At 39.5% G+C, this 60,249-nt stretch overlaps 3 protein-coding genes across 3 annotated transcripts; all 3 read right to left on the reverse strand.

Moving 5' to 3' along the window:
* Positions 1 to 1,153: 1,153 nt before the first annotated feature.
* LOC118563869 (calcium/calmodulin-dependent protein kinase kinase 2-like) lies at positions 1,154 to 28,991 on the reverse strand. The gene is made up of 17 exons (XM_036139816.1): positions 28,654 to 28,991; positions 19,987 to 20,276; positions 19,551 to 19,892; positions 18,002 to 18,049; positions 16,244 to 16,297; positions 12,657 to 12,708; positions 12,400 to 12,533; positions 9,494 to 9,530; positions 9,292 to 9,313; positions 9,096 to 9,184; positions 7,952 to 8,151; positions 7,755 to 7,808; positions 7,571 to 7,644; positions 7,354 to 7,441; positions 4,910 to 5,038; positions 4,614 to 4,717; positions 1,154 to 1,814 (listed from the first exon to the last, which is right to left on the reverse strand). The coding sequence occupies exons 2-17, from the start codon at positions 20,209 to 20,211 to the stop codon at positions 1,742 to 1,744; spliced, it is 1,725 nt and encodes a 574-aa protein (XP_035995709.1). The 5' UTR covers positions 20,212 to 20,276; positions 28,654 to 28,991; the 3' UTR covers positions 1,154 to 1,741.
* A 1,222-nt stretch (positions 28,992 to 30,213) lies between these two features.
* On the reverse strand, positions 30,214 to 34,390 carry LOC118556450 (small nuclear ribonucleoprotein Sm D3). Its single transcript, XM_036139817.1, has 4 exons — positions 34,249 to 34,390; positions 32,756 to 32,892; positions 30,554 to 30,746; positions 30,214 to 30,392 (listed from the first exon to the last, which is right to left on the reverse strand). The coding sequence occupies exons 2-4, from the start codon at positions 32,879 to 32,881 to the stop codon at positions 30,328 to 30,330; spliced, it is 384 nt and encodes a 127-aa protein (XP_035995710.1). The 5' UTR covers positions 32,882 to 32,892; positions 34,249 to 34,390; the 3' UTR covers positions 30,214 to 30,327.
* Positions 34,391 to 38,833: 4,443 nt separating this feature from the next.
* Positions 38,834 to 45,267, reverse strand: adora2ab (adenosine A2a receptor b). The gene is made up of 4 exons (XM_012871076.3): positions 44,697 to 45,267; positions 44,409 to 44,540; positions 42,778 to 42,881; positions 38,834 to 40,191 (listed from the first exon to the last, which is right to left on the reverse strand). Exons 1-4 carry the CDS (start codon positions 44,894 to 44,896, stop codon positions 39,218 to 39,220), a joined length of 1,410 nt encoding a protein of 469 aa, XP_012726530.2. The 5' UTR covers positions 44,897 to 45,267; the 3' UTR covers positions 38,834 to 39,217.
* Positions 45,268 to 60,249: the final 14,982 nt, after the last annotated feature.

Here is a 60,249-nt window from a genome sequence, read left to right on the forward strand (position 1 = left end):
CCAAATTTATGACATTCCTTTTTTAATCACAAGTCTTTCGAAATTTCTCATCCAAGTTCTAGCTATTTGAGCGTGCTCCATGAGGTGCACAGTTGCACCATAAAGACATTTAATGTGCATAGTATGAGTCTTAAAAACCAACAGAGTTCAGAGAAACATGCAGGTACAAGTACAAAAAAGTCATTTCCCTTTTCTTATACATTCAACACATGAGTGCTGAACTAAAGCATATGGAAGCATTAAATGTTAGCATCAACACTGTTTTGTGTCTAGTTAATCTATGCCAACTAGACACACATTCAGTCACTTTATCTACAAGATTAATGTTTTTTTTTTTAAAAAAAAAAGGTAAAGACCAGATGAAAAGGGGGGAAACCGGAAAAAAGAAGGTAAACATCTTGATTAGATTACGTTAGTATCTGAAATAAAACAGATAATAAATATAAACTACGTTGCAGAGTGACTGGGACCTGCATAGATTTGAAGAAAGTCTGCGTTGGCACTATGCTTCCCTCCCAACTTTGCCTCATCAGCCGGCTTTTCTAGCTCAACAATAAGTTTGACGACGTCTGCCAAATTTCTTTGCAAACTTACGCGACTGATTTACGCGGCCTCTTGTCTTTGAATAACATGAATCTAGCTAAATGAAACGAAACTAAAACAAGGTGTGGGTTTTGACTTGAGGTTCTGTTGTCATCAAGTAAATCATAAAACATGCTTCAGGAACGTGTGAAACTCTGCCTCTGCAGCACAATGAAACACCGTTTAAAGTATTTAAGGAAACAACGACTTTGCACCAACACATTCTGCTGTTCACGCGTGCATTACAGGCAGACTTTTAATTTTCAGCTCGCTGCAGCTCACTGAGCTTTAAAATTGAGTGTAAACACCTAAAAACAGAAACTCTTCACTGAAATTAAGAGCTTTACCAGATATAACGGTCCTTTTTTTTTTCTCCCCCTATGCCCCTCCATTTGCAGTAAATACAAATGTGGTTGTTCACACAGCACTATATTAACCACGTTAAATCATTTAAAGCTGTCTATGAGCAGTACACGTGAAACTCAAAGTGTGGGAATTAATTAAGATAAATAGCTTGTAAAATAAATGCATGCATTCAATGAAGTAAACATGTTTTCACTTCCCTTTTTCCTTTTTTTTTTTTGGTAAACTGTACATACTTAAATATATGTAACAAAACTGGACATTGCCACGCAAACAGGAGGCGTACTCCTGCCAAAGAGAAGGTCAGCTGTGATGGTGAAGATAACCTTCCCATTTTTTTTTTCCTCAGCTCAGTAGACCTGAACGCTTTGTCAAGTAAAAACAAGGAGGGGAAACTAGAGATGAAACTACATTGAAAACCTGAAACTGGACCATTGAAGCCTGAGACGAGGCATGCTGAGACTATAAATGCATGCGGGACAGGAGGGCGGGAAGTGTAGGTTGAGTGGGGGGGGAAAGGAGTCATTTCAATGTTTTACGGGGGTTAATCCCCTGGAAGGTTCACAGAGGACCGTCACAAACCCCAAAGGTATGCTGTACAAGAGATAATCATTGTCACGAGATCGCCACCAAAGTGCTTCAGTTCATGAGTTAGTCCCTTCTTTTTAAAATTCTTCACATCCAACGTAAAAGGTGACGTCCATAAGAGTTGACGGTCGGTTTAAAAGAGTAAAGGGGTGTCGTGTTGTGCAGTTACAGGCAGGAAGAGATCGGTGTGCATAAAACGCTGTTCGTATCAGGAAAGAGTCTCGTCTTCTCCCACGTAGGGCAGGTCCATGCTTCTCACGCCATCAGCGGCCTCTTGTTTCCTGAGTGACAACAACAGAGAATCAGCAACTCAACCAAGTAACAAAGGAAACGATTTTAAAGCCCTGTTCAGGAAATCGAAGCTACCACCCAAAAGGCTACTTAATGCAATCCTGAGCTAACGCTGTAGTTATGCTGCTATAAGCTGCTGGAGGACATCAGGGTCTATTTTTCTCACTCTGCTGAATTCTTCTACTGTTCGGGCGTTCTGTTAGCTGTGACATCATCCAAGAGGGCAGGTCATCTGCTATTACCATGTAATATAGAAAGGATTCCTGGATCAGTGTGTGCTTTTGTGTCTCTGCTCTGTCTTCTCTAACCCCCAGTTGGTCGAGGCAGATGACCGTTCACACTGAGCCTGGTTCTGCTGGAGGATTTCCTCCCTGTTAAAGGGGAGTTTTCCTCTCCACTGTCGCTTCATGCACGCCCAGTATGAGAGATTGCTGCAAAGTCATGGACAATGCAGACGACTGTCCCTGTGGCTCTACGCTCTTTCAGGAGGAGTGAATGCTGCTTGTCAAGACTTGATGCAATCTGCTGGGTTTCCTTAGATGTGAAACTTTGACCAATCTATCTGTATGATTTGATTGAATTTGACTTTGTAAAGCACATTGAGATGACGTGTTGTGAATTGGTGCTATACAAATAAAATTTAATTAAACTGAAGACAGACTTGATTGTGACTAAAGCACACGGGGAAAACCACAGTGCAAATTTAGTTTCCAGAGAAGAAAGGGTTGAAACTAACTACAGATCAAGTTTTCGCCCTTTCAACAAACTGTATATAGAATATGTATTACTTTTGTTCTAGCTGAATTTCTCCATCAGAGGGTTAGCTGCTCACGGGTGCAAGTTTTAAGACTCCTGGTTATATGCTGCAGTGTTTAAACGCTGCTCTCCTTGTTTTGTTTTCTTCATAGAAAGTGCTCCTGCCCAAATGCCTCAGTGTAACGGATCAGTACCAGCAGTGGCAAAACCCAGGAGTTCAGCACAGTGCTTATAACACCACTATCTGACAACATTAAAAGACTGACAGTGCCTAAGAGCCGAGTCGGAAACGATGCCTCAAGGATTTAGTAAAAAATGTTGGCAGCTCTAGGTGACGCTGTGACCTGCTTGAACTCAGGTTGAAATAAACACTGGGAGAGAGACAGGGAGCTGATGCTTTTTCAGTGCTACTCTGCCTCTTTTTATTAAAGCTCAAGCAAAAAAAAAATGAAGCTTGTGAATAAGGGAAAAAAAAAAACAGGACAAAAAAAAAAGAACTATATAATGGAGAAAAATATACATTTACAAAAACTCTGTTTACTTTGATGAAAAGTGCCTTGTTCATTAAAATCACATGGTAACAGTTTACACATTTACACCAAAATTAAGTATTGCAGCAAAACAGGCTTCAGTAATACTGGATTACATTAAGGTGTGGTTGTCTACTCTGTATAACACAATAAAGTAAATTACACCAAGAACTAGTTCATTTTGTTTTCATTTTCATACAAGAAGATTAACTTAAATGTTACTTATTAATTTCTTATTCAATTTAAGGAAAAAGTTGAACAAATCAAAATCTGCCTAAAACATGAAACGCACTACCTTTTTGCCTACTATGGGAAAAGAGGTGAAGCAGATGATTCCCAATGATGGTTTTAGAAACAATCCTGAAATATTTTGTAGTCATCACAGCAACAATAGATAAAGCTACCCATCAATCTAGAGACAGTACATTACAGTAACCCTGTAAGATTCATCCTAAAACTCCTGACATCTTCTGCCTCCAATGAAAAACAGAATTATCTGAACTCGCTTGAACATAACAATGACGGCCGACCAACGATTGCTGAAATTAACTACTGATACTATCTGAGATAGAACAGAACAGCAGCATTTTGAAAGAATGTTATGGTGAAACCAAATTGCACAACAAGCCCAGATGTTGTCATAGTATCTTTAGGGTGGCCTTTCAAGGGCATCTTACCCCCAAATCAACTTTATTTTGCTAATAAACTTAACATTGTTGTTCTATTGCACTGTCTACATATCCTGGTGATTATTTTGACAATTTACTGCATATTTGTTTAAATCCTGCTTTTCTGTTTAAAACCGTCAGTGTGGCGCTCTCCTAGGTTTAAACGAAGGCCTTGCATTGAATTTTGAATCAATACTGCTATTGGTTCAAAAGTTTTTGTGATCTCATTCGGAGAAACTGACGTATCAGCAGCTCTGCTGCTGTGGGGTTTAAAATCTGCTCCATCTTGTGCCTCTGTAGCAAGTTGGAGTTTGAATGTTGAGTTTTGCGGTTTCTCAATCGATTTTTCAGATTTATTAGCTTAGCATTCTGTTAGCTAAATAAACTTTTACTGGAAGCCCAGACCATGCCCAGCCCCCCTGCATGTTTCCTGGTTCACTGGATGCTGCCACATTTTTCCAAGTATAAGATTGGGCAGAGTAAGACTCTGGTACGGGGATGAGTTACACTTTAAATACTACTACTACTACTACTACTACTACTACTACTAAAAATAAAATAATAATAATAATAATAATAATAATAATAATAATAATAATAATAATAATAGAACTTTATTGATCTCACAATGGTGAAATTCACTTCTGCATCTTAACTCATCCCCTTGGGGAGAGGTGGGCTGCCACTGTGCGGCGCCTGGGGAGCAATTGGGGGTTAAGGGTCTTGCTCAGGGACCCAGAATGGCAGCTTGTGGAAGTTGAACTCAGAACCTCTGGGACCGAAGCTCTATGCTCTAACCACTAGGCCACCACTCCCCACCTCACGTAATACTCACGTAAACGTCTGCGCTGAAGCGCACAAACTGCTGCGATCCTCCTTCCGGCTCAAGTCAAAGGGATTCCCAAAGGAGCGCTTCCTCAACATGGTTCTGACCAGGATCTGTAAAATGTAGTAAAAATAAACAATGCAGAAGTCCAGAGATTATGCGAAAGGTGAGATTAATATTAAACAGCTTTAACAATGTTTTTTTACATAAATCTACATAATTTTTACCTGATTCTTTAAAAAGCGCCAGTTATATATGCTAGGGGCTATTGCCTTTTGCTAATGATAATGAACAGAGAAGCTCACCACTGTTGTCAGGCTTGGGATGTGTTTAACAGAGTTCTCCACTTCCTCCTCCGTGACCTCAATCAGTGAACAGCTGTCATCCTCAGGAGGAAGAGGCTCAGCACCGTGCTTCGTCACCCACGGATGTGCCTGGACACAACAAAGGGACTAGTGTTAGACCTAAGTTAATGTATCGTACAAGAACAAAGATATAAGTAAACACTTTGAACATGTAAGAATACTTTTACAGGAAACCGTTTTTAGTACCGAAACAAGCTACAAATTTGGACTGTGTAAATATTGCACAACTGCCGTTTGTGCTGTAGCTCAAAGCGCTTAAGTATTTTTTAATTCACACTTGTATGACTCTGTGAGAGCCTGTATAAACATGCCGGCCTTCATAAAACAGGAACTGCACTTCCATATATGAAGTCATATTTTTAGCCTCATAGCACAATTGACTTAATTGACTTAGTCAATTATGCTATGAGGCTAACGATATGTAGTCTGAAATGGAAAAGCACGACAAACGCCTTTCAGCGGAGGTGGTTGTATAGTGGCTTCTTAGCTAAACAAAACTGATAAGGAGGAAGCTGTCTTTTTCTTAAAGATCCATCATTTCAGGAAAATTGGTTGTGATTTGGTTAATAGGAGAAGAGGGCTCTCCTCAACCACCCAAAAACAGTGGCTCTGTATGCAACACCTCTTGCCAGTATTATTGAATAATTATTTCTGCTTTAGACGTCAGTCTTGAGCAGATTCCTGGCTTCAAGAGAACAAACGCAAGGCTAAGGAACAAGAACACAACACTGTTCATGATATGGCTATGCTATGGCTATGAGCGATAAAAGTAACACGCTTTTTAGTTTTTAGACCTCCTCTGCTGATGTCTGCAGATCTATATATGAAATCAATAACTGCCTTCTCCAAACTTTCCAACAGCATGGTTTTGCCCACGATAACTCACCCCAAATTAAAAATTGATTTTGCAGATAAACTGTATAACCTGGGCCTAAGGGTGTTACTTCAATGTTACTGTGCATTTTTATGTACATTTTAATGTGAACTTGTTTAGTTCTGAAACATTTGTTTTAAAACCACCTTTGTCCTGCACTCTTAGGGTTGAACGGTGGCTATTGCTGTTGAATTTTCCTATTGCTTCAAACGGTTTGGGAGTGAAAAATCCTCCACCTCAAAAGACAGTTCTGTGGCTAAACCACCGGATGTCGCCGTAGTCACTCCATGTTTCAACAGGTCACTTTCCCTCATCCTGACCACTGCAGCAACAAGCTCCGCTTAAACCTTTCCCCGCTCATCCGTGTGTCTTGGAACCGCCCACTTTGGTGGCATTTTTGCAAAATGTGTCTGGAGGTGGGGTTATGCCTTTACAATGGGGTGAGTTAAACAAACTGACATGTGATTGTACATCAATTTACAAAGATGTTAGATAAAACAAATGTGGACAAAAATTATTATTGAGTTTGAGGTAAGAGACAGATGTTGCCCTCAGAATAACGTTTTGACACTTGTACTGCAGTTAAATCTTAAAAACATTAAGTGTAGAAAACTTAGACTTTCAGCTGCTTCCATTCACTGCGGCTATGCTTAAGACAACCAATGCATGGCTCACTATAAAGTATGTAGCACAGTTGTTGGTAAAAATGTGGGTGCTAATGCACGGCGAGTGCATTTATATTTTATTTGCTTTCATTTCCACAAGTGGTTATTTGCCGCTGTGCTGAAGACTGGGCTCCCCCGCAGAGAGGTTGTAAATCTTTGAGACTAGGTCTCAAAGCTGTTTGATGTTATACATCTGTGAACGTGATTAAAACAGATCAAGTCAATTATTTAAATGAGTAATTTAGGCAATACGGTAACTCTTTCTACTTCAGATAATGGTGACGCAGTAAGACGGTGAAAAGTTACTGGGAAGATCATCCATATTAAAGGAAAAGTATCATATAACATACAAGACAAATGAGACATCCCTTACTAAGAGGGTTTGCTTCATGCTGAACAGAAAAACAGATTTTTGACAAGAAATATTTGTGCTTATGGAGTTTTAGCCATGAGCAGAGAGGAAGGATGTGACTAAAGACTTAGGCCAAATGTCCTGCCTTTTATAACAAGTCATGTCGTCTGGTCAGAAGATGATAACTTTATTAAAAGCATAGCATTAAAAGTGTAGAGTCCCTTAATCCTATCAAATTAAAATACACTCCATCACAAAACAACATATTTCTGAAAATGCCTGTTACATATAAAAACTTTGAACATTTCTCTGTTTCCAAAAACATATTTAGAGAATTTGCAAAGAAGAAAACATACATTTTAACATACAACTATAACAAAAATGAAGAACAAATACTGAACAAAACAACAAACTTGGGAATCATAACTAAATGATTTGGGAATCATAACTAAAGGAGGTCTTCTCAGGTTTGGTGACTTTAGAAAGTCTTCACCTTTATCTGTGTCACTGATATCCTGGTCTCTGGATTCTTGTCCAGCATTTTCAACAGCAAATCTTTGAGGTCATCTGATATCTCGGCACTGTTGGCACAAGGAGGAAAAACAGCAACACAGAACTTCAGAATAAACAGCGGTGGTTGAGTGAATAACATAACAGCCTAAGTTCAGGAGGAAATGTTCTGAGGTACATAAACCGCCACTGAAACGTACCGTTCTGGTATAACCACAGGTTGGGTTTTGATCTTTTGATGTAGACTAAGGATGCGCTCATCCATAAAAGGACACTGTGGAGACAATTAATATGCAAATTAATTGAACTGTCAGTCTTGCATTCTCGACTAACTATTAAAGGGAAAAGGAGTCTCCACGTTTTTTTTTCAGTACACACACTCACCACGCCAAAGACGAAGCAGTAAAGCGTCACTCCCATAGCCCAGACATCCAACGCCTTTGAAAAGAAAAATAACAAATGCTTTAAAGCCAGGTCAACCAGTGAATAGAAAAGAAAATCTATGAAAAACCAACACTATTGTATTGCATTTTTGAACTCTGCCTCCAGATGGCACTAGCTACCAACTAAGAATGCCTCACCTTCCCAGAGAAATTTTTTCTGGTCTCAGAAAGTGTTTCAGGAGCCAGGAAGGCAGGTGTTCCCACCGTGCTGGTTAGCAGGGCGTCAGCCCCTTCAAACTGGTTACTAACACCAAAGTCTGCAATCTTGATGTGCCCATCTTCTCCCACCAACAGGTTAGAGGGTTTGATGTCTCTGTGGATGATCCTCTGGTAATGCACTGTTGAAACCACAAGACGGTAAGACTATTAGCGGCATAGGATAGTAGTTGCGAGTCACGAGAAAAGAGATCTGGAGACCCTGAAGAATCTCTGGACAATCATCATCGTCGTCTGAAAGACTAACAGCCATTGTTCCTGCTCATTGTGTGAAAAAAAAATAATGATATTTGTTGTCATATGTTTAAATTTCAGCAAAATATTTACTGGAAAACATTTTTTTTCCTTTGGGTATGATTGTTCTGATAAGTCCAGAGTTTTTTCTTTTTCTTTTTTTTTTTATTCTAGACGTAATGCCCTCCCTCTCCTTTCTTCCCGGTAACAGTCTCCTAGACAACACGTGTGTAAAAGCTCTTCTCTTGAGCTGGAATGCATTAGTAGCCAGAAAAATCATGTGAAATGAGCTTCGTGGGTGGCTGGAGTCAAGAACAGCTCCTGTGAAGAACTTTGTAAAGCCAGGGTAGCATAGGAAGTAAAAACATCCAAATGATACAGTAAGAGCAATAGTCTAAACCGAGACATGGACGAGTCTTCACACCTTTTATTTTACCTACAAATAAGAAGACATATGTAAAGAAGGATAATACATCCCTGTGACAGATTCATTTTGACAGAAAGGGGATTCATGATTGTCTGCATTACATGCACTTTAAAAAGGAACTAAATGTAAGTAAAGATGTCTTGAAATTAATGTATTTGCCCTTGATTTGAGCAGGTGAATAAGATTATCTGCAAATGGAATAAGATTTTTGGCACTAGGTACAAATCATCTCCATCATCTAATTATGTTATTTTAAGGGTAGAAATAGTCACTCCATTGGCAGATCCTTTGATTTACCTGCTCAAATCAAGGACATATACACTAATTTCAAGAAAACTTTACTTACTTTTTGAACCCTTTTTGCAGTGTGAAAAAAAATATTTATGAGAGGTCTGAGGGACTCACAGTACTCGATTCCTCTCAGCAGATCCCTGAAGTAAAAACGGGCCTGGTCCTCACTGAAGGGTTTATCAGTTGGCACCTCCATCACAGCCCTGAACACACAATAACAGGCACACACACACACTATTAGCAGTCAGAACTAATGAGATTGAGTCCATTCCAGTCATACAATCATTGCCATAAAAGAGGCTTATCTTACCCTTGCTTCACCAGCTCAAACACTGTGGCAAATAAAAGAGATGAAAATTGTAAGTAAACAAACACCTAAAAGGCTATCATACCGCAAACGTTGATTAAAAAAAAAAAATAATGATGATGCTTGAATAGGCTTTATTTTAGTAAAAACCAACTGTGTTATGTCTGCTTGTAGTCTGAACACTGACGGATTGGCCAGAACATACCCATGTACAGATGGTCCTCGCTGGGGTCATCCAAAACCTGGCACCACAGCGTGGGGGAACAGGAAATGAGTGTTAAATGCAAACACACACATCAAGCACACAAAGCCTCATCTTTTTTTTTTCAGTTACATGCACTGGAATCTCGAGCAATTTCACGTAAACTGCTGCCTGGGAAGTTAAAACTGAACAGCAGTGTTGACGAAACACTTCTGTTTCAAGGTGCGACATTACGATCTCAACAGTTATCGGTAAAGATGTGCAAAAATACTTTTATTGCAGTAGCATCATTAGGTCAAACTTGAAAATATTATATAATCTTACTTTTAATTTAAATTTAAACCAAAATCTTATCATTTTTCTTAGTCAGTGGTGCCACACTTATTGCCACTCCAGCTGTAAAGTACAGCCCCCTTTTGGCCAACAGTTCAGCACCTACTGGTTTTCAATTACATTTCCTAAAACTGGCGCACACAGATAGAAGTATCTTTGGCCTTCCTGTTTGCATAATCTCTCTAAATCATCTAGAGCCAGAAACCCTCTTACTTTTTCTTCCTTTCAACTCACCTTACAGGATTTCTATTTAGGTGTGAAGACTGAGACTTCAAGGGAGTATGGTGAACTATTTCTGTGTTGATTTTTGCCAGGATCAATATTCTATTAAAAGACCCCGTGATTTTAGTTTTCTAACAAAACGGACCACAAGTAGGTTTAAAATGTCCTGTTACTCGGAGGAGGTCATGGTGACCTGTACTCTGGCATGATACCTGGGTCTTAGGAAGATAAACAAACCCACAGCGTCAGAGATCCTCCACCATACTTAACAGTGGGCATGAGGTGCTTTTCCGCATACTTATCTGTAGCATCTGATGATATTTAAATAACTCAAACATTTGAATCTTATCAGATGCTAAGGACTATTTGCATACGTTTAACTTCTCCGGGAATGTTTGTCCGATACATTCAAGCGATTGCATAGTAATTCACACCGTTCTGCAAAATGACTGCCAACTGTCTTTTTTTGACGCAACTATTTAAACCTCATCAGAGGCTAGGGGCTATTTGCACGCTTTTAGCTTCTCAGGAAGTGTCGTCAGTGCATTCAACTATTTTGAACATTATGTCTTGTTTGAATTTGTGTGCTATGTGTGAATCCTGAGCTGGTGTCTCATCAAATTTTCATTATGGTAACATAGTGACAATAAAAGATTGTCATTATGTTAGATTGATTCTTTTTGTGCCAAGCCCACCTGCAGGGATTGTTGCTTAAAAGCTCAATTTTAGTCTAATTTGACCAAAACGCAAGGCTACAATTAAAGCTGTAATAGATTTCAGCGCGCTCCGCATATTAATGTTTGTGATATGAGGACAAAAAGTGCTTTTTGTCTCGTGTCACTCCCAAACACGGTTCTCCCACAGTTAGCTTTGGAAATGATCTTTTACTTCTCATAATTCTTATCACTGTGTGTTAGACATTAGACGGTATGACACACTCACAGTATGCTAAGCTAGTGTTAAAATATATCAGTGTTTCTTGGTATCAAGGTATTAACTTTTTGAAAGAAAAACATTTAGTTTGATCTAATTACTTTTATTAACATAGCTTGCAAACCAGTTGGAGCTTGTTAAATGTAGTTTTAAATCAGGATTACCTAAGTGAGAATAATGGGGGAATCTCCCTAAGTCTCTGCACCATCCCTGGCCGTATTCTTTGTGACCAGGAGTATTTCCAACCAGCCAAACTTGTCTGTGTTGTATGTATGAGAAGAGTGTAACAGGAAAAGGTTTTGAAACCGGTATTATTCATATCCGTATTTCTAACCAGGGACCGCTAATAAGTTCATCTAAACTCTAAAATTCAGAAACTCTAGATGAAAAGTGTTTTATAAGGACTGATATAAATACAAATAAACATACCACGAGTGATTTCATTCATCATTTTTTATCAAATGATAAACGTACGGTACCTAAATGTGGAGTTTGATCAGTCAAAACATGTGTTTTATTTTCTGCAATAAAACAGTTGGAGAGGTCCTTTTAAACGCATTTAAGCTTCTTGAAAATAGGTTCATCCAACTGTTTTGCTGTCTGTCTCCCTCCCTTAAACTAGATTTTTATTCCACTAGACCTGTATAACAGGTTTTAGTAATTATTCAGGCCCCTTTTCAGCCTAATTTGACTGCAACTTAGAAATGCTCAGTTTACAATGTAACCAGCATTTATGCTTTGGGATATGTTCAACAAACAGGAATAGAATATAATACAAAAAAAACAGCTTGATTTGTAACTAAGTGGGAAATTATCAAAATGTCAAGCCAAAATATAGAGGGGGAAAATCTATAAATAGTAAAAATTAGATTTTTGACACAAATAGATACAAAGGAAATTGCCACAATTCACCAATAAACATAACTGTAAAATAAAAATCATTAAAATAGCACTATTTACTCGAGTCCCAAAGAGACCTTAGAGATGGCTTTGTAGTCTTTTCCAGATGTACATTAAGCCAGTCTACAGATGTCAGTAAGTTTATTTCAGTTTAGACCTTGACATTCATAATTTGTTGCTGTTTGAGTAATTGTAGCCTGTATAAGCGATTCCTTGATCCCGGAGGTCAGGCAGTATTTGGCTCTTGCTGTCAATAAAATGTGGTTATTCATAGTAAAATAATGATTTTACAAGAGGTGCAATCGTATTTTCACACAGGGTCATATTGGTTTGGACTGCTTTTGTCTTCTAAATGAAATTGGCTTTTATTAATTATTTTTCTGTATTTACTCATATTATTCATGTCTGATATTAACATTTGTTTGAAGATCTACAAGATGTAACTCTGCAAAAAAAAAAAAAGTTTACAGCACTGTGAAACTAATTTAAACAGATCAACTATATGTTATAAGATTACAAACCTCTACTAGTTTAACTACATTGGGATGGTCTAGTTTTTTGAGAATGGCTATCTCTTGATAAACTCGTTCCAGTGGCCCTTTATGCTGAGCGGGACCCTCAGGGGCTGCTCTAGTTCCACGAGGAGGTGGTCTCCCTGATGTAGGAGAAAGCGGTAATCAGTGAACAGCAAGACATTAGAAAAAAAAGACACAAAAAGACAAGTGAGCTTTATCATTTATCTACCACTTTAGAGTTAAAGACACTGCTCTGGACTTACGTGGGAAGCCTGCCTGCCTCAACAGCCTCCTCTTAGACAACAGCTTCATGGCCTATACCAGAGGGAAATAGGTTTAAATTTAGCGGAGAATAGGAAGGAGGGCAGGGGGGTGGGAGAACCCAGTGGGCAGGAGATCCAGAGAAAAGATGAACAAAGAGGCAGGAAAAAAAAAAAAAAGAGAGTTAGATACTGCACAGTCAGATGCTGCTGCCCACTCATACACCTACTGTACAGATGACAGTCGCAGAATCTACAGGAAATAAAATAAATCTTCTCTACCTTAAAAATCGTTTGTGCGGTTGTGGCAACTAATGTTTCTCAGTAGCTACCAGAACAAATGACTACACAAGCTAGACTCAAAGGGGATTCTTAGCAAGCAGAGTGTCCTAAAAGGGAGCTTTGGAAAAGTATTCAAACCCATTGAATTTTTTAAATTTGTTCTCAAAAAACGAATTATAGGTTTTCTGTATGTTTTGTGCGATAGACATGCAACAATATGGAAGACAGTAGTTTTGTCAGCTGAGACACCTTCTGACCACTTGGGCTGCAAGGTGGACTTGTAGCACACGAGAGTTTGCATGCTCTTTGTGTGCAAGAAGGGATTCTGTCCAGGTACTCTGGGTTAATCCCACAGTCTAAAAACTGTTAGGATCATATTTCTGTCTAAGTGGCCTTTAGGCATTAGTGTGTGCAAGCATCATTGTCTGTCCTGTGCGTCTCTGTGTTGCCCTGCAATGGACTGGCAACCTGTCCAGGGTGTACCTCCTAATGACTGCTGGACAGGAAACATCCAGACCATGGCCCTGCAGGTACAGGCAGGTACATGTGATGGATGGATAAATGATTAACTATGAACACAACACCGTGGTAAAAACAAGGTGGCGGCAGATTGAGCCATGTTTACATGCAAACCTGGCTTTATTCAGAACAGAACCACTCTGACATGCAAACATATCAAATTCCTTTAAAAAAAAAAAAAAAAAAAAAAAAACAGAAGTAGTACTTCCATCTTTGCTAAACAAAAAATAGCAAACAAAGCAGTATTATACATGCTCGTTTGTCTTCCGCGCGCCCAGGCTTAGCACAACGTTCTAATTATGTTTGAAACGTTACTCAGTAAGCAACAATTTTGAGCTCTTATCTTTTAGATTTTTATTTTATTTTTATTTTTACAGTGTTCTGTCTTGCAATGTCGCAATAAGAATTGTTGTCTAAATGCCAAATGTTTTTTTTTTTACAAACAGAGAGGTTTTATCAGGAGCCTCATCAACGCAGAAATGCGTCACGTTTACGATGGCCGCACATGCGCACTCAGGTCAGTTTGCCACATTGGGAATAATTTGATCCTGACAAGCGTTTACATGCAGATTATCAACCGGCATACACCACCACTCTCATTTGGATTACAATTTCGTTCTGGTTGAGCTTAATCCGATCATAATATTCCGATTGGCTTGTTTACATGACGCGTTTTTATTCCGATCGTCCGTTTATTCCAATTACTTTTGTCAATGAAAACGTAACTACTGTGCTGTGGGGACGATTTTTCTTATCAGGAGCAGGGTATCCTCAGAGAATACCTGGTAAAAGCTACAGGACACTTCCAGCAGTACTATAACTCTAAATTTAGGGCTGAATAATATTAGGAAAACATGAGATTTACATATTTTGTAACACAACTTTTCCCTTTGTCTTCTTTTCCTTTTTAGCATTTACCACACTAAAATCTGTATCCATAAGACTCGCATTGATCATAACGACGGGATCGTTATGATCAATGCCTTTTCATTTGTGACATCGATGCCTAAATCCAGAGAATCTGTGGCAGGACTTGAAAACTTGATATTCCTTGACACTATCTATCCAATCTGACAAAGAGATGAAAGGGTGGCTTTAGTTTGCCTCACTGAATACCAGTGTTGTAGTCAAGTCACTATGTCTCGAGTCCGAGTCCAGGTTCGAGTCACCAGTGTTCAAGTCCGAGTCAAGTCCAAGTCATTAAAAAAAAAATCCGAGTCGAGTCCGAGTCGAGTCCACTACTCATCCGAGTCGAGTCCGAGTCGAGTCACTATTGACGTGTGATGTATGACATGAAGCAGTAACATTCCATTGCACTAATAACTCTTTCGCTGTAACTACTGCTTTTTCCAAGTCTAAGACGTCTCCTAACCATGGTTTTTAAACATTGTTGTTATGGAACGCGCAACAGCGACTCGAGGTACGCTGATAGGCCGCATATGAAGGATGTTAAAGCCGCAAGCGGCGTCGATCGGCCCTCGCAGCCCAGCGCACGGTGGCCTATTGGCCACCGCCGCGGCTCCGGCCGGCCGGCTGGGTTCGCGCACTGCCGGCCGCCCGCCACCGCAGATGCTGTCACGCATTTTCCTCGCCCGTCCACCGGGCGATTCCCACAAACGCGTTCGGCAGCGTTCCCCCATGACTCACAACAAATCTGGTGTGGATCGGTCGATGCAGCGAGGAGATACAGCCGTTGGATAATGATAATGCATTTGGCCACCGGGCCGGACTAAATTGTTCGGCGGGCCGGAAAATTTATACCGATTCCTGGACGGTGACTACAAACAGAAAAAAAACTGCAAATGACGCCATGAACGCCGAGCAGGAGAAAAACAACAACTTACCTTCCTATCAACTTGGCCAGTTTTCCAGTCTTTCTAAGCCCTCGACACTCAATCCATCGTTTGAACTGAACGTTGGTATGTTGTTCCACAGTTCTACCAGTAAAATGGGCGCCTGGACATCCTTTTGTGAAAGTTTAACAGCTGTTAAATCGGTCATATCCTTGTATCTGTTGCACGTGTAACGGCTGGTTGCTACTTGCGCTCTCACACTGTTTGCCCAACCTTAGCAGCAAGGGGCGTTGCTCATGAGATGGTGACGTCACGTGCGCAGTACGACATTTAGATATTAAAATCATACACCAAATAATATTCTAATGACATATTAAAATTATAGCCTAATGATATAAAAAAAGTCGAGTCTTTTTCTCAATTGCCGAGTCAGAATGATCTGAATGTAGGAGTCCGAGTCCAAGTTCGAGTCATTAGTGCGCAAGTCCAAGTCAAGTCACGAGTCTCTAAATTTAGCTAATGACTCGGACTCGAGTTCGAGTCTCGGACTCGAGTACTACAACACTGCTGAATACCATGTTTCCTTTAGTTTGCGCTTCACAATTATAGACTTGTGTTGATCTCTCACATAAAATCCACATATAAAATACTAAACCAGTCCTGATGTAACATGTTAGAGCCCCCCCCCAAAAAAACTCAAGGGGTATGAATACTTTTGCAAGGCACTGTACTTAGAGACAATTCATCTGCCAATCCGCTCAGCTATTATAACAGCGATATAATCACCAATTGTGACATGTGGGCTTTGTCACATGGGTGAAATCACTAAAACAATCCCCATACCATTTTCAGTCACTGTCATGCAGCTTAATGAGTAATAATTATGAAGAGCAAACGACATTCTGAACTTTGCCACAGAAGTAGATCACGCATACAGACAACAGGCGGATCGTTATTGTAAAGTTCGGCTGTGGGAGTGGGATTCACAATACTCACGTAGTATGTGTTGTCATCCTCATTGTACGCAAGCTTGACAACACCATAAGAGCCCTGCGTACGAGACAAGAAACAGTAACTAAAAAGCACTTTTCACACAAAATAAAACATTATTAATATGTAGAAAACCTCACAAGAGCAAACGCATGCGCATCGACACACAAGCTGCGGTGAGTGAGCCCGCGCTGAACGAGCACCAGCTGCTTCAGCGTGAGAAAAGAGAAATTCAAATCATCTCTCCATCGCTCTTTCATTTTTGATTCCAGGCTAATTAAGGAAACTGGATCTGGTTTGTGCCATCACGCCCACCCCTCCCTCCCTCCCTCCCGCGCAGGGCTCCAACCCCACCGCCCCCACACAGGAAACTGTGCAGAAAGTGGGCCCAATTAGAGGTCTGAGCAGACAAATTCATACACAACAAAACAAACAGCGAGAGAGAGAGAGAGAGAGAGAGAGAAGATGAGAGAGAGAGAGAGAGAGAGATTCGAGAGAGGAGAGTGATGAAGAGGGGAGATCAGGGGAGAGGTACCGAGAGGAGGAAGTTGAAGAGAGGAAGAATGGAGACGAGAGGAGAATAGAGAGGGAGAGAGGATGAGGACGAGAGAGAAGAGTCGAGGGAGAGAGGAGAGATGGAGCGAGAGAGGAGAGAGAGAGACAGAGATAGAGAGAGAGAGAGAGAGAGAGAGAGAAGAGACGAGAGAGAGAGAAGAGGAGAGAGAGAGAGAGAGCAGGAGAGAGAGAGAGAGAGAGAGAGAGAGAGAGAGAGAGAGAGAGAGAGAGAGAGAGAGAGCAGACTCGGTTCCTGCTGGGGGAGCAGATTGTAGCATGGAGGGGTAGCACAGAGCTCATCCCACAGACGCTTCCATTGCAGGAGTCTCTCCAAGGATCCTAAATGGCTTCAATTAGTAAGTAAAGCTTATTTGTTAATCGCCTTTCGCTGGAAAAAAAACCCCACCACGGAGCGTTTTCCAGAAAACCAAAGAAAACAGCCGCTAAAATGAAGTGCAAATTTAAAAAAAATAGAGAATAAGACAATAGAAAAGTTCAAACAAGAGTCCACTGCAAAAACTGATCTAAAAATAAGTAAAATGTTCTTAAAGTTAGTGTATTTATCCTTGATTTGAGCAGGTAAATAAGATTATCTGCCAATGGAATGAGTATTTTGACCCCTTAAAATAAGATAATTAGACATCCTTCACTTGAAATAAGATAATTGAGATGAATTGTTCTTATTTTAAGTGCAAAATTCTTATTCCATTGGCAAATCATCTTATTTACCAGCTCAAATCAAGGACAAATACATAAATTTTAAGAACATTTTACTTATTTCTAGTTCCGTTTTTGCAGTGGATCCAGAGCATCAACTAAATGCAGCAGTACAGGTAGACTACAGACATCCAGTCCATGTGATGAAACCCACAGCACAGTATCGTCCTGCTCAACAATACTAACAATCTAAACCATGCACACATCTAACCCCCCCCCCCCCCCCCCCCCTCCATCATCCACTAAGCCTTGCGCAATCCTTAGAGAGCACTATTTATACCAGCCTCTCATCCATCTTCCAACTCTCTCATGGACGGGTGGTTTACAGAGTTTGGGAAACGAGGACAGCCGGGAGAGAGCATATCAGAGGCTGTTACTGCACGTCCTCGCTGATGTGCGTTTACTTGACAGACACGCAGTAGGCGGAGAGGAGAAAGGGAAGTGGAAGAGTTCGCTGAAAGGGAGCAATCAGTGAGTGGTCTCGGATGTTACCTTTCCGATCTCATCCTTCAGTTTGTACTGGTTGAGCTGAACGCAGTCCTAGAGGAGAGAGAGAGAGAGAACAAGAAAAGAACGTTTCTTTTCCCCCCCTTTTTCAGAAGAAACATCAGTGGTTATATATTCTAGGTAGAGGGCTTCTTGGATATTTGCACTAAATCTGATTCTCTTCAGAATGTCAAACAAAGTCAAGTACGTTCGATGGCCACAAAGGGAGGTACTATTTTCCCTTTTTATTTCCGTCAAGACAACTTAAGCCGCTCAGACAGCACGCCGTAGCCATGAATTTTTATTTGATTTCAAAGAAATCTTATTTAAATGGAAATAAGGTGGACTGAAAGCATAAGGATACGGTACAATCCGAGGCAGTGATAAGTCTGTGTGCGTCCCATATACAGACAGCATATGGGAAAATCCGCATATTGGATCAGATTGTTCTGTATATTATCCATATATGGACATATCAGCACCTCGGATAGTACCGTATGTTTATGCGTTTAGTCCATATCCATATATATTTACGTTTAGCATGAGAAATAATTAAAAATCTGAGATTAAAATCGAGGTGGATATGACATAGGAGGAGTAACAGCTTTATGTATGGGTCATAGCACAGCTACAAATCTAAGCAGATGCAACCAAACACTTGTTTTACCTTCACAGGAGGTTAGTGAAGGTAAAACAGACCCCTATGCAGTCTACTTAAGTATTTACTTAATAAAAAAAAACAACAACTTTGTAACGTAAATCCTTAACAAACATAACTTTTTCCACTACGTAACACTTTCAAACCCAAATCTGATTCTAATGTGAAAGAACCTTTGCAGGACGTAGCACTAAACAATGTACTACCCACATCTATGTCTAACAGCTACATTCACTGGGTATAAAAACCTTACCTGCGCGTCCAAAGCTTGATCTTAACCGGTGCTGCTGCTTTAAGAAGAAATGCACAAGTAATTCTAAAGATACGCAGCGAGAGTTCAGCTTAACACTAGCAGATGTTAAAGAAGAGCACCTCAGAGAATTACTCTGTGTCAGCAGCCGTTTGCCCATTCATGTCGGATGCTTTACTCATGCCTCAGAGAATACAGTAAAACTACAGATTATATATAAAAATTTACTATTGTGATGTTATGATCTCAAATGTACTGCTTTTCCATTCATTCTTCCCCATATAATTAAAGAGAGGAACTATTGAACAGTATGAGGATATTTACCTGGGTAAATATTACCTTCGTTAATCGGCAGAGTAAAATGAGATTCTGGAAATATTAACTTCTTAATATCGTATTTCATTAACAGCCTGGAAATGGATCCATCAACCGACCATTTAACCGTCAATCCATCCATCCACCCCGTTTTTGCAAAGTCTTTTCTTTCATATTACTGGTATTTAATGCTAACGAATGTTTAGGCACCCTGTAGCTCAAAAGCAATGTGAATTAAAAAATCCATAATAACAAGCCGATAATAAAGATTGTCTGAATTTTTGACTCTGAAATTGCTTTAAATTGGCTTCAGTCTAATGGCGGCATCATACCTGGAGGTCTGTGATGGAGACACTGTGGGACTCCACGGTGGGCCGGCGGGGCAGGCGTGGAGAGGAGTGGGGCGACGTGATGGGAGAGTAAGGTAAGGACGGGTAAATGTAGCGCCCGTTAAGTCCAGGGGAGCTGCAGGGCGAGGTGGCATTGTGCGAACGCTCCTGGAGAGAGAGCTTCCGGTCCGACAAACTTAATCTACCCCTTTGCTCTTGGCTTACAGGCAGCAGAACCTCAGACCGGCCAACTGCGTGGGACAGCAGGTCGCAGGACGGAGTCCGGAAAGGTGCCGCTGCCGAGGACGCGGGCTCGGGCGTCTCAGAGCTGTCCATTTCTTCAACCTGACGACACATTGGTTTTCATTTCCTATTTTTAAAGGAATATTTACACATTTTATCATTTTTAACCGACGTAAATCCGGATGCTTCACCTCACCTCTTCCTCGCCGGCCTCTCCAGGTGGATGACTGGGTTCGTACTCCGTGATCACAATGAGGGACTCCATGGGGTCTGGGGGCGGCGTGTCGGAGTGGGCGTTCAAAGGTGGAGCGGGACAGCTGCACAGCAGATCAGGGAGAGGTTGTTGCACTGACGGTGCATGACTGGCGCAGGCCGCCGAGGACTCAGCAGAGTGCCAGGGAGTTACATGACAAGGAAACATGGCGCCTCTTCACAGACCTAGACAACCGCTCCTCCATCAGACTGCAGCCTCAAGGCCAATTATGCCTGAGAAAAAAGAATTTCCAAAACACGAAAGGACGTGTCAAAAACAAGCTAGACTTTCACTTACACAGATCCCTTCCTCCCTTACACATTAATTTATTTCTGACAAGGAGTCGCCTAAATATTCCAAATCAAACGACTTTTAAAATCAAAGATAATCTTAAAAAACAACAAACCTCACTTTTCAAAAGGATGATTAGAACACATTGAGAGAAAAAAAACCTCTCCAAATCAACCTGATCTTACTTTACAAGCAGCACCTAGAACTGATTATTGAGAAACTGATTCATTCCCATAAAACATGCGCATCCGCCAACTACGAGTGGTTCATGTGTATTATACTGCACATTAATGACACACTGCTTTATGGCATGCCTTGTAAGAAACGTAAACTAAAGCTTTCTATAACTGTTTTAGCTAAAGGAGCCATAAAATCATTTAATCTCCTGTGAAAACCAATCTCCACTCTAGTGTTGGATGGAGTTATTAAAGTTTAGCACTTTCCTCCACAAACTGACGGAGATTAAACATGTCAAATTCGACATGGCATTCCCCCTTCATGAAACTAAATCTGTCAAAACTGCACCCCCCTTCATTAAACTGTATTTTCTAACAAGCACCATCAGCACACCGCTTCTCAAACGTATGCCGTTTGGATAAAACAGTCTACACCGACAGAGCGAGGCCTTAACGAGCAGCTATTCTGACAGGGTCCGCCGCACCGACAGAACACCGGTGCTAGCAAAATTACTCCGAGGGTCCGTCGACTCGTCAACGCATCCGGGAGGTCTCACAAGAACTCAGAATGACATCTAATGCAGACCTCCGTTGTGTTAGTTAACAGGAACAGGAAGAGAGAGACTGGACAAAACTGGATCCACGGGAGACTTCAAAACTCAGAACCACGGTTGATTAAAAAGGACACAAAGGCCTGGTTTACGTTCGTCCACAAACATTTAGATGATCCAGGAAAGTCGACAGCTCCTGCTGCTACTGAGAGTGGCACAGCCGCTTATTAGCTTTAGGGTGCAAATACTTTTTCCACCCTTACATGGTGGTACACCAACATGTGTCAGGGGGAAAAGAAGACAGATCTTTGTGCCTTAATAAAAAAAATCATCTTAAAAGCTGCCATTTCTGTTTACTCGATTTACATTTTCTTTGATAAAATGTTCTAGGCGACATGGACATTTTTCACAGCACTGTAGGAGGAACCATTTGTTTTCTGGCGTATGGTTATAAATAAGGGCAAATCAAAACAAATGAATTATAGTGGTAGATGTATAAAATCCAGGCTGTGCCGAGAAGCTGTAACTGCCTCCTCTCCTCTAAAAGGCCACTTTATGCCATCTTATTAACAATTTAATCTAGACTCACGCTGCTAATTCATGCTTCACTGACTTGCTGCCAGTTGCCTTGTAATTTTAAGCAGCTATGGGTTGCTTTTTGCCTGCAAACGCTGACAAGACACCGCTTTATAATTTTGGAGCAAAGGTCAGGTTCGCTTTCTTATCAAAATTTCAGCTTTCCCTCAACGCCGGCTTTCTTCTTCCTACAAATAGCCGCTTGCAAAGGGTTGAAAGTGGCTGGTTAAAAACTGTGCTTCAACCAGTCCATGAATGTCATGTTCCGCCATGTTTATTTTATTATTAGTTGGATCATATTTTAAAAAAGGGCGGTAGAAAACCTCCAAAAACCAGCCGGATCATATTTTCCATTGTGGAACTATGTTACTGCAATAAAATCCTTATTCTGCGTTTTACACTCTGGGCTGTCAGAAAGTATGGAGGCGTTGTATTAGTGGGAATTAATCACATTTTGTGAGTTTTGTAATGGTCCTTTTTTTCCTGTTAACATGGATAAAGTTCATAGTTTTATAATGATTTGCATCCTAAGCAAAGTTATAGTGCATTAGGATTCTCAGCCCCCGAGGTGCTGCATTCAACATATTACTTTTAGTTTGATGCAGACTGGCATAACGATTTTGGTTAGGCTCATTAAAACATTGCTAAATATTCTAAAGTATAAACGATTGCAACACCTTCCTCAGCATACCACTGAAGAGCTGCAGAAAGCTGTTAATCGGCCCTTTATTTCCTATTATTATATAAAGTATTATATAAAGTCAGGGTTAGAGGACCAGAATTGAGAACAACTGGCCTAGACTGCAATAAGTGTTTGTTAATTATTTAATTACCATGGATCCAGTCACACTTGGAGTTTAACGTTTTAGGAGGTAAATTGATTTTATTGTGGTAAAGACATTAAGAAACTACAACTAAGTTGTTTCAATGCCAAAACAGATGCCAGCCAGAAACAACCTTTTCTATAAAACATTTTTGAGTTGCTAATATTACATTTTAATCTTTTTTCTAGCCGTAGCTGGACGGACTTATTATTGGGGGCCATGTTTGCTTTTTGAAAGCAGAAAGCCATTAACACTGTTTAATTACATGTTTGTTTATCACAAGTCATATCGTTATGGCAAAAAATTCCCCCAAATTTTTTGCATGTTTTCCTAAAACTTTGCAGCCCTTGTGGGAAGTAACAGATCCCCCGTCTGAAGCACGATTCCTTTCCTTTCACCGTCTTTTGTGAGCTCCTCGTTTCTTGAGGTGTGGCCATCCAGACAAAGCAGCTGCAAAGTGGAATATGAACTCAAAAGTAAGAGGCATCAAGTAAATTAGACGACAGTATGGTTTACACAGGCTAACAAATATCCTTTCATAAACCTGCATGTCTCTAATAACATGTATCGCAAAGGCCTGACCACCTACGGAGCTGGAGTATCGCAAACCGGAGCTTTTAAATCTCAAAAAAAAAAAAATAATGCTTTACACCTAATTAAACATAAGCAGACATTGCGGTTTTCATTTGGACCCTCAATGGAGTCTTGACTTCTTCACACACGCCCTCTAATGCGCTAATTAATTCATCCGAACACGTCTAGTTGCGGCGGTTTCGGCTCTGGTAAGCAGATGCAGAGTGATGCATCTGAAGGAGCAAACATTTGAGTAAGCTTTTGATGTCAGTTACACAACACGATTAATTATTATCTCTACAGCATTTAATGAGGACTTCGGGGGGGGGGGGGGGTTTGTGCATAATTTAAGACCAGAATTTCCATCTCCAAGTCCAGTCGGCTTCTCGTGTGCTCATTATCTGAAGAATGAGGCGAGGAGGACCTAATGCCACTTTCAGGTGGCATTAGGTCTGAGGTCAGAGTGAAGTCCTGTAAAACACTAACAGATGCTGTCAAGCTCCAGATGTCTCCTACACACAACGTCACATGAGTTGACCTGGACAATCTGGCCACGAGGGGAGAGGAAAGCAGGTCTTATGGCAGCCTGTGGTGGTGGTGTGGCTCCGACTCAGGGCTATGTACAGCATTAATTATGACTGAGACAACGTCCTGTAGACACGCCGGTACAAGACGGGGCCATCTGGAGCAGAGAGGAGCATCCCGGGCTTCAAGTAAGCGCCACCCAGGGGCATCGGTGTCAGCGGTGAGTGGGGCCGTGCCGGAGATAAGCTGCTGTAAATGCTGGAAAGGATCTCCTAGATTAACTTAAGTGCAGTTGTTATCGCACGGCCGAGAAGCCTGCCAGTCATTTATCTCTGAATCGAGCCACAGGAACACAAAGGGGGGCCAAGGCTCCAGCAAAAATAAGAGCCTTGTTTTCTTAAATGGAAACTATGCAGAGCAGCAGTACCTTTGTTTAATGTGGAATATGCTAGGCAGCCACAGCATTAATAATAGGAGTATAAATAAGTATGTTAAAGTATCTTAAAGGCATTTATGAGTGACTTTTGACTTTTTTTATTTTTATCTATCAACTATCTGAATATTAACCATAAGGTTATCAGACAAGGGTAGGAAAACGGGTTAGGAACAATTTAACTGCCACTCATACTGTAGGCCTCAGGTGGCTTATAGATATCCTGAATGGGACCAAAGGTTGGACTTTTATATGCACTCATGTTTAAATGGAAAACATAAAAGGGGCCTATTGATCTGTAATATCTTGTATAAAAACAGGAAAAATACTGAAGAACCTCTGAATGTAACATTGAACAAAGTTCAGGTTTCTATATTCACCTACAAAGTAATAAAGATCCCCTTTTTTAAAAGTAAGTTACTGAATAAATGTAACATGGGGAACTAGATGACGTGTATCTCTGCTATTATTTCTACATGCTTTGACACAACGTTTCCTGCCATGTTTCCCCAGTCTCATCAGAAATGTCATCGTGGTAACATCATGACAAGAAGGATTCTTGATTCCTGATTGGAGGCGACTCAATTGTGGCAAATGTCTAAACACTTCTGCCATTATCAAAATCATTCGATCACACAATAATAATACTCATCTAGCGCAGGGGTCCCCACATTTTTCAACCCCCAAAATAACAGTGCCAGTGATTACCAACCCCCATTTGGCTTGGGCCTTTTTTTGGGGGTTTTGGAAATAAATATATATATAAAAAAAAATTTTAATTTTATGAGAGCGCTTACCAAAAAGCGCAGTCTTCCCCACCGTGTTAGAATGAGGAATGTTGAGCATCTTGTAAAGTTATACTTTGGTATCAGTTTCACAGATAAGGAAATTCTAAATCATTTTAGCACAGAAGCATCAAACTAGTATTAGTATCAGGACCTTAAAACCATTGTGCAAACGACTGACTATATCCTTGTGTGTGGAAATACTGTTTCCGAAACAGGATGCTTTTTTCCCCACAGGAAGTAAAAAATACAAGTCCACTTCGAAGCAAACAGGTAAAAATTCATTCTAATTGTTTTTGTCAAATTGAGAGTTTTTTTTTTTTAAAAACATTTTTAATTAAATTTGATATACCCTAATTTTTCCCTCCTACGTCCAAATTTGCTCTTTTCTATGCCGCCCTTTTAAATTTCACTAAAAGAAACGCTTCCAACTAAATTCTTTTCCTCGTGTTTTTTCCAATGTAGCAAAAAGGTATAAAAGCATTCCTGTTAAGGAGAGTGGGAGAGAAATACTAGTTAAAACTGGGTGTGAGAATCAATCAGGTCTCCAGCTAACACCTGCATCTCACTCAGTGGACTAGGTCCTCTCTGCAGGTTAATGCTGCCAAATGTGCTGAAAGAAACAACTCGGACCGAAAAGCCTCCAACAAATTTGGAATCATTTTGTTTTATCTCATTACAAAAAAATCTGTATAAAAAAAAAAAAAAAAAAAAGCACTTCATACCAATTTCCCTACTGATGGTCTGAGTAACAGGCTACAAATTACTCGTATTTAAGCTTTATCGCCGTTTATAGTAAATTGGAAAAAGCTCTTTGTGTTTTACGGGCAGGCTAACATTTTCCTGACAACTTCTCTACATGAATTAGCCGTGATGCCATAAGTGCTCTCTACAGTGTGCTGTAAATGGTTTCTCATCCAAAACACCAGCATTCATTTCTTATTTCCTTTTAAGCAGCCAGTCTGTTACAGGATTCTTGTCCCCAAGAGTTGTCTAGGCTTTCCTGTATACTTGAACCACATTTTAGTATTATGCATCACGTTGACTGCTAAAAGGACTTAATAACTAAAAACTTGGCACACAGCAGGAAAATCATCTGGTGGATTGCACATGTGTCAGTGTTAGATTTTCTTGTTTCCTGTTACGAGATGACAACATATTCAGATGCTGTTCATCTGCTAGAGAGTTTACATTTTAAGTTATGAAGGTTTTACCACCTTGTTGAGTTTGGGGTTTAACTATTAAGGGGAATGAGAGTCATTTGGATTATGAGTTCTACCCAATAACTCTGTGCTAAAGTATGGCGTGAGCAGCAATTACTTCAGAGTGACAAAAGCTCTGCTCGGACTGGGAGCCGCTCACTTTTCCTTGGTAGAGTGACTCCCAAGGTTACCTACCAGTACATTTCATATGGGGGCTCTCAAAACAAGAGCCACACATCTGACAAAGATATGACCTAAAAAAAAAAAAAAGACGATTTAAAGTACTCTGCAAAAGAGCTGGCAGGCTGGTCTCAGTGTGAGACTAAGTGTAATAAAAGAAAAAAAGAATGTAGTGAAATTTACTCACAATTTTGAGTTTCATTCGTTTATGCAGTCAGAATATAAAGCCGTTCCCTCTGAGGTAGAGATGGTTATGGAACGTGTCTATTTTGTTTGAGGCCAAACATGCTGCTGGTGCCAATGTGAAACAACTAAATTTGCTTTTTTTAGCAAGACAACTAATAATGAGATGCCAAACTAAATGGAGTACCGCAAGGGGAAAGTTCTCTGGCTATCTATACATCTATCTGGGGCATAAAATAGCACGGTGATGCCCCTACCCCACGTGTTACTTCACACTTGTCAGTCCGCTGGCTGATAGAAGACTCCTACACTTCTTTCTTGCCTACAGCAAAGACAATTTCTTCTGTTAGAAATACTTCTGGCCCTGAAACACAGTGTAAGTCATTCATTTTATTAAGATAATTCTCTTCTAGCTACAGATGACAAGCTGCAGGTTGGCTACCGGATCGAATAGCTCCACCCATTTGCCAGCTAACATCAACTTCTTATAGTTGAGTTACTCTATAAAAGGGTAAAGTGATAAAAAAAAGCACTTGAACTAAATTAGCTGACTTTATAGTTTATTTTAAATCTGTCTCAAAACCCATCCATCCATATTTTAACACGTCTTTCTCCAGCTGTCAATGGGCGAGAAGCAGAATTGTCTCAAAACCAGGAAGTAAAAATATAGTTTTAACTGTAATTATTAATGTTAGATTATTAAATCAACAGTAGGAATTTGCTTGCTTTTTATTTCCAATGAAAGCAATCAAATCTTTTTTTTTTTTTTTTTTTTAACTTAGGGCAATAAATACCATGAGATTCTCAAATTTGCCTAAACTGAGCCTCCACCCTCAGGTTTGAAAACTTAAGCCATCTTCAAAGTTATTACATAATCACGTTCTGGTGTAGATCCCTCGTGGTTTAGTTTCATATAGTTTTATAAACCTACAGCGGGGTGGTAGATTAAATCTCGTAATCATGGTACATAAACTGCAGCTTCACATTTTTTATACAAAAAAAAATATCTAAAACAAATTAAACATGTTACAATTGTTTTAATCTAAAACAGTAAAGTAATAATCTATGGCTTGAACACACTTATTAGATGTGATATACATTTTTTTAACACAAAGAATATTGAAGAAAAAAAACAAGAAAAAAAATGTCAGCTTCTTCACCAGACATCCTACTTAAAACTTACCTCAGTAAAAGTAATGTATGCCGATACAACAAGCAGTTTGTTTCCCCAATGGCAAGACAAGGCAAATTTATATAACACATTTCAGTACAAAGACAATGCAAAGTGCTAAATTGGCTGTATAGTCAAATATGGCGTTCTTGCGAGCAAGGGAAAAGTTATCAAGGTTCCCATGAAGTTTAGATAATGTTTCGTATTTCCCTGGTCTGAAAAAAGTGTATACAAAAAGTGAGCATGGACAAAACCTATTTGCTGAATTTAGTCAATATCCTGGTTTTGAGTTGAATTCTCATTATCCTATAATTGCACACACAAAAATGTTTTCAGATTGTGTCATCCGTCTCATCTGACCATAAAAAAGAGCATTTTAGTCTTCTGTCACTTGGTTGTTGACCTACAGGGAGTCCATGGGAAGAAATAAAATAAAGCACAACCATGTAGGCACTTGGTTAAATGATACCAGTCAGTTAGTTACTGGTACTAAAGGTGTACAAAAGTCCTTAAAAAGTTGCAGCGTCAAAACCATAAAGAACTCCTATGATTAATATCTAGAAACAGTCCAATTTAACCTAAACGCTGAATGTAGGCTGATGACAGTTTTTCTGGGGAAGAATATTATGCAAATTTACATTCCTCTTTTGAACTATCGTTACATAATAATATAGCACACATTCAGTTTAGATTCGCGCATTTGCACCAAACAACTCAAAAGACATTAGATTCAAAACGTGCGACTATTAAAACCCCAAACTATAAACATTAAAAAAGGAACCACATACCAACTATAAGCCGCTGTCAGCGCAACACTTGGCTTATTTTGGCAGTATAATCGCCAACTTGCGATTTTAAAGACTTGTTAAATTGATTTTAACCATTAAAATACTAAAAAAGGGCATCTTTCTCGCCCAAATTGAAGGGAATGTCACCGTTGTTTGCGGTGGCAGCGAGCTAACTCCTCTCTTGAGTCAAGCAGCTCGGCTAACGTTAGCAGCTGCCAGCGTACAGATGTTGCAGTTAACGGGCGTCAAAGATGACACTAACGACTCTAAAGCTAAAAAAATTATATTAAATAGTCGTCGACACGGAAGCCGTAAAAAAAAGGGACACATTCTGATATTAATCAATTCTTACCTCGATGAGTTAATGGGGGCGTAAACACCAGAGACGTCAGGGTCCTTGTTCCAGCTGAGGTGTCGCTGGAGCTGCTGCCTGCCAGCTAGCTAGCTCCGAGAGACGGGAGAACGGAGCAGACCGACAGCCGACGCTGTGATGGAGCCGTCGACAGCGCAGGACCAGTGCTTCACACGGAAGAAGAAACCCCCGCCGGCAGCACGCTCTGCTCTACGTAACGCTGAGAAACACGCTCAAAGCGGCTACAGAAGCGGAGGCAGTCTGCGCTGCCTCTCGTTCTTTTCATTTTTCCTCGCCACTTGACAGCGAGACGCTTCATGGTTGGTTTCTGAGCTACACTCCACGGCCAACAGCGACACCTGGCGATGAGCCGGGGAATTACGCGCGTCGGAGGAAAATATTTTTAACCAAAACACACAGCCATCTCAACTTAAAAAATTAAAAATCCATCTTTTTGATTTGTCCCAATAAGCCTTTTTTACTTGAATTTAATAATTTTGATCACCTAAATATTGTTTCAGAGCCGTTTTTCTCATATTTAATTTGCCTGAATTAACACTTTAAAAGTGTCCATAAGATGAAATATTCAACCTTGCCAGATAGGTTCTGCCAAAACCATTTGCACTTTACACATTTTGTCCTGTTGCAATCACAAACTTCATATTATTGGGATTTTATGTCATTAACAAAGTAGCATATAATTGTGCAGTGGAAGAAAAGCAGTCTTTTGTTTTTAACAAATAATCTGACTTGCATTTTTATTCTGCCTCCTTTACTTTGATTACTTTTTTTGGTTGTTTTTTTTACAGCACTAGTGGCTCATTTTTTGTACAAGGGGCTGACAGGAAAGGGAGTAGAGGAGAGAAACATGTGGCAAAGGACCACAGGTTGGATTTGAACCTGGGTCGGCCACATCGAGGACTAAGGACTCCATACATGGGCCGTGCGCGCTAACCACTGCGCCACCAGGCATGCCCCTACTTTGATGACCTTAAATAAAATACAGTGGTCTTCAGAAGTCATTAAACCCATATGTGATCTTATTTTTGTTTAAACATAGCAGTTCTGTGAAGACTTCCGAGGTTTGTTGGAGAATACTGAGAAAACGGCACCCTAAAGACCAAGAAACCTAGAAATGTGTGGGAAGTCACAAAAGGTCATAATGCAAGCTTAGGTTAAAAAACAAAAATCACACAGTGCAAGTAGTCCAAATTGGGTGTGAGTGGTCTGCACAGAAGCAGACAACAAAAAAAAAAAAACTTTCAGATTTGCATTTGTAAAAAGTTGCAAACCTTGCATCATGTCCCTGTTGCTTCTTGAAGTAGTAATGTGCTAAAACATACAAAAATATGAAGGGTTGTAAATTCTTTTGAAAGACAATGTATATACACTAGACTTGGCAAGAGGTCTGTAATCCACAATATGTTCTTTACAACTAAAAATCTCAATGTATTGGCATTGTGTGTCAATGCTATCTTTGGCCTTTCAGTGCAGAACAAAAATCAAAGCAGCTCACCAAAACATCAAGAAACAGAATATCATTTATAAACTTTAAGATGTTTATTTTCATACAAAATAAAACCAAAGTGATAAATGGCAAAAGCACAAAATACCAAAGAACACCAAATTATTTCAAATCCAGAGAAGAAACGAAGCAAGAAAAATTAAAGAAAATTATCGCCTCTTCTGGAAGATGTTGCCCCTTCCAATTCCACCACGACCTCGCCCTCTTGCAGCCACTATAAAGTAAAAACAAAAACAAAAAAAACAAGCAGTTTTTAACAAAAAATAAATAAAAATGACTCCAAAGACATGTGTTTAGAAACGCATGTCTTGTGTTTATATTTACTATTGTAGATCTCCAAGTATCGGTGTCTGGAAGAACAGCTGCCACACTCACCTTGCGCTTTTAGAATAGCCGCCTTTCCTCTTCCCGCTCCAGAACCCTGGTTCTTGTTCTTCATACTCTTTAACATGGGAGCATTCTTTAACATATCAGGTAAGATCAGAAAGCGGATCTTGCTTCCTCGGATGTAGACCTGTTCCAACTGCGCAACCCGACCGTCGCGATAGGTCACGGTGATGTTAGACATCTGGGTGGGAAAACAAAAACAAAACTGTAAGACCAGCATCAGTGGGTATAACATTATGCCAGGATCACAAATAAAATCCCTCATAGCTTCCTGGTCAGCTGGATTCTAGCTTTTCCTCCACAACAAAAAGCTAATTCTGCGGTTTGAAAATGTCTCCGGTCCCATAAAGCACACAGCCTTGGGATTCAGGTGTTCGGCTCGCTTACCTTCATCAACGCTGTTCCCAACTATTAAGCAGCTTTTCAGACCCCTCTAGCGACTATATTCAAAAGCGATAAGCAACAAATCTAGTGAATTTTGTCTGTTTGAACTTTTGGCAATAAGTTAGAGTTTACAGTCTCTTCAGGAAACAGCAAGTGCAGCTGTGAGCCCCACCTACTTTGAAAGGTCTGAAAGGCGGTCAGTCTAGCCGTAAACTGCCTGAAGTCAGATAGACGACACGACCCGTCTGATTCCCATTAAAAACGAGTCTCGTATGAGCAAAGCTTCCACTAGATTAACAAAGCAGGGCGTAAATATATTATAAATGTAATCTTTAACAGTTAATGGTAATTTATCTGAAACTGTTGCACTTAGATTGTCCCCGTAAATGATTCACACACAGCCTGTCGTTTATTCATCTCTTCCAGTGTGGGTGCCTCTGCTATCTCTTGGTTAAAAAAAAAACAAAAAAAACAATTAGTTTGGATTCAGGTAAAATATTTTAATACATGAAACAATTTCATAGAGTTAATTTTTTCATAGAGTAAATTTTTAACGACTTTAGTGGTTTAATCATTTTCTGTCTTGTCAGTGATCACTTGTTTTTTTTACCCTTTTGTTTGATTGGAAATAAAAAAAAAAGGCATTGATAAAATACCGGACCAATAAGGAGTATCGCTAAAAGTAGCAGTATCAATAATTCATTAACGATACCTGTCCCTAATTTAAAGTCTTATTAAAAGTCAAAACAAAATGTTATATTGTGTTATTTGAAAGTATGAAAACAATACTCCATTTGTCAATCCCATTTAAATTTCCTAACAGGCACGAACAACTTGAAATCTAAACTGATTCTGCCAATTACAAAATAGAGTTTAGCAAATTCAGTGGAATAAAGGTTTTCCACTGGACTGTAAAGTTTTGCCATTTTTAACTTTGGCCAGTATTTTCTGTAATTAATTTCATATCCGTACATCCAAAGCTCTGTGACCCTTAGCATTTTGGGAATTGTCATCCGTGGCAAATGTGGAAGTGTAATGCGCCAAGCCTCCAACTAACAGACACTGCAGAGATTGAATAAATATATTTGCTAATATCGCATCCCAAACAGTCTTTTGCAATGTTAATATTGGACAAAGATATGATAGCAAAGAACTATTGTGCAGCCCTGATCAGCATGGTTAGATCATACCTTGTTGTTTGCCATCCTTGTAATGGTTCACTAATCTGGCACATAAAAATGCTTTTAAGCCGATGTTGGCAGCCCAGAGCAAAATAAAATGGGAAAATGTAATTCTTAAATGTCACATTTGGTGACCAAGTACTCTCTGCCACCGTGTGTGTCCAGTGTGAGCATCTGCTGCAGTGAAACCGTTCAACTTACATTAGCGTGTAAAATCCAAGTTCATAACCCTTGGAACATTAGCCAACAATTACTGCACTCCAAACAGTCCTCAGCCATATGAATATCACAAAGGCAATATATTAAAAATGTGTTGTGCAGCCCTAATAAGAAGCAGAATAAACAGATACGGGTGTCAGACAAAGTATTCCAATAGCATATGACATCTACGACATGGGCCAATTTCCCCTCATTCATGAAAACTGCAGAGAAAAAGAAGCCGATTTGGCGTGGTTTGTGTACTGCAGCGCCAAATGGAAGCAGGCAAAGACAGAACATCTACGTCCAGGTACAAAACAGGGGCCTGAACTGGCAAAGGGACAAAACTCAAAACCTTCAGTCGCCTGACATCAGTTGTTTGTTGCTCCAACATATGATGGCCAGCTGTAAAAATAGACGAACCAACCTGACAGTTCATGTTGTCCTCAGCTTCAATCAGCTTGCCTCTGTACACCTCGCCCGTGTTGGTCTCACAGGTCACGATGTGTCCCTCTGCCTCATGCAGGACCTTGATTGGCACGCCGATGGACATCTTTCAACAGCCTTTCACGGACCAAAAAAACAAAAGCAAACACTTTACTACATCAGCCACAGCATAAACTCTACAAACCTTGCTTCTCCAAATCATAGTTGACGTTCATCAAATAAATATAGGTTTACCAACTTCTGAAGGAAGCTTAGGCATGAGAGAGGATTGCTGGTACAGTAAATACAGGAAAAATAAGTCACATGTTCGTCTAGCACTTAATGTCACAAAAAAAAGACTAACAACACCAGATTTGTAACATTGATATTTAAAAAGTCGGGAAGAGGTATGAAACGGGTTAATGTGTAACGTCTCGTAAAAACTGAACCAACTTGGTCCAAGATGAATTACAGTCACAGAAATTCTCTCTTTAGCCAAGTTATACTAAATGATTTGTTTCCCCTACAGTTAATAGTTGCATGTTTCATACACGAAGTTCTTAAACATGCACGAACGCTACAAGCATGTATAAAAAGCCCACCAATGTCACAAATACAGATTATCCTTGGCACATGGAGGATAAGATTTACTGTTTAATTTTCCAACTTAAAAAAGAAAAAAAAAAAAAAAGAGGCAGCTCGAGCCTCATGGAATCAGTTGGATCAGCTAAGCAGGACCATTAAATGCTGCTCTAGCTAAACTGAGTGCCATTGCAAGCTACTGATTCTACCATCTTGGATGATTGCAGGTGGATACATAGAACTCTAGCACTTTGGTAATTTAAAAAGCAGTACGCCCCAAACTGCCTGTTGAAAAAGAAGGAAAAATGAACAGGCAAAATAACAGCAAGTCATATGTGGAATATTTTCAAGCATTATTTTTTTATTTTAATTGGCACACTAGAAGTCCAGACACCTGTAGTATATTATAAATCACTGTTTATTAGAAATAAATGCGGGAATAGCAATATTTAAACTCATAGTAAGTAGATAACAATTTTGTGGATCAACTTGAACACTACCAGACATACAAAATAATCATTGCTGCTCTGTAGACATTGTCCCTCCGCATGTAGTAATTACAACTACCATAAAAACATTTCTTGGTAATTTTGCAGAGAAAAGTCGAATGCTAACGTCGTTAGCTCCAATAGCTAACGACGCCACGGTACAATATAGCTACTCATTAAAAGAAAACCTCCCGAGAAAATGTGCCTTTAAAGTCGGTAATAAAGAAACTACAACCAAGTATTCAATAGTTTTACATGTTCTACTTTAAATGTTGACTTTCTATTCATGAAAACCACAACGAAGCCGCGATAACAATTGAAGCGATTAGCTTCAAAATTACAGCTAATCACCAGCCGGTATTTACAAGCAAGCCGACGAGAAGTTATTTTACTGCCAACAACGAAGATTCAGTTTTGCAATTACCTCGATTGTTGTCTTGGAAAGAAGTTATTTTTCTTGCTGTTTCTGCTAAAGCAACTGCAACGTGCGCTTGTCGCTATCAGACCGCTTTTTGAGCCTTTTTCCTGCTACCCACAAAGCAACGAGGGGTCAGAGGGATTGTTTCCGGTAGCGCTGAACGCACTGCACTGTGGGATATAGAGTTTGTTTCTGATTCTGTACGTTAGGAACAATGTAGAGCGGAACATTTGTGTAAATTCTTATATTTTTTTTAAATGAATAATTTGAATAACAAACTTTCAGTTCTTGTTATATAATAAAACAATAAATATCGAGATTATGTTACCAGTTACAGTCAAGGAGAACTAGAAAATTCCTAATTTAGTAATAGAAAGAACTAGGACACAACTAGCTGCTACCACAATTTGTAGTGCATAATTCTAAAAGTAGATATTCTCAACCAGAAAAAAATTAGATAGCTACCGCATCTTCCCAGGAGTGGACACGCCGAGCAAATTATTCCTAAAATCAGACAATAATGAAAGAAATGTAAAACATTTCAAGAGCTACATCTAAGATGCCTCGGTTAGCATGTTACAGTACAATTGTACAATATGTGGACGGTGCAATTAGTAAACAACTCAGCAGGTATGGCTTAAAGAGTTGCAAAGAGTCTCTTCTTCCAATAAAAAAACTAAAAAAAAAAAGTGTGCTTCACAGCCAGATCTGTAAAGTTGCATCTGAATGAACAAGACATCCAGAACAGGGTCCTTTAGACCAACCAGGCCAAAGTGCAGATTTCAGCTGATATACCGTATCAAAAGGCATACTTCATAACAACTGTCAAGCATGGTGATGCAGGGAGATGATGTGGACTACCATGGGACAAGATGATCTTGCAGCCATTGAGCTTGTCTTGAACTCCACTGCATAATACAGTACACAGACTGCCCTCTGGGCCTGTGTTGTGAAACAGCAGTTTTTGTTCAGCAGCTGGAGCTAACATCCTGAGGAAGAAAAGCCTTTGCAAAGACTTCCTCACCTGCTTGAAGGAGAACCTAAAAAAATCTCTACCTGCTCCACTTCCTTTCCCAGCTGAATTGTTTGCTGCTCATTATAAATACTTTGGCGTTGTATTTGCCTTCGTTTTAAATTTGATAGGAGCAACTGATGGAAAGGTTTAAACTAAGGCTGGGTTTTTTATTATGAAACCCAGTTTTAATTTTCTTTGGAGGCCCAAAAGAGTTTGCTGAAAGCTACAGGTCTGTACTTGATTTCAATCTCCTGTAATGCATTCCTCTGCCAAATGCCTACGTACTTTGGACACTCTCTGTTGTGCAGCACTGAGACTTAAGTCGAACTTTAAGGTTTCTTACTCAGCCATTGCTTGTTATAAAATATGCTGAGGTAGTTTTCCGCTGCCCATAAACCTTCATATAAAAGGAAATTCTCTGCCTTCTTCAACCATATAGACCTACATTACACAAAAACTTACTGGAAGCTATCATCTGTCTCTCAAATTTATTTCTGCGGCCTGTTCCTGAAGTTTGCAACGAAATACGGAAAACAACATTCCAGTACGCAGATCCCTCTGCACGGAGTGAACTGCAGAACTCAGTAAATCTTTGAGAGCTCTACCTTAGACAAGTTTAAAGATAGTATTAACAAAAAAATTCAAAAGCAGCCATATGTAAAAAGCTGCTGCATTTGCCAAATTTTCTTATGTCGTTTAGCCCAAATATTGTTTTTAGTTCTGTTCTATTTTCTTTCCAGGTTATATATATATATATATATATATATATATATATATATATATATATATATATATATGTATATATATATATATATGTGTTTTTCTAATGTCTTCTGTCTTGCCCTCTCTGGAAACCAATGAGATACACTGACATTACCTTAAAATTTCTCTTTTTTTAAGCGTATCAGCAATTGACCATATTTTTTTCCAGCACCAAAAAGTCAGTAATTTATTATGGATGGGTCTAAGAAAAACTTCAGCCTTAGTATGAATGTAAACAAAATATACACGTGCAAAAACAACCATCTGATACAGTAACACTGATTTGCATCTTCTTTCTGAAAGGACATAAAGCAATTTTTCAAGCTGCTGCCATCATGGCTCCAGACTGACGTTTACAACTTTATGAGATTCCATAAAATAAAAAGGCTGAATGGGATCCCATCAGGGCGCCTCGTGAAACCTTTTTTCCCTTCGAGAATGACTCACATTTGAATCGGACATGACCACCTAATTTCCATTAACCTTTTAGCCCTCACCTATAAAAACAAATAATTAATAATTAGAGTGTTTGTCTGTTTCAATATCTCATGTGCATGACTGCAAGGTTTGCCAAACAACTGATATGCATAGGATTTGAATGCACACCTATAGCACGTGTTCTATACAACCCCGGTTATGTTTATTTTGGGAGACGTGTGTCTGGGATTGCTGTGAGGCACATAAAAGTTACCTAATGTGGGTTTTTGCCACAGAGGACGGGGTTTTTAATGGGGAAAGAGAAAGCATAATGGGATAATAAAAGACATCATCAAATGAAGCTTCATTTGATTTTCATTGCATTTGGCTCATTGACTGGCGTCAGCAGCCAGGATACTCTGTAAACACCTCTTGGATTGTAGTCTGTGGCAATGTGCGTGCAGTTTATATGTGCGTTGATGTGTGTGTTTTTACTGCTCTTTATGTGTGCAAGCCTGATTCAGAAAGTAGTGGACTTACACGTCTAGGAAGAGTTCACAAAGGTCTAATAAATCTGCTGCTTCTTTGGGTGAAAGGTAGCTGGCTTGTCTGTGAATCATGTCACTTAGATGCTGAACAGGCGACGGGTGGCTGTTGCCTGGCAGTTATCTAATCCCTGATCCAAGCCAGCAGCATCCAGACAGTTCAGAAATTACTCTGAGGGGGAGGTTTACTTAGGAAATGAGTATATTTATGTATTTATGTCTTATTCAAGCCACAGGGACAAAGACCGTTGATTATAAAACAGAGTAAAAGGATTTATGTGAAACATAGGCATCCTATAAACATTTTATCCATGGCATTATTTGTGTGTTTAACAACAAAACACACAATAATTGTTTGATTCATGTTTTCAGCAGGGAGAAATCATGGTTATATAAAGAGATTGACAATAAAAGGCGGCATGATATCCTAGTGGTTCGAGCAGAGAGCTTTTATCCTGGGAGGGCGGCAAGTTCCCCAGTTTGAATCCCACAAAGTGCCCCCCTAGGACCTTTAGCAAGACCCTTAGCCCCACATTTCTCTTCTGGGTGACACACAGTAGCAGCCCACTGCTCCTTAAGGGATGGGTTAAATGCTGAGGACAAATGCCATGCCATTTGCAATGGCAAATAAAGAGGATTGTTAATACATGACCTACTGCAGATTTGTTAGAAATGCCATTAAAGTTTTTGAAAGTTTAAATACAGTGCATTATATAGTTTGAGGAAAACTGTAGATTTGTACAAGCATCCCTCAATCATCAGCAACTGTGATAAAATATGTGAAAACATAAAAATATTAACTCTGTAGTAACTAAATTTTGATTCAGAAAATGTGAAAATAAAATCCAATCCTTAGCATGCTTACTATTGTTAATGTAAAGACATATTTTTGTCGATACCGTCCATACAGAAACCTCCCGGTGCCTTTGCTGTTATTACTTTGTATATTTCTTTTTTTGCCCATATGAAAGAACCTACTCTTCTGCAACATTTGGCAAGGTTCCACGCCAAAAATCACACATGGGGCCTATAAAAGTAGGAAATGGGTTGAATAATGGATCACTTATGAGATTGTTCACGGGTCCCATGGGTTCGATGCAGGACAACTCTGGGCAAAAAGTGGGACCCATATGTGTTCTGGATGTGATCTACAATTTAACCTGATTGCTTCGGGACCCATTTGAGAAGAAGTGATACAGTTTTTCATATAGTAAACCCACATGGGTCCCATTCAAGAAGCACTTTCTGAACTCACACCCACTTAGCAAAATCCATATCCCTTTATCCTCATTTAATGTAACTTCGGCTTGTCTTTCTTGATCAGTCTTAGGGAAATTTTATAAACAAACAAGGCACAGAGGCAGTGCGCTTAACCCATATACGGAGGTCTTAGTCCTCGACGCGGCTGACCCGGGTTCGATTCTGGCCTGAGGTCCATCCCCATTTCTCAAACCCCCTTTCCTGTCAGCCTACTTTGTAAAACACCCAGAAAAAGAATACACACATATCTATATATATCTATATATATACATATATATATCTATACACATATATATATATCTCTATATCTCTCTCTCTCTCTATATATATATATCTATATCTATCTATATCTATATCTATATATATCTATATATATATCTATATATCTATATATCTATATCTATATATATATATATCTATATATATCTATATCTATATATATATATATATATATCTATATCTATATATATATATATATATATATATATATATATATATATTATAATATTATATATATATATATATATATATATATATATATATATAGATATATATAAAAACATACAGAAAATGAATCATTCTTGACAGGGTCTTAAAAACTAAACGTATCATTATTGAGGTTTAATGTTTTTTTCTTAATGTAAACATTAATTGACAAAAAACAAACACATATCTATAGAGGTCACTGCACAACAAGCAGATATAATACAAGCATCAGCTCATATTAAACATCAGTCTTCTTCCAACTTCTTTATTTTCATGTTGCCTGATCGTCAACTAACACTTGGGTCATATACGGAGGAACAGCAAATAAGGATTTCCCCCCTTTAGAATCAGCTGCTATGTTTCAGAGAAATACATGTTCCGTTCAGCGTTTTGTTTCTTTGCTGAAATTGTCGTCAAACTGTCGTGTTTGCACAGGATTAAGTGTGTCGCGGTGGTGAATTTTTTTTTTCTTCATATCTGAACATATGTGTCATGACACCTCTGCTATATCTGTAGAGCAGCAACCATCTGTCTTTTTTATGGAGAGAGCTTGCACGTTTACAAAGGCAGTGCAGCCTCCTCTATCTTTGAGCTCAAAAACATCTGTTGCTTCCTCTCCGTATATGACTGATTCTACTGCATCCTGTGCACAACATGCCATGCATGGCTTCTCCGGCATCACTGAGACGGTGCCACTTTGCATTTTGTGTCCATTGGTTATGAAGCTGCTTGGTAGGGCATCTAAATTTGAAGTCCAGTGGCTTGAGGCTTGGTGCATGGCGTTGCACCTTGATTGATCAGCATCAGGATCCAGGATGTAGTTATTCACCACCGTGTCACACGTCGAACCCTCTTTACTCGTTTCCGACGTCCGTCGAATGCTGTTGCAGCGGACGTCTCTGCTGTCAGCACTCCCGGCCCCGATAGCATCACCGTCTTTCTGCCTCAGGATGTGCTTGTGAAAAATCCTGCGGAAAGTCTGCCTGAACTCCCTGATGCGGTAGGCGTAGATAAAGGGATTGACCACAGAGTTGGCATGGGAGAGGATGATGGCGATGTTCAACACCCAGATAGTTGGGCGCTCGCAGTTCGTGCACAGGTGGTTGAAGCAGTTGATGATGTGAACGGGAAGCCAGCAGAGAGCAAACAAGCCCACGATAATGGCCAGGGATTTGGCAGCGTGCACTTCCTTCTGCAGAAAAGAACGGGAAGAGTTCGAAGACGGCGCTCTTTGTCCGGGAAGAGGTGCGTGCGCGACCTTGACGCTCATCCGGCGGAGCTGCCGCCGAGCCACCATGAAGATGTTGATATAGATGACCAGCATGACCAAGAGAGGGGTCAGCACGAAGCCAAAGAAGTTAAAATAGATCATGTAGTCCAGGGGAACTACGCTCTCAAAAAGGCATTGGGTCATGCCTTCAGGGCAGCTGTTATTTTTTGTGCTGTGAATTGTGGCGTTCCACCCTGTGCACAAGAGGCAAAACAGATTTAATATGATTTTTTTCATTCACATCTACCAGATACAACTTCCTCAAACAGGAAAAAAATAATCAGGTAAAAACACTTGGGGAAAAGAAAAATACATCGTTCGGATTTCACTATGAATCAGATTTCCCCTGTAATTGTCTGAACCACTTAGCAACAAAACTGAAAAAGATAAAAACTGAAGAAGAAAAAAACAAAAAAAAACTAGGATGAATACTTTTAACTTCCCCAATTTTTCCTAATTTGAGGAAAAAAGGAATTCCTAGTTTTTCCTTGATACTCCAACAAACAATATAAATCAGAGTAAAATTATCCTTCTTGTTAAAGTTATTATAAAGGAATAATTTAAGAATTTTCTAAAGTATTTAGTCACTGGAAATAACTGTAAACTACAAGTTCCTATTAACCCACATTTTATTTCAGTATTCAGCCTTTTTGCTCATAAAACAAAAAATTAGCAAAGCAGTTTCTCAAAAGTAAAGAAAATACTAAATCTGGAGGAAGAGCAGTAATTCTCAAATGTTTTTTTTTTTTTTTTGCTTTGTTTGTAATCTTTTTTATAGATTGGATTTGGTGTTATTTTAATATACTGCTCAAAAAATAAAGGGAACACAAAAATAACACACCCTAGATCTGACTGAATGAAATATTCTTATTAAATACTTTGTACTTTACGTAGTTGAATGTGCTGACAACACCATCACACAAAATGATCAATGAAATCAAATTTATCAACCCTGGAGGTCTGGATTTGGAGCCACAGTCAAAATTAAAGTGGAAAAACACACTGCAGGTGGATCCAACTTTGATGTAACGTCCTTAAAACAAGTCAAAATGAGGCTCAGTAGCGTGTGTGGCCTGCAAGGGCCTGTATGACCTCCCTACAACGCCTGGGCGTGCACCTGATGAGGGGGCGAATGGTCTCCTGATGGATCTCCTCCCAGACCTGGACTAACGCATCCTCCAACTCCTGGACAGTCTGTAGTGAGACATGATGTGCCAGATGTGCTCAGTGGGACTGAGGTCTGGGGAACGGGCGGGCCGGTCCAAAGCATCAACGCCTCAGTCTTGCAGGAACTGCTGACACACTCCAGCCACATGAGGTCTAGCATTGTCTTGCATTAAGTGGAACCCAGAGCCAACCGCACCAGCATATGGTCTCAGAATGGGTCTGAGGATATCATCTCTGTACCTAATGGCAGTCAGACTATCACTGGTGAGCACATGGAGGGCTGTGTGGACCCTCAAAGAAATGCCACCCCACACCATTACTGACCCACTGCCAAACCGGTCACACTGGAGGATGTTTCAGGCAGCAGAACGTTCTCCATGTCACGTCACGTCAGTCACATGTGCTCAGTGTGAACCTGCTTGCATCTGTGAAGAGCATGCCACCCTCATGGAGTCTGTTTCTGATCATTTGAGCAGACATATGCACATTTGTGGCCTGCTGGAGGTCATTCTGCAGGGCTCTGGCAGTGCTCCTCCTGTTCCTCCTCGCAAAAAGGCGGATGTAGCGGTCCTGCTGCAGGGTTGTTGCCCTCCTACAGCCTCCTTTACGTGTCCTGATGTACTGTTCTTTCTCCTGGTAGCGCCTCCATGCTCTGGACACTACACTGACAGACTCAGCAAACCTTATTGCCACAGCTCACATTGATGTGCCATCCTGGATGAGCTGCACTACCTGAGCCACTTGTGTGGGTTGGGGGGGGGGGGGGGGGTCTTGTTAATTGCCTCTAGTTTCCACCTGGTGTCTATTCCAATTGCACAACAGCAGCTGAAACTGATTGTCAATCAGTGCTTCTTCTTGAGTGGACATTGGAGTTACATTGTGTTGTTTAAATGTTCCCTTTATTTTTATTTATTTTTTTGAGCAGTTATTGAATTATTAACTGGGTTTGTTTGGTTCTTGTGTTTTTTAAAGAAAACTCTCCTTACAATGAATTTAAAAAAAAAAAACTTTATTCAAATTTAAACTAATATTGCATCATTTCTGTTTCCTGTTTTGTTATTTTCTTGTGGGATAAAACAGGCTATTTTGCAAAATTTTGGCAACTGTAGACTTGAAATAGCATCTACTAAATGTCTTTTGTATTTCTACTGACATATCTTGTCTGCATTCTGGACGAAGCTTAGATGTTGACTGGTAAACCTCAGAAATAAATGTGCATATATTTTCTGAGAAACGGATAATAAGCTGACTTAAAATATACATTTTTGTGTCGGCCTTGTCCCGCCCATGGCCTCTGACTTTCTCATACCCTGGTGCTGTTTGGATTTTTACATTTTAAGACCCACTGTCCAAATGCTCATTGGAAAGTCGCAGGGATCCATATCAGGACCAGTAACCGAAGTCAATATAAGATTAAATACATTTTTTAGACTTTATACCCAGTTAGTATTGGTGGAAGCCATGCTCAATGCGTTGCCACCCAAGGAAAAGGGGGGATTCAGTATTCGTTATGACATTCATTTCAAAAATGTATTTTAATAACAGAAGAGACTGGAGTTTGGCTTTAAACATATGAGTTACATCACAAACATTGGCTAAATTTCATCTCTCACCCGTGTTCCAGCCAATCATGGGTGTCAGGCCGATCCCGGCTGACAGAGTCCAGCATAGGGCTATGATGCACTTTGCCCTCTGCCCTGTTACCAGACTGTTGTACCTGAAAGGTTGAACAGAGCACAAAGATACATTATAGAGCAGGAAGCTTTGTTTAAGCTCTTTGTGATTACATCACTCAGAAGAAAAGTCAATATTTGCTAATATTTACTAGCTATGCACTTAAATCTAACGACATCATTTATTTATTAAGACAAATTGAAGGTTTCTTAAAAGAGCCTCAAAGTAATCAGTACACATTTACTTTTATGGCCTGCCTTTCCTACTTATGGGCTGGCTGATTAAACACATCACAATCATAAGCCATGAAACTTTGTTAACATCCAGTTTGTTTTTCATTTTCTTTAGAACAAATGACTTACTTACCTTTTCATATTCTACCTTTTATAAGAATACCGTAATACATCCTAAATATTAAAATGTTGCATAAATCAGTGGAGGTTTTAGAAGTCTATTATTGCTGTTTTTGTGCCTTTCTCAATCTGAGGTTGTTCCGATGCCAAAAACTACTTGAAATGCCCTTATTTGCATGTCTACTAAAAAAAAGCTTTCATGAATCTCAATCTTTAAAGAATTTCTGTTTAGTGTAGAATCATCAATTTCCGTTTTGACCTCTTAAGTATTTTTTATTTCTTTTTTATCTATAAATGATTAAATCCACACTCCACAAAAACATTGAAATTGTGCTCAGAGTAGGAATCTTCTGGATAGGACGGCCATGTTTTGTTGCCTGGAAATTTAGAAAACAAAATTAATAATAGAAACGTTATTTGAGGCACAACTGACACAGACCTTTTTATCCCCCGCTGATGATCTTGTTGCCCCCAGAGAGAATGCAAATCAGGAGGTGAGTCATATTACCCATATATCAAAAAACAGATATACCCACACAGACACTTGATTTCAAGCTGGGTTTTGAAAATGAAAAGTTTTATACCCTTTTGTCTTTCTTTTACAATAAATTCTGGGGGTAAGTTTTTGTTCCTCTGGAAATCACTACATTTTTGCTAAAACTTCAAACCTTTTCTTGGAACTACGTATATTAAATATGGGCAAACGTAGCTAGAATAATGAAATAAACACGAATAGCCAGTATTCTTTGAGGCCTTAGTTCAGATACTCATAATTGTGACAGGGTTTTTGACGGAGATCCAGTGTGGGTAGGTTGGCAGGCTTGTGGCACCAGCATTAGCACTAAGAACACAGTGAAACCATTATGCAACTGCTTATGCAAATGGATCACCTGTTGTGGCTTACACGGCGAGACTTCCTTAACAGGAAAGAGCGGCGGTTACTAACCGACTACTAACTCAATGTTCTGTAGCAACACTCGTCTTAGAAACAAGGAAACTTGTATCGTTTAATCTCTATTGATTCATAAGTGTGCTAAAGGTGAGACTTTTCAGCAACCTAACATCCCCTCAAAGCAGACAAATTTACTTTGTCTTGCATGGATGAATAAATGCTGATCTGTACAGATGTGGCTTTTTTTTTTTTTTTTCTTTAAGACATCTGTGCAGTTAGGCGCTGGTTTATTGCCTCACTTGAACGGCATGTGTTGGAAGCACACCTGAGAGGGTTCTTGATCGCAATGTAGCGGTCCACAGCGATGGCCAGCAGACTGAAGATTGAGCTCTGTGTGAGCACGAGGAGAAAGCAGGCGATGAACAGGCAGCCGTAAAATTCGGCACAGAAACCCACACTAGACAAAGATGAAAGGGAACCGTTACAAAAAAAGGCAGCTGTGACAACAATTAGCAGAAATCATCAGTGGGTTGTGTCTCATCCTGTAATGTAATATTTCAGTGGTACAACATTAACCCTAGCCCAAAATTAGATAACAACAAGGAAATGATACCTAATCGTAATAGCGAAGGGAATTGCCAGCAGCCCCACAGCGATATCAGCAACCGCTAGAGAGACAACAAAGAAGTTGGTGATGCTCTGCAGGTTGGAGTTCAGGCAGACGGACCAGCAGACCAGAATGTTCCCAGCCACAGCCAGGATAGCAATCAGCAGCTCCAAGCCAATATAAACCACCTGGTAGTGTTTCAGCATGGTTGTTTTTGTTTCCTCTTTTTTTTTTTTTTTTTTTTTTTTTGCTTCCTTTGTACTTTCATCCCATTCAGTCAGCTCCTCGTCTTGTTTTCAGACACAATATTTGCTCGCCGAACCGCATGGTTTGGCTTGGGACAAAAGGAATTGTGTCACATCGAGAGTGAGGCAAAGAGGGAAGTTCCCAGCACGGGCTTGCATCAAGGCACATGCGACGCCGGATTTCGCTCGCACCTTTTACCGTCACGGCGGCGGCGGCGGCCCTGGGGCTGTCAGTGTTCCTCTTTTTTCAAGTTGTCGTCACTGAACTTTTTTAGAAAAGGACGCAAAACGATGAGGACGAAGCATCTGAGGGGGCTGCTGACGTACAGCAGCAGCCTGGAGAGGGGGGGAGGAAAACAGAGAGAACATAGTGTCAGTGTTTTTGGCTTGGATGAACTGATCGCACGGTTCTAAATGGACATGCATTGTACATGCGCACGCGCATCAAAAAGGCCATCCATCACTGCACGACAAGGGAACAGGGTCAAATCAGACGGGGCAACAAGGGGCTTTTTATTTGGGAACGGTTTCCCAAAATCCTTTTATCTTATCGTTTGAGATACTGACATACTTTCCACCAAAACCCCCAGATAATGACAAAAATAGCTCAAACACTAATTGAACTGTATAGTCAAATGAAAACTCTGTGGAGCTATTCTTTTTTTTTATAGGAATCCCTGCATACTGCAAGCTGATTAGTCCTGTAACGACGTCGGAAAACATTTGTAACAATGGACCCCAGACAACTGCGCTAAATGGGACAAGTTACACAGTTAAACGGCAGAAGTGAAGAAAACAAAAAAGTGTGGCTTGCCTTTCCATTGAGCCCCCTTTCCTCTGATACCCCTTCGCAAACTCCAAAACATTCAGAAGTCACCTAGAGTCCCCCTGTGTATAACTTAATTTCACTATAACATAACAACTGTGTTGTGAAAAGGCTCAGACGGTTGTGAGAGAACTTTAGTGAACAAACATCATCATGAAGACCAGGAAAGCAAGCAGACAGATCAGGGCTATAGCTGTGAGGAAATTTAAACCCGGATTAGGTTCTAAAAAATTTGCCTTTGAACACAGAGGACTGTTCAATGTTCGTCTAAAAATGGCACAATGTCACCCCTATCAAGACAAGGTCGCCTACGTAAACTGAAAGGCGAGAAGGACATAAATCAGAGAAGCAGCCCAGAGACCCGTGGTTCTCTGGAGGGGCTGCCGAGCTCCACAGCTCAGGTGAAAGAGTCTGCTGACGGCCCAATTGCTAGTTCTGCACTTTACATCGGGAAGAGAGGGAAGAATAAAGCCATTGTTGAAGGAACGTTAGAGCATTTAGTTCAGCTTTAAACTGGCCAAAGGTCATGTAGGAGCCACAGCAAACACGTGGAAGAATGTCATCAAGAGGCTGTTGGCCTACATGATAAATGTGCAGGAAAACTAACACTGTGCGTCCACCAAAACACGGCATGCCAAACTGGGCGGTGGCCAAACCATCTTGTGGGGATGCTTATTTTGAAGCAGGGACGGGGATTTTTTTCCAGAGCTGACCCAATCTGTTACAGGCAACAAAATTCTAGAGACTAAGGGTGGTTGTTGCAGTAAAAAAAATAAATACCGCCATGAGTAGCTAAAGTGTTTGGCTAAAATTTCTGTTCATTCCAAGGTGTAACAATTCATTTTTCTCATTTCTACATAGAGCTGGTAAGGAGACTGGCAGCATGGATCAGAGGGTTGAATTTAATGAGGACTCACTTTACTAAAAAAAAAACATCCTGTAAGATCTTTAAAAATGAACTAAAGAAATTCTTAAGCATGTCAGTTATCAAGGCATACAAGATCAAAATTCCAGTTTAAGGCTTGGAGTAGTTTTTCCTTTTTTTTGTCACTTTTCTTGGGCCATTGAGTTTCTATTTCTTTTAAACATTGACAGAAGCACACGCGAATGTGCCATTGATCAGGAGTCGCAGGATAGATTGGGAAGTTTTGTTATTCTGATCAGCAAAGGGGTGACCTATGCAACAAAGGTTAAAATCTGGAAAAACAAAGCATTACTTCTACAGGTCCCTGATTGCTCAGAGGGTCACAGGTACATTTGTGGGTCCTTTGTTCACTTTCGACAAATTGTGTTTGCATTGCCTGTTTTTTTCTTCTAAGTTTCACATCTATTTGCATGGAGAAGAAATTTTGCATTAAATATTAGGCAAGAAACAAAGAGAAAAACACATATCAACAATTAATAAACTAACCCTTAACCGGAATATTCCCCAACAAAAGATGAAAACTCCTAACACAGCAGAAAGAAGACACTGCAAGTTCACATTTGGAAAACATTCAAAACCGAAAAAACAAACAGCAGCTCTGGGGAAGACAGCTAACCAAGAGAACAAAGGAAACTCACAAAATGAAACCTTGTTTAACATGGTGTTAGTTGCATTATGGTGTCAATGAACCGAAGACAACGGGGGTTTATTAATAGTTTCTGAGCAGCTCAAGCAACAGAGTAAATGCACGGAGGGTGTAAAGCTGCAAATTGTGCATTCTCACACTTCCACAACAGTGCTTGACTTATAGCAAAAGACTTTTCCACTTTTCCACAGACAAATATTCGTAGCTTGCTGAGTTGTTCCCCTGTCCTCATCAGAGCTGCAGGAAGACCAAGAAAAACACGGAAGACCTACACCAGCATCAACAGGAGAAACTAATCCTTCAGTGGCATCTGACAGTTTGATATTGAGGGTAGTCTATAAATTATCTAATGTATTATATCCCTGTTTTCATTCACTTATTTAATAATGAGCACTAAACATGCTTTAGTGTATTAAATACATTTATGTATGTATTTATTGGACCATGAGTTCGGAATAAAGTCTATCTATCTATCTATCTATCTATCTATCTATCTATCTATCTATCTATCTATCTATCTATCTATCTATCTATCTATCTATCTATCTATCTATCTATCTATCTAAACATTTAAAAGGTGATGGCATTTTGAGTTTGAAACATCTGTCTTTCTGCTGTGATGTTAAACTAGTCTGTTTAAAAGTCCACCTACTCAAACATTCCACCTTTTCTTTGGAGCAAACAACTAAATGTGAATGTGTGCTGCACCGGGGAAAGTTATACTTATAATGACATCTTTGGTGTTTGAGTTATACGCAGTGTTAAGGTAGACTGAAAACACCAGTCATTCAATCACACAAATAAATGTACTGTTTGAGCTAAAAGATGTAAGTCAGGTTTCAGTTCAGTTAGATGTAGCTGTGCGGAATCTCTGGTGAGTGATACCAAAACCACAGAGTTATCAGGGACTGATTCTAGACATTCTTCTTCAAATATACCCTTAAAATAGTAGACGTAATAGGATTTTATGATTAGATTTGTGCTGTTTCCACAGCATTTCTTAATGGGGGAAGCCAAGTATGCATGCTCATGTATGAGGGATTGCTGCAAAGGCATCAACAATGCAGGGGGAGTGAATGCTGCTTGTCAAGACTCGACGCAATCCGCTGGGTTTCCTTAGATAGGAAACTTTTCAACCAATCTGTCTGGATGATGTGATTGAATTTGACTTTGTAAAGTGCCATGAGATGACATGTGTTGTGAATATAAATAAAAATTTAATTGAACTGAAGAAAGCAGTAAATTTGATTTGTATAGATCGGCTGCAGTTAAAAAAGCGACAGTAATATAAAGACATAACAGAAAATATAAAAACAGCATGCATGCAACATCACACCAGCATAAATCAACTGTAGTTAAAAGCCTGTCTGAATAAATGAGTTTTTAACTGTCTCTTAAAAGACTCAACAGAATCAAGTCAGTGCAAATATGGAGGCAACCCATTTAACAATCAGGGGGCCACCGCGCTAAAGGATTTATCCCTTCTTGTTTTAACATGTGTTTGTTAAAAAATAAAAAAAAATAAAAAAAATAACTTGTGTCTGTTCATTAATAGCCTTTGACTGGAAATTCTCAGACTGCCAGATGTGTTCGGCTCTAGAGGGTCAGAGATGCAGCCTGGGGCTTGACCACACAGGGCTCTAAAAGTAAATACTAACATTTTTAAATGAATTCTAAAATGTATGAGAATCCAACAGGAAAATCAGGCAGTTTTTTTTTTTTTTTTTTTGCGTTGGTCAAAAGCCTTGCAGCAGCATTTTGGTCAGGATCTTTCCTATTCAACCCCCACCTGTTGCTGATCCAAGATTGATTAATATAAAAGCATTAATAATCATCCCTATTTCAGCGTTTCTCATCAGAGTTGAAAACTTAGAAACACTTCTTAGTGGAAAAAATATTTTGGATTATTCCTGAGAAATGGCACTCCAATGTCATGGCAGAATTAAAAATAATGCCAAGGTTTGTGAGGTTTAATCTGACAGATGAGGCCTACACACCAAGATATAGCTTGATTTCAATTATTTGTTTCTCAGGGGCAATAATTATGGGTTCAGTCTTATCAGAATTGACCTGCAAGTGGTTTTCGCAGACCTTCTGTTGGATACTACAAAAAAGTCTGTTAAGGAGTTAAGGAGAGCAACTTTAAATATTAATTTGGCTGAAAAGAACAGTAGTGTGGAATATCGTATTTGCTGTCCCCCGCCCATAAGGATTGTGGCAAACTTAGCCATACATTTTTGGTTTTCTTTAAAAAAAAACTTTATGTTTTTGTTACTCTTCCAGAAAGGCCAGTTTTGAGAAGTGTATGGCTTATAGTTGTCCTATTAACTGAATATTTCACCTGAGCTGAGGATCTTTGCAAGTCCTCCAGTGTAACCATGATGCTCTATTGGGGTTTCTTTACTATTTGGGGGGCTTCTGAAGGCAGCTGGTTGCTCTGGATTTTATGAAGTGGTATCAGAGTAAAGAGGGCTGGATATGTGCAATGCTATTCAGATTCACATTTGTAAAAAAAAAAAAAAAAAAAAAAAAGAAAGAAAGAAGAAGAAAGAACCCCATAAATAATTTAGTTCCACTTCCCAATTACATATACAGTACATAGTTATGTCTTTTTGTGGTTGTAATGTGAAATTTTTTTTAAATGTTTCAAGGGGTACTAGGACTAAATCCTGCAGTGTAAGTATGTAAGTAAGCCTTGTTAAAATCAATCAGAAAAAACTTAAAAAGAAGAGACCAGCGTGATCCAATTTCCCAAACCCAGGTTACCAGTTTTTGGGATCTGTGGGAAGCCTGCCTAATTCTCAGACAGCGGAAAACAAGAGCCCACCCATAAACTACATAATATTTATTTTTTCATGTTTTCTTTCATCAAATGAGAGCTCCTGATGTTTTTGCTCACTGGTGAATGATCTAACACCAGGAAGTAAAACAAGAATGTGGGCGTGCAAAAAAAAAAAAAACCCACTGAAAACAGAAGTCTGCACAGATGACTTTCATTTTAAAACGTTCTCATTGAGATATTTTTAAACACTTAGTTCACACTTCATTAAACATACCCCTCTGAGCCACATGCAACCATGCAGCTCTACCAACAGTAATCCTGATACGCACTCTGTTCTAGTCAAGCAAAGTCCAACTTTTCCTCTGTTGCTTTGGCTGTTGAGGAATCCAGACAGTGGGATTTATCCAGTTGCAGTAAAAGACCTCATAAGATTGCAACAGATTAGCAGCGTGCAAATCCTCTAAAGCACGGCGGAAAGCAAACACGTTTGAGTTACAGTGGGGGGGGGGGGTTCCCCCCCCAGTACAATATGATTTTCCAGCTGTTTTACTTAACTAAAATAGAGAAAGAAAGAAAGAAAGAAAGAAAGAAAGAAAGAAAGAAAGAAAGAAAGAAAGAAAGAAAGAAAGAAAGAAAGAAAGAAAGAAAGAACCCCGGCTAATCAGTTTGATGCTGCATATAAGTAGCAGAGGAAGGGGTGATAAGAAAATGCACATCCTGCTGGAAAGGATCTGTCACTGCCTGCCAATCAATGCATGAGCTCCAACAAAGTCCAAGGAAAGCAAGAGTTAGAAACAAAATGCTAATTTTCAACAACTAATTATATATTTTCTATTGATTTGATTAATATCAAAAGCTGTTTTGAGAAGGAAAATAACATAAATCAGGCTGATGTTTTTTTTTTTTTCAAGCTTCTTAGACATTACCAGCTCAGCACACTGTTACGTTAGTTTTACCCCCAAAGTTTCGTGTTATGATCACAGCGTTATTTGACATAAAGCATTTATCTTTAACCCATTCCAGAAAACATATCGCTTCCATTGTAGACTAGGTATCCAGTTCACTTATAGTTCTGGTTTTACAGTGCAATATTTGTGTTTTATACAATTAAGGATCTCATACGACCTATTATCCGACGCGTTTTGAGTTTCCCCCCTTCCTTACCTTAAGGGCCAGGGCCGGGTTGATCTCTCTGTTGGCTGGCTTTCACATTCACCTGAAACATCAAACAAGAAGCTCAAAACCGAAAGCCAGGAGGAGTGGAGAGATGATAAAACCTGTTGAGATCACATCGAAGGCGCTGGTCGTGATGCTGCGCACCGACGCGACCCAACAGGAAAACGAAGAGCGGCCGTGTGCGCGTGTGTGTACGTGTGTGTTTTCCCCGAAATCGCTGCTACGGTGAGGTCGCAAAGTTGCAGCTGCAGCGTGGAGACCCGCCCACCCCAGACGGCACATAACGCGTTAAATACGCAAGCAAATGCTTTGAGTTGCCTTTGGTTTGTTTCAGTCAGAAAAAAGGCGACGCGCAGAAGATGTAACTTCGGCACACATGTCCTCCAAAGTGATGGAAAACCCGCGGTGGTGGTGTCTGAGTGCGACACACTGAGAGCAAAGGGCTCCGCAAACCACAGCGGAAGGTGAGAACGGTGAAACAGAAAGAGGGTGAAGCTATGATTTTTTTTCTCACAAGAAAAGTCAATGGAAAGAAGGCATTCAGTCATGTGAGGGGGGCAAAAAAATCCCTCCATTTATGTTCAGTTCTTTTAGAAATGTTTTCACATAAGAATGTCTGATCTAAATTTTCATCTGGTTTAATTACAGCTAATCACAACAAAAATCTTGCTTTAATGATGAAATGAAGGGTATCAAAAATAAATGTGTTTTCTAGCAGGGGGAAAAAAGCTAGGACACCCTACCCCACTTTAGCTGGAGCTTTCCCGTTGGCTGAGATGCTTTATACAGCCATACACTGTGGCTCCACTAGTGAAAGTCACTAGTGGAGTTACTTCTTCTTGCATGTCATGTCACAAGGTCCAGTTCTGCCTCAGCTTTAGTGTTTCACAGATAGTCTCACAATTTCTTTGAATCGTTCTCTGATGCATGATAGAATTAATGATGGATATAACAATTCTGAGCTGGTCAGGCCCCCCCAGTAGCAAAGCTTCTCCAAACCATGACACCTCCACCTCCATGCTTGGCAGTTGGTGTGAGGGTATTTTCCTGGAAAGCTATATTTGGCTTGGACCAAAAACGTCCGCTGTTCTAACCCTTCCAAACAATTCAGTTTAGGCCAGTCTGTCCAAAGAAAATAATTTCAGCAGCCTGTGCCAATGTTGTCTCTGTTCTAGTCTGGCCTTTGTGTTTATCTTCAAGAGCAAAGGTTCCTTCCTTGCAGTAGCTGCAGTAGACGTAGTAGGCTACTTTTGGTCAATCTTTGAAAATTTGTGCAAGATCATGTTTTAGTTATACATGTCTTTTCTGTTTTTTTTCTCTGCCTCTGTTTGCTCCCCACGTTAAGATGCCAAAATTTGGATCTTTAATTACTGAGTTCCAGTGATTTTAGTCTGGCAACTGCTGAAGTGGGATTAGGTAGCCATGGTTGGACGTCAGCACCCGAATGGATGTGAAACAGAACAGTTCTTGAAAGTGAGTATTAACAGATACAGTAAAAACACACAATCTGAACCCTTAAATGTTGCTTTTTTAAACTAAATTCAGTTCAATTTTATTTATATAGCGCCAATTCACAAGGCACGTTACAAATTTAATTTAATCAAATCTTACAGACCGATTGACCAAAAAGTTTCCCATGCAAGGAATCCCAGTAGATTGCATAGAGTCTATGACCAGCAGCATTTACTCCTCCTGAAAGAGCGTAGAGCCACTGTGGGCAGTCGTCTGCATTGTCGTTTACTTTGCAGCAATCCCTGATACTTAGCATGCATGAAGCGACAGTGGAGAGGAAAACCCCACTTTAACAGGAAGAAACCTCCAGCAGAAGCAGGCTCAGTGTGAACTGCCATCTGCCACAAATGGATGGGAGTTTGGGAAGAGAGAGCAGAGACACAAAAGAACACAGAAGAACTGATCCAGGAATACTTTCTATGTTAGAAAGGGTAATGGCAGATGATCCACCGATAGTAGTGGGTATGTTCCGCCACAAGGGGGGAGTAAGGAACGGTAAGGAGACGAGGAGTTCACAAACATTGATTTTATAATTTTAATTTATCACAAAAAGTTATTTTTTGTGGTAAAAGAGTATACCATCAAACTTCTGTACAGTCTGTTCATCAGGATTAGGAGCCAATTTTAATTCTGCTCAGACTTGACAGGAATGGCAGAGACCCGCTGACAGGTTGGCCTCGCTGTAGCGATCAGCCCCACTGCAGCTGCATGTAGTTGGCCAGACCGTCTGTGATTTCCCCCAGAATGGATCTGTTCATTGCGATTGAAAAGTCCCTATACAGCGTAAGTTAGTGGGGGACATCTGCACATAACAGATATCAAATGTGAAAATCTTGGCTGGATGTTTTTGGCGTTAATTATGAACTGTTTCGCCACTCTGCCTGTGTGTGTGTGTGCGTGCGTGGAGCAGGGTCTCTTTCCACAGCAGAGAAACAGGAGGAGACCTTCTCACCACATATAGCCTTTAACCTACATAAACATAATTTTGCTGTGATCAAAAGTTCACAATTCTGTACCTAAAAAACGTCCTCGTCGTACATGTATTTCTCAAAGCTATTGATACTTCCTTTAATTCAGTGTAACACACTGATGAGCAAATCAACTGAAGTCTTAACCTTTAACTAAACCAAAAAGTTGCAAAACTAAACAATGCACATATATGTACACCTTGTTGCCGTTCTATATAACAAGAAATCACAGGATCCATCATTGGCCTTGCATCTTAGATACCAACTTATGAAATGAAACAACATTGAGGAATATTTTATGTAACGCGTAGAGATAGATAGGTAGAAAAACCCATATTTGAGTCACACAGGGTGTTTCGCTTAAAAGGTTTATTAACTATAACCAATAATGTCCTGGTGCAGACAGACACAAACAATTCTGGGTAAGCACTCACTGGCAACTCTGGGCAGGATCTATGGGGTACTTGCTGATAGATCCAAAGGGCCTGACAAGGATTGTTGTCATGAGAACAGTCCAGGCCAGTGTCCAGGAAAGAAGAAACCAATGGTGTCCAAAGGAGGGCAAGGTGAGACAAGGGAATCCAAAAAATCCAGAACTTGGTCAAAAACGAGCCAGGACAGGCAAAGAATGCTGGACATCTACTCACTCAAAGGTATTCAGTAATCTGGCACCCTGAGGCTGTGGAAGCCCAGTACATAAAGGCAGGTAACTAGGTGAATGGAAGCTGTTTGACTGCCACTGCTGCAGGAGGATGGATCACAGGTGCAGCAGATCACATTCATTTCAAAGTGCAGGAGGAAAGTGAGGGAGCAGAAAGACAGGTGGACCAGAATCATAGCATTTTATGAGTTAAACTTTGCAAGTATAGGCTTATGCTTCCATCCCAGCCTTTCGTTTGGGTCAAGGTCTGAGCTATGACTGGGCTATTGCTTCATCTTGATTAATTTCTTTGCCAGTCATTTTATTGTGGATGTGCTGCTGTGTTGGGAATAATCACCCTTTTGTATGATTCTTTCATATGTTCAATTAAACATCAGTTATCTGGAGATTTGAGTTTATGACATTACACCAGCCCTCCACTACCATGCTTTGGAGTTGGCTTGGAAATATTTTAGAGATTTCGCTCGGTTTTAGCCAAAACCTCTTCAAAGTGGTCCTGATTTCTTTAAACGACATTGATGCACAAGTCTTGTTTGTTGACCTCTATCTAGAGACTTTGTCAATTGTCATCTTTTTCGTTTTTCCCTGAATCATCTTTCTTTTAACTTTTTGTTTGAAACGGGAATATCATATGTGGTAAAATGTTGCAATATATCCACAAAGTAATCACAATTGCAATGACCCTGTTACTCACCATTTAGATTTTTAAATGAATGTATTTTTTATGTAACTTTTTAAAAAACGTTCCCTTACCCTCCATATATCCAAAAGCATTTACACATGGGCTGGAAGTACAATTTGTAGTTAAATAACGATAAGCAGATACATTTAGCTTTAATCTGCTCATTCAACTTGAATGTGAGTCACAAGACGAGTCCCAACAGGCTCTACTTAGATACAGGAGATTTTATTTACTATTTTTGTGTACAAACATAGGCTGCAAATGCCTCTCAAACATGTTTTTACCCTCAGAATACAGTTTTTTTTACAGTTCTACAAGCAGAACAATGAATAGTTAACAGGAAAAAAAAGACTCAAAAGTAGAAAGTGACATAATTGGTCAACAAGTCTCATCCTAGAGTTTAACATTATGTCCTCAATAAAAAAAAAAAATCTAGAACATTGCTTAAAGTAGGCAAATTTGTTGGTGGCATGACTTCTGAAAAGTGGCAGCAGAAGGTCGTGTAAATCACCTATAATATGGCAATAAATACCAGGGTCATGTACCAATAATGCACAATTTAAGCAATATGCACCAACTTCAGGTAAGCCCACAGACAAACTTGACATTTCTGACTGGGACTTAGACTGTGGTGAAAACATGCAGTTACAGTGACAAACGGACCAAAACAATACAGATTTAGAGTATTATAAGACTCTACCACAAACTGACAGGTTGGATATGCAAAGAGGTTTAAGGTGTACCAACTTGATCCTTAATGATCCTGTGAACAGAGAAATAAATAAAAGGGAAACTAAATTATGTGTTCTCCAGTATAATGCATATTATACTGTCCATGAAAAAAGAGGAGTCTGAGTTACCCAAACCTGCACTTTCTATTCGGTTGTCCACATCTGATAGCTAAACAATCACAGTGTCCAGTCTGCTGTTTAAAACAAATAAATACACTTAGCTGACAGTACGGGAACCGAGAGTTATTAAAATATGCAATACCTTGGAAAAATATTTGTACCCTTTTCACAACGACATACCTAAATGTATGTTACTGGGATTCTATGTGACAGACCAACACAGAGAAACGCTTACTTGTCAAACAGAAGGAAAATGATACATGGTTTTTATTTATTTATGTATAAAAATCTGTGGAAAGCGTGTATTTGTGCTTAGACTCCTATAATCCAATAATCTTAAATTTATCATCAAAATCGCAAGAGCACAGCTTGAAACCAACCAAGACATGGCTGTTCTTCAAACACTGCAGACAAGTGGAAGAATGTGTTGTTCTCAGATGAGACCAAGAATTTTTATCACGTTGTGGCAAGTGTGTGTGTGTGTGTGTGTGTGTGGGGGGGGGGGGGGGGGGGAGTAGTGGGTATACTTTTTTTTTAGCAGGGACCAGGAAGTTGGTAAAAGGGAAATACTGGAAAAACATGTGAGACGCTGTTAAATACTTGAGAATGGGGTGGGGGCTCGATCAGAACAACAACTCTAAATACAGCATAATCCATGTGCTAGACTGTCCCAGTTGAAGTCTAAACCTAAATCCAATTGTGAATCTGTGGCAAGACTTGGAAATTGCGCTTGGTCTGCAACTCCATTCCTCGAGTGCCACTGTCCTGCAACTTCTGGACGCATCCCTGCTCCAACAAACCTGAATAAAATCAATGGTTAGTGACATTTGCACTCGAGGGGTGGAGTTGCTGTCTGAGCTTAAGCTATTCCACTAACAATGCACAATGATTTTAGTCTCTTGATGTACAGCTCTGGTAGACATACCATATAAACATTTCATCCTGTAAATACTGTAAATACAAATGCACCTCACTTTTTTCAGAATTCCATTTGTACATTTTATTAAATTTTTTTTGAAAACCACGATTCCTCATCCTCCTTCATAAATATGCACTACTTTGTGTTGGCGAACCACATCAAATCGCAATAAAATACGTTTAATTTTGTGATTAAGACACGGTAAAATGAAAATATTTAAGGGGTTTGACTACTTTTGTCAGAAATGGTGTCTACGGGGCTACTTAGCGGTTGTTGCAGCGAGAAAAACTAAACAAAATGCTTTAAACGCAGCAGAAGATGCAGATTGATTTACTGGAGAACCCACAGTATTTTAAGACATTTCTCTAACATTAATTTGACATTTTACCACAAATCAATGGCTCAAGCAGACCATCTTATATCAAACTAGAAGGAATCATAAATAAATAAGCACAGAAGGCATTATAAGAGATAAAACTGTCACCCTTAGGAGACCAACTTTAGCACAGAGTTTCATTCTCTAATAGCATCAGTGGTTGGATGAAGGGATGCTCATGTAACGAATGAGCTAAGACCGTGCTTGTATTTTAAGGTCCTGTCTTAGCCTATAAGTAGAAGATGAAAGATGTGGGCTGTCCTCAGCAAAGGCAACAGGAGGATGAAACTTTTTTTTTTTTTTTACAACCAGCGTTTTAGCTTAGGTTGTAGAGTTAAAGTAAATTTTGGTGGTAAACAAAAGCAAGAGTTGAGGCACAAAAAGGTTGGATAGGTACAGGCAGCTGGGACTCTGTATGAAGGAGAAACATGACTGACTGATCACGTCCTAAATGAACCAAAGAGCATGCTACAGAGAGTGAAACTTAAAAACAAAAACTAAAATAAAACTGCAAGAAAAACAGACAGAAAAAAATAAGCAAAACAACAGTGGTTTTACGTATTCAAATGAGTCGATTTCTTGCTTTCATTTCATGTAGTTGCTCATATACTATAGCTATGGATTATCATGGATGAAACAAACCCTTTAATTAAACTATTTTAGCATCAAGTGTCCTTAACATCAGTCAACCACAACATGAAAATTACACCTTAGATTTACAAATCGGATATTTTTTTCCTGAAAATAGATTCTGATGGGAGATTATGGAGCTCTGTGACAAATTTGGGAGGATTTTTATATTTCAATGTTAATAATTGATTGCAGGGCTCTTCAAGCTTTCCCATTGTAAAATGACATTTTCTCACATTTCTTTTTGTCCCATTTTAAGCTAATTTGTGCTTTATTTGAGTGCTGCAGTAGCTTGGGCAAGATTGCCCAAGCTACTGCATTTGTAAAATGCTTGTTTTTGTGGGATCTCAGCAGGGAAGAGCTAGTGTGATAACCTTGAGTAAAACATACTACAATTATACAGTATCCTGGTTTTCATACAAAAACGTAAAACCAAAATCTGTAGTCTGATCTTATTTATTTTATTCAAAACACAAAGGCAACAACGGGTCCAACTGTTGCTAAAATAGTGTAACATTTCAATTATTACACTCATGTTAATATGTTATCTACAACATACTTTTATTATGAAAGATTTCACATTTTTTTTCTTAACAAAAATGTAGAATAACCACCTTCTAAACTGTGACTTAGTGGTGTCGAAGTCTTTGTTGAACAGACTATTCTAAAGCACTTTGCATTGTCTTTGTACTGAAATGTGCTATACAAATAAATGTGCCTTGCCATTACATAAAGTAAAACAAAAATATTAAATGGCTATAAGCTGGTTAATTAGTCAGGCGTTCTGCTCCTGTAGCCAGCCTGTATTTGCTTTGTTACCAGACATACCATTCATAGCTTGGTGAACTGTACTTTTAAAACTGCTTTACTTTAAAAACAATGATGGGCAAGAATACTTCACTCTTCCAAGCAAAAGTGAGGTGTAGTGAGCTCCTTTCAGCAAGCTGAAGTAAAAAGGAGACATATGGGAGAGGGGTAGTGCTGCAATGCTAAATGCTTCATACAGTTGAATAAAACTCTTGAAACTGCAGCTATTTATCTGGTATTTTCATTAAGTGTACGACACAGCCTACAATTTTTAGCAGCTTTGAATTTGTAACTTCAAAAACTGGATACCAGTCACCAGCCCTTGCATGGTTCTTAACATTTTAGAAACCAGGAGACTAATCACCAAAAAGATTACACCAATGGGATTTAATACTATCTATATTATTCATGGAAATTTAACAGATAAATCCAGTTATTTTAGCTTTTTTCAGAATTAAAAATAACACTTTTCTTTTGAGAAGATTGTATCGAAAGAAGAGTGTGGAAACACAGATGCATTTTCAGATTCCTGTTTTCTTTTTGCAATGCTTTTCCAGACCCCGTAAAACTTCGGCACTGCTAGAACCATGTCACTCACAGCACATACAAATGACTTCCCTTAGGAGGCCATTATGGCCCAGCACAGGTCTATTAAAGCCTTAGGAAAAAGCCATTAATGGCAAACATTTTCCCAATGTCTAATATTAGCCTAAAATAGGGGCCATAATTAGTTTATGGTTTCAATATTGTGGCTGACTGACATTTACAGAAATATGATCCTATGTTTTATATTTCCTTTGGCTAGACAAAGATATGTTTTAGTAGAAAAACAACAACTGACAACATCCCAGATCAAGTCTGAAAACAAAGTCGTCCATAACAAGAACTGAAAAAAAAACAAAAAAAAAACAACAAAAAACAACAACAATAAAACATGCCTGCATGTTAAATCGGTAATAAAGAATGTCAAAAGCTTTGCCAGCAATTGGGAATTTTTTTTTTTTTTGGCAGAAATCAACAAGAAGGCTAAAAGGAGTAGTATTAAAAAAACAGATGTGCTCTTCACTGGACATAAACACAGAATTTTCAGGCCACTTAAATTCTTATACAGTAGTTTTAATATTGAATGAGTGCACTTCTGTCGCCACAGATTAAAATGGTACAAAAAGACACGATGTCCAACATGATTCGCATGAGTTTTCTGAATTCTGACTGTTGCATACGCTAGAAGGGGGACAGACATCTCCAGAGGCGAGACGAGTCTGCCGAGGGGACACCCTGCGGTTGAAGACGCTTGTGCCTTTTCTACAGCAGCATGAAGGATTGGACTGCGATGCTTGCATTACCTTCATAATAACAACAATGATATTTAAATGGAGAGTTCACTGGCGAGTATTGTTAGAAACAAGGCTTAAATCCTGCTCCTTTACAGCAAGGTTTTGAAGTCACTGCTAAAACCTACCACTTTCATTAAAAAAAAGAGACTATTTCCCCCCCGCCCCAGGCCACCCAGAAATAAATTATAGTGACAACTTGAAAACAAAAGTACAACT

The sequence above is a fragment of the Fundulus heteroclitus genome, chromosome 8 (assembly GCF_011125445.2).
Source record: "Fundulus heteroclitus isolate FHET01 chromosome 8, MU-UCD_Fhet_4.1, whole genome shotgun sequence".
In the NCBI taxonomy this organism is placed as follows: domain Eukaryota; kingdom Metazoa; phylum Chordata; class Actinopteri; order Cyprinodontiformes; family Fundulidae; genus Fundulus; species Fundulus heteroclitus.

Coding starts and splice junctions, on each gene's coding strand:
- LOC118563869 (XM_036139816.1), bottom strand. CDS start 20,211: ATGTTTCCTTGTCATGTAACTCCCTGGCACTCTGCTGAGTCCTCGGCG. Junction 18,050..19,550: donor TCTCCATCACAGACCTCCAG/GTATGATGCCGC, acceptor TCTCTCCTCTAG/GACTGCGTTCAGCTCAACCA. Junction 12,534..12,656: donor GAGGCAGGCAGGCTTCCCAC/GTAAGTCCAGAG, acceptor CTCCTACATCAG/GGAGACCACCTCCTCGTGGA.
- adora2ab (XM_012871076.3), bottom strand. CDS start 44,896: ATGCTGAAACACTACCAGGTGGTTTATATTGGCTTGGAGCTGCTGATT. Junction 44,541..44,696: donor CCCTTCGCTATTACGATTAG/GTATCATTTCCT, acceptor ATCTTTGTCTAG/TGTGGGTTTCTGTGCCGAAT. Junction 40,192..42,777: donor CATGATTGGCTGGAACACGG/GTGAGAGATGAA, acceptor TCTTGTGCACAG/GGTGGAACGCCACAATTCAC.
- LOC118556450 (XM_036139817.1), bottom strand. CDS start 32,881: ATGTCCATCGGCGTGCCAATCAAGGTCCTGCATGAGGCAGAGGGACAC. Junction 30,747..32,755: donor AGGACAACATGAACTGTCAG/GTTGGTTCGTCT, acceptor TTTCCCACCCAG/ATGTCTAACATCACCGTGAC. Junction 30,393..30,553: donor GGCTATTCTAAAAGCGCAAG/GTGAGTGTGGCA, acceptor TTTACTTTATAG/TGGCTGCAAGAGGGCGAGGT.